The sequence below is a fragment of the Hordeum vulgare genome, chromosome 7H (genome assembly GCF_904849725.1).
Source record: "Hordeum vulgare subsp. vulgare chromosome 7H, MorexV3_pseudomolecules_assembly, whole genome shotgun sequence".
NCBI classification, from domain to species: Eukaryota; Viridiplantae; Streptophyta; class Magnoliopsida; order Poales; family Poaceae; genus Hordeum; species Hordeum vulgare.
In genome coordinates, this window is record NC_058524.1 from 375,133,893 (window position 1) to 375,205,981 (window position 72,089).

Genomic DNA, 72,089 nt, shown 5'->3' on the forward strand with positions numbered 1-72,089 from the left:
TATGCAGTCCAATGGGTGCTGGGGCACGCAGTGGATATCATTATGTTCTTACTTCAATGACGATTTGAGTAGATACTAGAGTATTTGCTTAATGAATCACAAGTCTGAAATATTGAAAAGTTCAATTCTGTTTCGGGGTGAAGTTCGTCGTAACAAGAGGATAAACTGTCTACGATATGATCATAGAAATGAATATCTGAGTTACGAGTTTTGGTACGCAGTTAAGACAATGTGGAAATTGTTTCGCGGTTCATGCCACCTAGAACATCATAGTGTGATGATGTGTCTGAACGTCATAGCCACACACTATTTGGTATGGTGCATGCTATGATGTCTCTTATCGAATTAACACTATCGTTTATGGGTTAAGCATTAGAGACAACCGCATTCACTTTAAATAGGGCACCACGTATTTCCATTGAGATGACACAGTATAGACTGAGGTTTAGAGAAATCTAAATTGTCGTTTCTTGAAAGTTTGGGGTTTCGACACTTATGTGAAAAAGTTTCGGTCTGATAAGCTCGAACCCAAAGCGGATAAATTCATCTTCATAGGATATCCAAAACAGTTGGGTACATCTCCTATCTCAGATCCGAAAGCAAAGTGTTTATTTCTAGAAACGGATCCTTTCTCGAGGAAAGGTTTCTCTCGAAAGAATTGAGTGGGAGGGTGGTAGAACTTGATGAGGTTATTGAACCATCACTTCGACCAGTGGGTAGCAGGGCACAAGAAGTTGTTCCTGTGGCGCCTACACCAATTGAAGTGAAAGCTGATGATGGTGATCATCGAACATCGGATCAAGTTACTACAAGCCTCGTAGGTTGACAAGGTCGCGTACTACTATAGAGTGGTACGGTAACCCTGTCTTGGAGGTCATGTTGTTGAGCAACAGTGAACCTACGAGTTATGGAGAAAGCAATGGTGGGCCCAGATTCCGACAAACGGCTGGAAGCCATGAAATCCGAGAGAGGATCCATGTATGAAAACAAAGTGTAGACTTTGGAAGAACTACTTGATGGTCATAGGACTATTGAGTAAACATGGATCTTTGAAAAGAAGACAGACGATGATAGTGATAAGTCACTATTAAGAAAAGCTCAACTTGTCGCAAAGATGTTTCCGACAAGATCAAACAGTTGACTATGATGAGACTTTCTCACTCGTAGCGATGCTAAAAGTCTGTTAGAATTATGTTAGTAGTTGCTGCATTATTTATGAAATATTGCATGTAGGATGTCAAAACATTGTTTCCTCGACGGTTTCCATGAGCAAACATTGTATGAGATACAACCATGAGGTTTTGTCAATCCTAAAGATACTAGCAAGTATGCAAGCTCCAGCGATCCTTAAATGGACTGGTGCAAGCATCTCGGAGTTGGAATATACACTTTGATGAGATGATCAAAGATTTTGGGTTTGTACAAAGTTTGTGAGAAACTTGTATTTCCAAAGAAGTGAGTGGGAGCACTATGGAATTTCTGATAAGTATATGTGGTTGACATATTGTGGATCAGAAAGTAATGTAGAATTTCTGTAAAGCATACAAGGTTGTTTGAAAGGAGTTTTCAAAGGAATTCCTGGATTGCACTAATTGAACGTTGAGCATCAAAGATCTATGGAGATAGATCAAAGGCACTTAATGGAAGTTTCAACAAGATGCATGCCTTGACAAGTTTTCGAAGGAGTTCAAAATGGATCAGCAAAGAAGGAGTTCTTGGTTGCGTTGTAAGGTGTGAATTTGAGTAAGACTCAAAACCCGACCACGACAGAATAAAGAGAATAGACGAAGGTCGTCTTCTATGCCTTAGCCGTAGACACTAAAGTATGACATGCTGAGTACCGCACCTGATTTGTGCCTTGCAGCAAGTCTGTTAAGAGGTACACAGAGTGATCCGGGATTGAATCACTGATCAGCGGTCAAAGTTATCCTTAGTAACTAAATAGACTAAGGAATTTTTCTCGATTATGGAGGTGGTTAAAGAGTTCGTCGTAAAGGGTTACGTCGATGCAAGCTTTGACACTAATCCGAATAACTATGAGTAGTGAAACGGATTCGTATAGTAGAGTAGATATTTGGAGCATCTCCGAATAGCACGTAGTAGCAGCATCTATAAGATGGCATAAAGATTTGTGAAGAACGCACATATCTGAAAGTTCCAGAACCATTGACTAAAACCTCTCTCACGAGCAAGACGCGATCAGACCCCAGAACTATATGGGTGTTGGATTCGTTGGAATCACATGGTGATGTGAACTAGATTATTGACTCTAGTGCAAGTGGGAGACGGTTGGAAATATGCCCTAGAGGCAATAATAAATTAGTTATTATTATATTTCTTTGTTCATGATAATCGTTTATTATCCATGCTATAATTGTATTGATTGGAAACACAATACTTGTGTGGATACATAGACAAAACACTGTCCCTAGTAAGCCTCTAGTTGACTAGCTCGTTGATCAAAGATGGCCAAGGTTTCCTGGCCATAGGCAAGTGTTGCTACTTGATAACGGGATCACAGCATTAGGAGAATCATGTGATGGACAAGACCCAAACTAATAGACGTAGCATGTTGATCGTGTCATTTTGTTGCTATTGTTTTCTGTGTGTCAAGTATTTGTTCCTATGACCATGAGATCATATAACTCACTGACACCGGAGGAATGCTTTGTGTGTATCAAATGTCGCAACGTAACTGGGTGACTATAAAGATGCTCTACAGGTATCTCCGAAGGTGTTAGTTGAGTTAGTATGGATCAAGACTGGGATTTGTCACTCCGTATGACGGAGAGGTATCTCGGGGCCCACTCGGTAATACAACATCACACACAAGCCTTGCAAGCAATGTGACTTAGTGTAAGTTGCGGGATCTTGTATTACAGAACGAGTAAAGAGACTTGCCGGTAAACGAGATTGAAATAGGTATGCGGATACTGACGATCGAATCTCGGGCAAGTAATATACCGAAGGACAAAGGGAATGACATACGGGATTATATGAATCATTGACACTGAGGTTCAAACGATAAGATCTTCGTAGAATATGTGGGATCCAATATGGGCACCCAGGTCCCGCTATTGGATATTGACCGAGGAGTAACTCGGGTCATGTCTACATAGTTCTCGAACCCGCACGGTCTGCACACTTAAGGTTTGACGTTGTTTTATGTGTATTTGAGTTATATGGTTGGTTACCGAATGTTGTTCGGAGTCCCGGATGGGATCACGGACATCACGAGGGTTTCCGGAATGGTCCGAAGACGAAGATTGATATATAGGATGACCTCATTTGGTTATCGGAATGTTTCGGGCTCATCGGTAGTGTACCGGGAGTGCCGGGAGGGGTGACGGGGACCATCGAGAGGGGTGTCACGCCCCAAGGGGTCTCATGGGCTATGGGAAGAGATAAACCAGCCCCTAGTGGGCTGGAATAAGTTCCCACTAAGGCCCATAAGGTTTGAGAAGGGAAAAACACAAGGTGGAAAGAGTTTCCAAGTGGGAAGGTGGAATCCTACTCCAAGTTGGATTGGAGTAGGACTCCTCCACCTCAAATTTCGGCCAAACCTTGAGGGTTTGAGGCTGCCTCCTCCCCTCCCTCCCTCCTATATATAGTGGGGTTTTAGGGCTGATTTGAGACAACTTTTGCCACGGCAGCCCGACCACATACCTCCACGGTTTTACCTCTAGATTGCGTTTCTGCGGAGCTTGGGCGAAGCCCTGCCGAGACAAGATCATCACCAACCTCCGGAGCGCCGTCACGCTGCCGGAGAACTCTTCTACCTCTCCGTCTCTCTTGCTGGATCAAGAAGTCCGAGATCATCGTCGAGCTGTATGTGTGCTGAACGCGGAGGTGCCGTCCGTTCGGCACTAGATCGTGGGACTGATCGCGGGACGGTTCGCGGGGCGGATCGAGGGACGTGAGGATGTTCCACTACATCAACCGCGTTCACTAACGCTTCTGCTGTACGGTCTACAAGGGTACGTAGATCTCACATCCCCCTCATAGATGGACATCACCATGATAGGTCTTCGTGCGCGTAGGAAAATTTTTGTTTCCCATGTGACGTTCCCCAACACTTCCCCCATGGCTTGACGCTTAGGCCCGGAAAATCGTCGCACAGTTTGCTTGACCGTCTTAGAGCCTGATATTATGTTCAAGATGTGTCCGGCAGCCCCCAGGGGATCCCCAACATGTATGAAGGGTGCCAGGCAAATATGTCCCAGTTCTCGCATAGGAAGGCGCGTAGTGCTTCGCCTATGGCGGGTTCCAGGTGGGCTCCAATGGATGTTGTTTTGTTGGTGTCCGTTGGGTGTACGTGGAATTTTATAGTTTCGTTCGCTCGCTTGAAAGACGTAGATTTTCGTCGCTTGTCAAGGATTACGTCGTCTTTCTCCACCGCGGCCCACAGGGCTGTTAGTTCTTCTGCGGTCAGGGTTTCGGCCAATACCTCCAAGGCTAGGGACGCCATCTTGTTTTCGGCCCGAAGCGCCTTGTGAGGATCACTTTCTATCGTGATTACACCATATGGCCTTGGCATTTTTAGCTTCATATACCCATAGTGTGGTATGTCCTGGAATCTTGTGAAGGCCTCTCGTCCCAGCAGGGCATGGTAGCCACTACGGAATGGCACAATGTGGAACAGGAGCTCCTCGGATCGGTAGTTATTGGGGGTACTGAATACGACATCGAGTGTAACGCATCCTATGTAGTGTGCTTCTTTGCGGGGGACTATGCCTCGGAAGGTGGTTGAGCTTTGGCTGATTCGAGATCGGTCGAACTGCATTTTGTCGAGCGTGTCCTCGTAAATGAGGTTAAGGCAACTGCCCCATCCATGAGTACTTTGCTCAATCCGAAGCCATCTACGATGGGGTTCGGGACTAGGGTGGCAGGTGCACGGCCGGTGTTTATTATCGGCTCGTCATCTTGGTCGAAGGTGATAGGTATGTTTGACTAGGGGTTTGTCTCCACTGCATGGTTGATTTGATTGAGTTCTCGAAAGGCTCTCTTTCGCCGGTTTGTCGAGGAGAATGTTACGTAGATCGTAAGGATCTCCGCACTGTTACTCGATAGTGCCCCAGTCTCTTTGTGACTTGATGTCTGGAGGATTACTTCCCCACTTTTAGCGACTTGCCGGACAACCCAACAAGCTCGAAGGTTGTGTGTGGAAAGGGTGTCCGACGGGACAAAGTGTATGGGGCATGGCTTTTCTAGTAGTGTGTCGAGGATCGACTTGCCCCTTCGTCTAGACTTATTTTTCTTTTCCGCATGCTCGGAGGTAGCTTGCCCCGCAAACGGCGGTGACTGCCTAGAATTCGCCAACCATGCTCGGTGTGATTGGGCTCGACGCGCATCTTTTGCATTTGCCAGGTGCTCTCCATGGCGTAGTATTTGAGTACGAGGTTCGGTAGGTCCACGAAGGTTTGAACCTGGCGACAGGCTAGGGCGTTAAGAATGCCCTCGTCCCGACAATGTGTCAGGAAGGCACTTATTATCTCATGTTCGTGGCTTCCCTCCTTTTGAAGGAGGAGAAATCCCACCCAATAGTGGTGCACTGACTCGCCCGGTCTTTGAGTGATCATGGACGGGTTAGAGCTAGGGCCTGCTTTAGGAGAATGTTGAGGCAGGGTGGAGGGTGCGCTTAAATTTTGGATTCCCGTTGACTGTGCCCTTGAGGATTTAGTCATCGTTTCCTTGACGGGGATGCGTTCCGAACCAGCCACCGGCCTTGAGTTGTTCCCGAAGCTGGATGGGGGTTCTGGGTTGTTGAGTTGGTGATCGGTGACTAGGATGAGTACTGTTCTCAGTTTCGATGATCGACATGAGGAGCCCTCGACTAGTCGTTCGACCGTACTGATCACATGTGTGATGGGCGGGATGTGGATTCCCCTGTCATCGGGTCTGATCCCGATCCGATCATAGATCGTGCCTTGGTCGTTAGTCATGCCCAAGGCTTGGATCTGGTCGAGGAATCTATGTAGTGTTGAGGTTTCAGCGGCGGTTGCGCCGCCTGCATGCTCGGGGCCTACTAGTGTCCCTAGTCCCTCGGCAGTACATGGGATCGCCTTCGGGGAGAGTTGGGCTGAAGCGAGTTCGGACGCCCCGACACTGTCGGGCTTTAAGGCCGGATGAGGGATGAGTTTTGTCTTGATGATTGGATTCACGACCTCGGAGGACAAAACGGTGAGGTACGCGCGCTCCTTCAATGGAGCGGAAAGCCTTGTTAACACAAGGTCTCCCCAGGGGTCGGCGGTGAACTCTAGGCTCCCGAACCTGACTTCCTGACCGGGGGGTCCGATCTGACCGAGTTGGCCGGCCGGATCGGCGTGCAGAACAATGCTTCCGAACGCGAAGATTTGTCTGGGACGAACAAGTCCCTGTTACGGACCTCTTCGCTGATCGCCAGACGTGCCATCGAACCTTTTGGCGATCCTGTAGTGGAACTCTCAATGAAAGCACCAATATCGGTGCCAAAACTGGCAGATCTCGGGTAGGGGGGCCCGAACTATGGACATTGGATTGATGGGTTGCAGGAAGAGAGGGGAGACAACGGTTTACCCAGGTTCGGGCCCTCCTATGGAGGTAATACCCTACGTCGTGCTTGATTGTATTGATGAAGATGATTACAGAATTGATCTACCTCGAGATCGTATATGCTAAACCCTAGATGATTCAGCCTCCCCCTTATACGAATAGGGGTCCCTGGTTTATATAGACATGAGGGTCCCTGGTTTATATAGACATCAGGGTCCCTAGGGTTTACAAGTTACCGACTATAATCGGGAATAGATGAGCCGACCTACCTTTCTAAGCTTGGAGTCCACACCAACCCTCGATGCCTTCCTTCCTTCATACGAAGTCATCAACTATCCGGACTCTGATGATCCGGTCCATGGGCCGGCGCTCCGAGGACCCCTTAGTCCAGGATTCCCTCAGTTGGGTCGTGCCATTTGTCTATATTTCATAGGCACATATCGCCTGTTATATCGGTGACGCATGTCACGAGGTAGAGTTGTCGTGTGGCTCCGTTGTCCGATGAGAATCCGACACGTGAAAAATTGTCATTGGTCAGGATTGTTAACGAGTATCGGGTCCGCAATCCTCACCCGACGACAGCCCATTATGGTGGATGTCGTGTGTTGGTTACCTTTGACGAAAACACTTTCATGACGCGCCACATATCATCATGGAAGTGGACACTTCCATGATGAAATGGAAGTGAACACTTTCATGATGAAAAGTGATTATTGTCATGGAACACATCCACCACATCACATGTATGATTATCCTATCTCTCCCTAATAATAAAGCAAATACGGTTTCTGGTCGTCCGTCGTGGCATTTTTGCAAACCCCCCTCTGTTTCTTGAAAATCAACCCACGGTCCTTTTGTAAGTTAAAAAATGTTTCGTTCAATCTATTTTCTAAAACTCCCCCTATAGTTTCCAATATTCAACCGTGGTCCACACGCACGAACTCTCCCTCGCCTTCCGATCTCAGCCGTGAGGAGGCGACCGACCCCGAGGACTCTCGATCCGGTGATGCGTCGCTGCGCCAGTCGAGGCACCACCGCCGCTGCCACGAGCGGCCGCGCGGCCGGTCTTCTTCCCCGACCGTCTGCCGCCCTGTCTCCTTCCCCTCCCCCTCCCCATCTACCCCAATCTTCTCTGGCGCAAACCCGAGCCTGCTCGGTCTCCAACCTCCTCCAAACTTCAAGCCTTCCGGCACCCAGTCTGAGCAACCAATGGTCTATTAGAGTGATCCCCGCTAGGAATCCATGTGACTTGATTCGAATTTGATGGGGGCGAGTAGGAAGGATGATGGTGGGGTTCATGGGGAAGAGAAAGATGCGCCTCCCCGCGCTCCCTGCCTCTCCTTATCCATTCCCACGCGACCCCATTTGGATGCACCGCCGGCAGCTCTCTCCGGATTCCGTCGGGCCTAGCCCTGAGCCTAGCAAGTCCTCTCGCCACTGCGTCATCTTCCTACCCCGCGCGGCCGCCGATTCAGCCTCGATGGCATCGCATCTCCTTGCCGCATGTCGGAGTGTACTGTCAGGTCAGAGCTCGACTCACCACCAACGCACGAGATCGGACGGACGGGAACGGCAACACACTACATTCCACAGGGCAGCGGCCGCGCAAGCTCGGGCCCCGCATGGCTCCCAGCCGCCAGGCTCCCGGTGGGTAGCGGCCGACACTTGATGACGAAGACCTCGGCGATGTATGCGTCTTCAACAGTGGCAATGTGGCTTCAGACCACTATGGTCGTCTGGAACTCTGGATCCAAAGACTACACCAGGTTCGATTTCGAGGGTGAGATTCCTCCAATTTTCAGTTGCTGTCGATGGTGTATTGACTTTCTTTGTCTACTGCTTTTGTGTGGGGAAAAGAAAAATTCAGAGAAAGAATACAAGAGAAATTGCGAGAGTCTGAGATGAATTTATCCGTGTGCTACTTCGGGCATGTGATGTTATGAACTACTATTGTTGCCATTTATGTTGTTGAAGAGAGAAAGTTGGGGACTGAGATAAAATAGTACGTGGAGAGAAACATATGTGAGAACTTGATCGATCTTGTCATGTTCTTCCCTGCACTATGGAGGTAACATACGAACGAGATACATGGGATGCAGTATTTCACATATTCATCCAGAGAAACGAATATGTAGCCAAGAGAAACATGTTTTTTCAGATCCTTTTCTATCGATGTGCTCTCTTTCACTTGGTTTAAATACAGGTCAACACATTAGTTTTTTGTCTAGGCTATTTCTTGTAGCCATCCCGGTGTTCAAGACCCAGCAAGGCCAGGCTAATTCTGGTGCTTTCTTCTTTCCTGCTCTGCACTGTGTAATGATGGTGGGAAATCTGTTGGTACGCGTAGAAACAACAAGCAGCTAGCACGCGACACCGAGCCACCACGCGCCTCCTCCCCTGCCGCTCCGTCGTCTGCCGGGACGACGTACTGGGCCCTTGCTGGACGGTGAGGACCAACGGATCAATGGCCGTCCACCCTAGGCCAAGGTGAGTGTGCCTGGAAATCTTTTCTCGCTGTATAATTTCTCTGTCTTGATTCTTTCATACGTGCCACATGAACGTCTATGGCCCAAGGTTCACCCTGTCGTTGCGCCCGTGGTGCAAGCTCGCGCATGCCAGCTCGGGTGGGTTCGAACACCGTGTCGAGCTCGAGCTCCGCGGCATCCCTGCCCATGCCTGGAATGTTGCCACAGCTGAGCACATCCTCGGCACGACGGTTTGGATCGAGCGGCTCCATCCTCGCACTCGGTCCCGCGCCGACCTTGACGTGTTTCGACTTGCTGGCCGCACACATGATCCTGATGCCATCCGGCGCACCGCTTCTCTCGAGGTCGTCGAGCTGCTCCCCGGCGCTGGCTCCTCCGCCCCGACCGTCCGCATCCTGTCGTACCCCATCTCCATCTCCCTCGCGTGCTCAGAGATTGACCGCGTCCATGCCCGTGCCGCGATCGCCGCCAGGCACGACAGGGACGGCAACGCAGGGGATGGCAACGGCACCGCCCCGGACGTCGGCCAAGACCCTGGCCGCTCCCGCCGCCGCGGCCGCAAGCGCCGACGCGCCACCCCCGGGCCATGCCGATGGCACTGCCATTGATTCCCTAGGTTGGCAGGCCAAGGATCGACCTCTGGCTCCCTGGGGCTCCTGCATGGAGGCGGCGCCGCCGGCCGGCCGTCGTCCCCTCGTGTGCATGCTGCCATGGCCTGGCCGGGATGGGGCCCGCTACTTCCGCTGGGATGCCAAAAGAGGAAAGGCAAAAAGGAAAGTAAAGCAAGCTCCTGTAGACGGTCCTCCCCCCACGACTGCTGCAATCGGGGACGTAGGGCCAGCAGGTACAGATTCGCCAGGATGCGGGCCAGCTGGCGGCACGGCATTGGCGACGAGCGGCACGGAAGCTACCCCGACTTTGAATTCAGTGTCGCCTTCTGCCCGAGATGACGGCGCTGGCGGGCCCAACTCTGACCCATGCAGCCCCAGGCCTCGTCGGGATCTGGCCCCTGTCGGCTCGGACAGCGAGGTGCCAGACTCACAGCTGGCGGGCCCATCCTCACCGGCCAACAGCACAGCCCGGTCGGGACAAAGTGGTGCTTTGGCCGCGTCACAGCCTGTCGCTGTTTTGGAGCCTTCTGAGGGTCGGTCCCCGGGGACCGTGACGACCAAGGAGGGGGAGGGCGCGCGAAGCGTTTCTCCCGTCGTTATTTTGCCGCCTCCCCCAGCCATGCAAGATCCCCCACCCCACGTGTCGGCCCTGCAGCCCACCACTTCACCGCCAAGGCCCATGCTAGCTGCTGGACTCGTGCAAGACCAAATTCCATCTCCACCATCGTCGCCCCTCCTCAGCTCACTCCTAGGGGGCCCACCGAAGACTGCGCTGCCATGCGCTCGGCTCCCAACCGCTTTGCCTCGCCGCCGGTTACCTTCCGTCGCCCTAGAGAACGTATTACTGTCGACATGCACTCGACCCTTGGGGACTTCCTTGCTGCCGCCACGAAACAAATTGCTGCCTCTCTCCCCACGCCGGGGAAGAGGCACACCCGACGTCCAGTAAGCTTCTCCGTCCCGCGCCGCGGCCGCTCTGCCTCCACTGCCAAATCCCCTGGAGCGGCGCCGCCCACTGCTGAAAGGAGGGCACAGGTGCAGGTCTTGCGCACACTTGGGATCATTGGCATCGACCAGCGGATCACTTCTGCGGAGATGCGCGCATATGATGGCATCTTCGCCGCGCCCATCCCGCTCGACGTACTCGCGGCTATGGCCGCGCTGATTGATCGAAAGCTACCGGAGGAACTTTGCCGTCTGTCGAGCACCCCTGCGACCACTGCCGGCGCCGGCGAGACTTAGCCCCCGCGCTGCAATCTCCGACCGTCGATCCCGTTGTTTATGGATCACGGCCCTAAGATTGTAGTTTGGAACGTCCACGGCTTAAACTCTCGTGTTCGACGTTACGCTGTTAGATCGCTGATCGAGACTACGGGCGCGACCATTGCCTGCTTCCAGGAAACAAAAATGGATTTTATTTTCTCGTCGGTGCTTCTCGATACGCTGGGTTCTAAGTTTGACGATTACGTATACCTGCCGGCATTAGGAACGCGCGAAGGCATCCTCCTCGCTTGGAAGAGCCGGTATGTGAGCATCACAGACCCAACGTCCTCTACGAACGCACTCACCGCTAAGGTTGCTCTCGGCACAGCCACGTCGTGGTGGTTGACGGTCGTATACGGCCCGCAGGATGAGGCGGCAAAGATCGCCTTTCTCCAGGAACTCTGTGATATCCGCGCCGGCTGCCCTGGGCCATGGATGCTTTGCGGTGACTTTAATCTGATCTACCGCGACGAAGACAAAAATAACGGCAATCTCCATCGGCGCATGATGGGCAGATTCCGACGGGTGATCAATGAGCTCGCGCTGAAGGAAGTATATCTCAACGGGCGCCGCTACGCTTGGTCGAATGAGTAGTCCCCCCCCACCCTCATGCACCTCGACAGAGTCTTATGCACCTCGGACTGGGAGGAAGCACATGCTGCGTGTCACCTTCGTTGCCTGGCCTTGGTCGTTTCCGATCACAGCCCGCTGTTGCTGGACTGTTCCCCCGTGCCTGCCGCTCAACATCGCTTCCGCTTCGAGGATCTCTGGCTGCGGCTCGACGGCTTCCATGACACGGTCGACGTAGCCTGGAATTCGGTCACCCATGCTGAGGCATTCCACCGCCTGATGCTGCGGCTCCAGGCAACGGCGCGGTCGCTGAAAAGTTGGACCTCTCGGTCTGTTGGGAACATCAGAAGCAAGCTCGCCATCTCTCGTGAGCTCATCTCACGGTTCGACAAGGTGCAAGAGGATAGGCTGCTATCACCCCATGAGGAATGGCTCCGTAAGCAGCTCAAAAACTCCTACCTCGGACTCGCCTCTATGGAGCGCACGTTAGCTCGCCAGCGTGCCCGTTTGGCATACCTGAAGGACGGCGATGCCAATACCGCCTTCTTCCATCGGCAGTGCTCCTATCGCCGGCAGAAGTCCAGGATTCTTGGGCTTGCCGTGGAGGGCCACCAGATCACCGAGCAGGAAGGTCTCGCCCAGGCAGCCTACGAGCACTACGACGCCCTCCTGGGCACCGCCCTCGCCCGCGAACACACCTTGGAACTGTCGGAGCTGATCGAGCCCACGGACCTGGAGGACCTAGACCTGCCCTTCAGCGCCGACGAGATCTGGGCAGCGATTATGCGCCTGCCTGCGCATAAGGCGCCAGGGCCGGATGGCTTCACTACAGAGTTCTTGCGGGCCTGTTGGAGCACGGTTAGACAAGACTTCCTCGACGTCTTCCAGCAGTTGTTTGAACTACGAGGCAGGGGCTTTGCTAGCCTCAACCAAGCGATGCTCTCCCTGCTGCCTAAGCGAGCTGGCGCCAATGCGCTCAATGATTTCCGGCCCATTAGTCTGATCCATCTTGTGGCCAAGATCTTCGCCAAGGTCCTCTCGCTGCGCCTCGCCCCAAAACTCGATGGACTGGTCAGCAAGAGTCAGAATGCTTTCATCACTGGTCGAAGCCTCCACGACAATTTCATCCTTGTCAAGCATTCTGCGAGGCTGCTACACCAGCTCGGAGCCCCGAGGATCCTGCTCAAGTTGGACCTGGCGCGCGCGTTCGACTCCCTGTCCTGGCCCTTCCTATTCGAGGTCCTGCGGGGATACGGCTTTGGCAGCAGATTCCTGGAGTGGATAGCCATCCTCCTCTCATCAGCTAGCACGCGAGTCCTGATGAACGGTGAGCCCGGCCCCCCCATATGGCACCGTCGAGAGCTACGTCAAGGAGACCCCCTCTCTCCGCAGCTGTTCGTGCTCGCTGTAGACACACTCGGACGACTAATCCGGAGGGCCATCGAAGTTGGTGTTCTGGCACGGCTGCACCCTGCGAGGGCAATCCCCGCGGTGTCGCTATATGCCGACGATGTTGTGCTCTTCTGCCACTGCTCCGCACACGACACAAGGGTTGTACGTGAGATCCTGAAGCTGTCCGGATCAGCTTCTGGCCTGATGGTGAACTACACCAAAAGCATGGCAACTCTGTTGCACTGCGACGACGACACAGCCACTACCGCCATCGCCAACCTGGGTTGCCCCATCACCCAGCTCCCGCTCACCTACCTCGGGATCCCCCTCACATTAAGGCGTCCCTCGGCCGCCCAGCTTCAGCCCCTGGTGGATAGAATCGCCGATCGCCTGCCAACTTGGAAGGCGGGGCTGATGAACAAGCCTGGACGCCTTGCCTTGGTCAAATCCATCCTGGGAGCCATCCCCGTGCACCAGCTCCTAGCGTACGCGCCGCCGCGTAAGACGCTTCGTCAGATCGAAAAAATCGAGCGAGGATTCTTGTGGGTTGGTCGACGTGCAGCCAATGGCGGACAATGCCACGTTAACTAGCGCTGCGTCTATCGGCCTTTGCAGCACGGTGGCCTTGGCGTGCAAGACCTGGAGCACGCCGGCCTTGCCCTTCGCCTCCGCTGGCTCTGGTTCTCCCGCACAGACCCGGAGCGTGCTTGGCATGGCCTGGACTTGCAGTCCTCCTCCGAGGAACGCGCGCTCTTCTTCGCCTCTACCTTCATGACTCTCGGCAATGGCAATGTTGCCCGCTTCTGGGAGGACCGATGGCTTAATGGAAGGTCCGTCTGCGAACTAATGCCCCAGCTGTACACATGCATACCGAAGAGACGGCGCAAGATCAGGACAGTGGCTGAGGGTCTCCTTGGCAACTCCTGGGCCCAAGACATTCTCGGAGTTCTAGGCGTCCACGAGTTAGGCCAATACTTGCAGCTCTGGCAACTTTCCCAACAAGTCACGCTCTCAACCGAACCAGACAGGCTAACTTGGAAGTGGACGTCCAACGACATCTACACCGCGCATTCTGCCTACCTAGCAACATTCCAGGGCTCCACAACGTGCTCCTCTTGGAAGCTTATATGGAAGAATGGGGCTCCCCCAAAGGTTAAATTCTTCCATTGGCTGGCCTGCCAGGACCGATGCTGGACAGCGGAGCGCCTCGCGCGCCACGGAATGCAGCACCACCCCCGATGCCTGCTCTGCTATCAAGCCCCAGAAACGATGCACCACCTGATGCTAGAATGCCCATTTGCTCGCCAAACTTGGCATGAGATCCTTGCCTGGCTCAGGATGACTGCCACCCCACCAGACCATGAGGCCTCGCTCATGGACTGGTGGCTGCAGGCCAGGCAGAATACACCGAAATCGCTGCTCAAGGGCCTCGCGTCCGCCACCTTCCTCGTGCCATGGATGATCTGGAAACACCGCAACGCTTGCGCCTTCGAAGGGGCCCAGCCTTCCTCGCTGCAACTGTTCAGCAACATCAAGGAGGAGGCTACCGCCTGGGCCAACGCGGGCGCCCGTGGACTTAGAGTAGTTCTCCCACAGACCTGGGATGTCCACTAAATTCTATCGATTTTGCTTTGTAACTGGTGCCTCCTAGGAGGGCATGTAACCCAAACTCTGCCTCTTCAATGATAAAAACGCAAATGTCATTTGCGCTTTCCCGAAAAAAAACAAAGCACCATGATAGGCAGCTCCATGGTGTTGATATGATACGTCAGAAAAAGTACAGTGTGCAGGCATCCCAATTCGCTCCAGATGACTCATTTATTCCACTGAAAAAACACTCGCTCTAAACGACATCACCATTAAATTATTTGATCTGCCCGTGTTGTGTCAGCTTTGATTCAGTTGCAATTGAGTTTGTGTTGTTATCAAGGAAGAATATTGTTCTCAGTTATGATGACTAAATAACTGCCTGCTTACTTTGGGGAGTCTGGATGACTGTCATTTTCTATGAGCTTACTCTGCTTATTATCTGCATGTATAATGTTCTTTGCACGAGCATGATTTTCTATATTATGAATTAAGGGAGTAAGGTGTAGCTGCCCTGCACGATGGTTGGTCTACATTAATGGAGATGATTGTTTAATTGGGGTGTTTTCACCCTTGACCTTCGGTACAACACAAACATGAGATGTAGTCTTAACCCTCAACCTAACAGGCTAACACAAATCTTTCATGTGTTCTCTAAATAATAATATCAAGCATTTAGTTTACTGGTTGTAATTGCTGTTTTAGGTTGATGTTTCACTGGATCCGGTGAAGCAGTTGGGAAGAGTAATATCTAAGCGAAATTTTTGACGGGACGTGTCTTGGTTGTGCTCACTGGTATTTTCCACACATAAAACTTGAAGTGTAGTTGTTCGCATATTCCCCATTTCCTTCTTGTCGCTTGAGAAAATCATGATGCCTACAAATATACAGAGTTTTGCATCTCGTATTTAGTCCATCTCATGCACCCATGTTTCTGTTACACGGAGAAAGCCTATTAACAGGTTATCCAGCGTTTTAATTAGCATATGTATCATTGTGGATACCGCAAGTAAATATTTTCTTCGGACATACATTAATATTTCATTTTAATTTTATAATAAGATAAATAAAATAACATTTATCTTATAGCTTCTTTTTAATCAGAAAATACTGCTTGAATTAATCCATTGAAACCGAATGAAAATTAGGCTACAACTCTTTGCTGTTGAATCAATAAACAAGATCGACTAGGTAGATTTGGGTAGCTAGGTTTCAGAGATTGAATCAATCACTGTTGCGTAGTGTTCTTTTAGTACCAAGGCCTTGAGATATTTTTTGCCCAGTGCAACGCACCAGCATTTGTACTAGTTCTTCATAAAACCATCACACACGTATATGGGTGACCTAGTATGACACATGTGTCATCATGGACGTGTCTTTTTTTAGTCAAACCACATCGCTGCTCCCTCCGCTCCTGTGGCGGACCCTGACCACCAACTCCATGGTGGCGGCGCCACATGGACTTCTAGGACGATGGAGGTTGTTCCCACGCAGCCGAAGGGCGCGGCTATCCTCCAACTCCGGGCCCGTACCCAAGGACACCTCCTCGTGCTCTGGCTCGACGGATTCGACATACCTGTCCGTGAGCCCCGACACCACCAGGCGATGCGAGGACACTGACGAAGATTGCGGAGTTGTCGCCATACGCAGACACATTGGAGAGGGAAGGTGGGTGGCCTCCGCGACCCGAGCGAAAGGCGACGGGGATCACATGGATGCTACCATTGGAGTGACACCCAACGGAGACGGGTAGTGGGCCTATTGTTCAGATATATGATCGGCGATGTGTGATTTTCTTTCCCCGGTCATGATTCTAATAGGAACATGCTGCAATTTTGCTAGCCTGACACTCTACCTATTAATTATAGAACATTTTTTTTCTAATTAAACTCCTGCTGCTGAAATATTATTTGAGGGGATGGAGATCGGTATGACATCAGGATGCGTAGTGTGCCACTCAGCTGGCAGAAACACATGTACTCCCTCCGTAAAAATATATGAGAGCGTTTAGATCTAAATACAATTTCTGTATTTCGATCTAAACATTCTTATATTTATTTTTTTACAGAGGGAGTAATGTGGAAGGGGTGTGATGTATATGCAGAGGAGTTATCTAGTTATGCCCAATATCAACATGGTATGTTTTCATAACTTCTTGTACACATGCAGTATGCGTCGAATAATACCAGTTTAGTGTTTGATAGAATTAAGATACTTGTATAAGTTACTTTACCTCTTCTTTGTGTACCACAATAATTATGCAATCGTCCTATAAAGTGATATAGCCTTTATCCAATGGTGTCTCCTGATTATCCAACTTATGTTGGTTACCTTGTACTTGTAGTAAGCAGATCAATGCAGCTTTGTTTCAAACCAAGTAAAACATTCAAGCTCTCAAACAGCTTTGGTGCAATCTCTTTTTTATTTTGAGAAATTTAAGTAAGCAAGTGACACGTAGTGCAGTTACATGACGGTACCATTGTGTATTTCATGCAACATATTTTTACCGCTATTTAGAATTGCTGATAAAAGATGAACCAGGAAGTTTGATTTTGTAAATAAACGTGCCCCACCAATCCACCATCCCAACAGTGCAACCATAATTCAAACCATTCAAATTCTACTTTGCATCTCAGTTATTCAAATATTTCAATCATTATTTTCGAGAAACTTATTTCATATCGTTATTTTTACAAGACCGACAGGCACAGTAATACCCACTTTCATGTTCTAGTGAGAGCCAATATAGTCATTATAACTGGATCAAAGGAAACGTCAACAAAAAGGCTTTGCAATGTCTGAACTTTTCCCAGCAGGGCTGACAAGAATAATAGAAAACCAGATAATCATGTGTCCTCGAAAACCATCAGAGCAGCACTGCATGCAGCTTCAAGTGTGTTACAAAGAGCTCCATCATGGGCCCATTTACACACAGTACTACTCCCTCCTTATAATGTAAGACGTTTTTGCAAGCTATATTAGGACGGAGAGAGTACATTTGGATATCTTTAAGAAACATGTAATACCCGCTAGTGTCAAAAACGCTCTTATATTATGGAACGGAGGAAGTACTTAGCAAAAGAAAGTAGGACAAAAGCAATTATGCACTTGTGTGGCTAATTCAAACTACAAATACAAACTTGGTGCAGCATCACAACTTTATGCTGAAATAATTTGCACCCCAATGGAGAAAGATATCTTTGTGCGGAATCTCTCAACCTAACATGTTAGCGTCAAAAGGAAAAGAAAATGCCTGTTAGGTCTATTATCAGCACAAACTGCACCACCCACTTAAACTATCTAAGTTGGTAATCCTTGCATGATTTCAGAAGCTCTGCAGGATGAGGTTCAGAATGAAGCAACGGTATTTGTGAACATGCAATTTTAGACCAAGTCTATAGAAAAACATATATAGATAGTTGACCAAGTCAAACTTGTTTAAGTTTGCCAAGTCTATAGGAATATATTAACATCTCTTAACACCAAACTAGGTCAGCAGATTCATCATGAAATATATTTCTGTACTGTATATATTTGATGTTTCATATAGTAATATATTTTTCTATAGAATTGGTCAAACTTGAACAAGTTTTGACTTGGGACAAAACTAGAACTTCAATTAATTTGGAATAGAGGGAACGGGAAGTAGCATAGAACAAAATAACAAGGTGAAACCTATCTTCCAGTAGAATGTATAGCAACACTTGCAAGATATTAAAGAGCATATGGAATTTTCCGTCAAAAGAAGAGCAGAGAATCTGGTAATTATCTAGGACAAACACATAATATAACCTGCGGCAATAGTTTCAGATTGGATTATGATATCTGCATTGTCAGCATCACACAACAGGTATGAGATGAGGCATGAATAGTGGTTAGGAAGAACAATCAGGAGAGCGGGGATACCAGAAAATTAATGATACCTTCCTTGTTTTTGCTTTTAGAAGACCTCCATTGGCTTAAAATCCATTGAATTCCTGAACGGTAAGAGATTAACTGAAGTCAAGCGAAAATGCAAAAGCTATTTGACAGTAGTACATGATGAATAATAATACCTGGTTCTCACCAAGTGTGACTAAGAATCTGAGCCACCTGGCAACATAAGTTGGTGATCAAAGAATCTTTCCAATCTCCAATGGCAACTCAAAGGCAGCATTCCAAGCAACAGCTGAGAACACTTGAAGATCACCTCAAGAGGTACTGCTGATACCACTTCAATTAAAATAGTCACAAAAAGCAGGTAAATGTGGTGTCTACATTATCTCAATAATATACCTGTTGTTTGATATTTGCACTTCCATCTACCTCAATACTTTTTCATTACTTTGCATATAAATGGAACAATACTATAAGTACCACTCCATAGTAGATTAGAATACGATTCCTCTCAACTTAGAGAAGGAATTATTGCAAAAAGGAACAATGTTTTCGATTAAAAGGCAGAAAAATACCCCCAAAACAAGTTTTTGTACAGACACTACAGTTACAACATGCAAAAAAAAAACTGAAAACACAGTTTACTCTTCTTGCAATGCTGCTCTTGATCTTCAGTAAGTGCATTAGCACAAATACATGACCTTCGCTCTGTTGATTATCATTTCAGCCAGAAAAGAAACAGTTATGATGCACAGCTGTCTCATATCCTGACATAAATAAATTGCTGTACTTACACAATCAAATGGGAAAAAGTGTTGCCTATATCATCAAAACAGCAGTGGAGAATCACTCCCAAGACTACAGAGACTTTGTTTTACATGATGATGAGACCTTCTATCATCACTTTTGAGACCAGTCTTAAGATCCAGTTACACTCTGCCTTGCTTTGCCGTCTTAAAGTCCAGTTACACTCTGCCTTGCTTTGCCCACTCTGCACTTCAAAATCTGCTATTGCCTGAATGCACTCAAGCATGTTCTTTCATCAACCCTGCACCCTATTACTACTTATGGAGGCACCAAAGCAAATGCATATGAGATCTTCACAGATTCATATGTGGCCATGAAATTCGACGGTGCAAGAAAATGACGATCCTTCCATATCTAATTGATCAATCAGAATAGTCTTCTTCACTATACTGCCCCATATCTTCTACATGAAAATGCCTCGGATGCTCATCAAGATCATCATCAACAGAAGATCTTTGTCGCTTTAAATTCCCCTACAGAGAAGGCCTTTAGTTAAAGGTAATGCTAATGCATAAAGATCAAGTTATGCTCCAACACTGGAAGAGTTGGGGATAACAAAAAGGTGAACAATCCTAAGAGCGAGAATAGGTGAACTGATAGCAAGAAACCCAGTAGCTTTATATATGGCTTGGTGAGAAGATGACCTACAAATATACTCCCTCCGGTAAAAAATATAAGGTGTATTGATTTTTTGAGAAGTCAAACATATCTACATTTGACCAAGTTTATTGAGAAAATTTATCCATCATGAAATATATTTTCATATTCTATTTATTTGGTACTGTGTTATCCATGTGCCAGAACCATGAGTTGGTTGCGAGATCTTATGGGTTTCGGCTCTAGCCTACCCCGGCTTGTTGTTGTTGCATTTATTTGGTACTCCCTCCGTAAACTAATATAAGAGTGTTTAGATCACTAGTGATCTAAACGCTCTTATATTAGTTTACAGAGGGAGTACCATAGATGTTGATACATTTTTCTGTAATATTGGTCAAACGTATAAATGTTACTTCTGGAAAAAATAATACACCTTATATTTTGGACCGGAGGGAGCATTAAATAGAGACAAAAAACTGAAGAATGTAAATGTGGTATAGTACTAATAGTTCACTGCAAAGTAAACTTTCATGCCAACAGTTATAAAGGAAAAATGGGTCGTACAGGCATGCTGGATGATTCTCCGTGCTCCATCTCATCACCATGTGCTGTCCTGCTCACAGTAATTCTAGAAGGCACTGGAAAATGCTCGATTTCATCCCCAGATCTCCCCTCTTTAGCTTTCTTCTTCTGCAATACTAATTTGGTAGGAAGAGGCTGCCAAATGGACAATAAAGTGTCACCCAAATGTGCAATGATAGCACATATCAGAATAAATAAAGTATAAACAAAGCAAGTTACCAAATATTTTGCATCATCATCATCAAATGAGACAAGGTAGGTCGTTGGATCTTGTTTGTCATCCCCCCTTACCTGAATCACAAAATAAGGTATGTAGGCAGTTTTACACCAGCAGAATGAAAAGTTACACACAATCGCAGACACGTTAGCAAAATGCCACATACTTCCCAGTGATATTCCCGAATCCAGGAGTACTGGAAGTCTTCATTTTCATCATCCAAGTCCTTGACAAGCTAGACGAAACCATAGTCCCGATCAGATTATGATAATAACACCCCCCAAAAAATAACTGTGACTGGTGACATTTAAAAAAAAGATGTACTAGAGTCGAGAACAGGATGGATACCTCGTGGGGTGCTGGAGCCATATATGCCAGAAATTTCTCTTGTTTTGCAGGGTCTGAACCACTGACTTGAAAACTTTTCATTAGAGCCTATCATGAGAACACGAAAACCTCAGATGTACTTAATAATCGTGTAGGTGCAATGCACGTTAATATTCAGGAGGATATTAATTGCATATTGATGTTAGTAAGATATCAATTGCATGTTGGCAGGATATCAATTGCGCGGCTGATTTTATAAGATGACTTCGAGTTTAAATGTATCTACAACCAGTGGCAGTGGTGAGTAATTAGAGTTAAACGTGTTTGGTTCTCAACATTGGAGCGGTTTGAACCGCTATATCTCATGATTTGATGGCTGAGATGGCTTGGATCTGCCCCTTTGGGTCTTTTTGAATTGGTATAGATGCGAGGGTATATCTCCGCAGAGCATCAGTGACGTATTAACATAACATCTGGAAATATATGCATTTGACATTAACATGCAAGCAATATAAAATATCTGTTTCTACAATACATCCTTATGGGCATGTTAACGTAAATAACTAAATCAGAAAGCTCAAGGCAGAAAAAAAAATGTGACTCACCTGGGATTCGCATTCATCACGTACAGATCTCTCTAGCTTGTTGTACTGCTCTGAATCAGCTGTAGGATCTCCATCAAAATTCACCATAACAAATGGATCATTATAACTACACAGGTCAACAGAAAAGCAAATTTCAGGCCTCCTTAGGTTTGTACGAATCTTGTAGGAATTTCATAGGATATGATTTTCAAAGGAAAAATTCATATGGAGCCCTTTGGTTTGTAGGAATGGATTCCAATTCCTATGTAGGATAGGAACTAATCCTTCGCATTTCAAAGGAAAAAAAATGTTAGCCTAGATTCAATGGAAAAATTCCTATCCAATGCATCAAATGACATGTCTTTCTCTATAGTACTATCCTATGCATCAAATGACATGTCTTTCTCTATAGGAGTTGAGATGCATGTCATGTCATCTCACTTCCTATGGTTTCCCTATTCCTATTGTATTCTTATCCTACGAACCAAAGGAGGCCTGAGATTACATAAATTCATCCACCAGCTTATAGGACTCCAAAGGCAACACAAAAATCAAGGTGGTACCTTGAAGAGCAAAACAGAGGAAATTGTGGCATATACTGTTAGGGCTCCTTTGATTCAAAGGAATTTCATAGGATTTTTGGAGGATTGAAATCCTTAGGAATTTTTCTTACATTGGTCCTTTCATTCATTGGATTGGATCCCATAGGAATTTTTCCTATGGGATCTTTTGTACTACATTTCGGCCTCCTTTGGTTCATAGGATTTTTGTAGGAATTGTAAAGGATAGGAACTTTCTAGGAAAAAATCCTTTGAAGCCCTTTGGTTTGTAGGAATAGATTCTTATTCCTGTGTAGGATAGGATTCAATCCTTCACATTTCAAAGGAAAAAAACATTAGCTAGACTCAATGGAAAAATTCCTATCCTATGCATCAAATGGCCTGCCTTTCTCAATTGGAATTGAGATGCATGTCATCTCATTTCCTACGATTTTCCTATTCCTATACTATTTCTATCCTATGAACCAAAGGAGGCTGATTCATATGAAATCTAACATCCACTCCAACCTCTTCTTACAATTCCTTTGTTTTTCATGTGATATCAAACACTCCTTGCTAATCCTATAGGGTTCAAATGGACATGCCACTCCAACCCTATACTTTTCCTATTGCTGCGTTTTTAAAATCCCGTGAATCAAAGAGGGCGAAGATCACTTTTCCAACAACAATAAATTTTGGAACACACTAACCTGAAATTTTATAGCTGACGGGAAGTAAACAATTTTTTCATAACATAGATAGGAAAGTGAAGTGGCAACAAAACGTGCTTCAATGAACTGGCCGTGCTCAACACACATCAGATGTCAAAAATGAAGAACTAGGTCTTCTAAAATATAATGACAGACACAGAATAAAGTGTCATCTGAAAAGCCATACCTATCAAAATCGGGTACCAAAGGGAGAACAAACTCTGGTTCCATCCCTCGTTTAGTCTGGTGGACAGGGCGTGATTTAGCGGCTTTGAAGGATTCGGCAATGGCTTTGATCCGCTTCTGTCTGATATATACACACACAGTAAAATAATGTCATTGGCCGCACCAGGATTGCAAAACAGGCGAACCTTCAGAAACCAAAGAACAAACTAAGTAAAAGGAAACTCATACCTATCATTAAGATTTTCAAGGACATTATCACGACCCTCCCTTGATTCTCGCCTTTCTTTTGCTTGCTTTTCAGTGATCGACTGGAATGACCAAATTACTATTTTTAGTATATATGAAAGTAATCCAGCAGAATGCATGTAACTGTATTTATGGAAGAATCATCTGGCATTACCATTTTGGCTGCATCAGTACTAAGTGGAGAAATGTACTGTGTTTTGACCAGCCAAGACATGCCTTTGTCGGTTGGCCTCTCCTTTTTCCTTATACCTTCTGGTTTAACAGGGGTGAGAACCTCATCATCACGCAGCAACTCTTCATCTTCTGGAGCCAGGGGCAGCTGAACATTGGGAGGGCTAAATGCATGTTTGACACTCAAGTTAGGGATGCTAGAAAGAGTCATCAGAAAGGTAGAAATATATGACTGGCTTAATTCTTACTTGTATACAGCCATATCAAGTAGGTCAAGAGGTATCCCGAGATCCTCGGGGACAATCATTTTAGGTAGATAGTTTTTCTCCAATGATGAGATCCTGTATTTGGTATATCTGTGAAAGGGCAATATACAGAAAAACATAAGTATAGCTGCCCCAAGAAACTGCAACATGCAGAATGAATTACAACCGAGAGAAACAGCAAGAACTAACTATTAGTGTAATAAGAAAGCATAGTATTTTTACTTATTTTGGAACGGAGGCATAAGCTTTGCCTTGTCTATTAATTAAAAGGAGAATAGAGTTTGTTTTTGTTACAACGGACCCTCATACATGACATGGTGATTACTCTCGCACTATGATTGCCCCAAGCTGTTTGGCCTCAACCATACTCCAAAGTTTTGCTTCCTCTAAAATGGTATTAAGCAAGATCGTCGGCGGGGCACTCTTGTGGCGGGAGAAGCGTGAGTTCCTCTCGTTCCAAATTGTCCATGTCACAAGCATTGTGAGAGAGGCCAGGGCCTTCCGGTTGGGCATGTTCGCGCTGGTCCTTTTATCCCACCAATCCTTAAGGGAGCCCTCCAAGTGCCAAGAAGAGGCGTCCATGTGATCAAGCCCTAACTTCATGATAACCAAGATATGATATCCTATAATGAACTTGGATAATTTTCTGTGAAATACTCCTCTATTAATCATGCATAAGTACAACAAATAATTGGATTAGGCTAACAAAGCAACATGGTAAAAAAAATGCATTTTTGCCATGGAGGTTACATGGTGTGTTGTGGCTAGTTCATCATGGACCAGGGCAGGGCAATGACACCATAGAGGCAGGCACCCCACAGGGGCAAAGGGGAGATAGGCCAAGGAGCTTGGTATATTTTAGTACAAATAAATCTCCTTCCTACAAATTCAACTGACATAGAGAAGGAGATCATAGTAGGATATCATATCAAGGGAGATAGGCCAAGGAGCTTGGTATATTTTATCTCTTCATTCCCATGAAGCATGCAACAGCACATGTATACAAACAGATCTCCTTCCTACAAATTCAACTGACATAGAGAAGGAGATCATACTAGGATATCATATCTTGACTAAGGATGACAATCAAGGATATCTCTAGAACAAACTTAAACCTGAGCAGCCGGTTGCTCTCCTTGCGTGAGACAGTGCCACACGGTACTGTTCATGTGAAGAATACCCCTTCTATTGCTGCACTCTTGAACTTATGCTTGAAATATGAACGAATGGCTGAAAATTTGGGACTGTTTCTAAAAGCAAATGCATGTTATGGGACTGACAGCAAATATAAATACAAGCTTAGACCTGCTATATGCCATATGGTCAAACAGGTTGTCTCAGTAAAGAGAACGACCATTATACAATAATTAGCTAGAAATTCATTTAATGCCTAAATAATAGCAGGTGGACGAAAAAAATCACAAATTTGAAATGAACGATGTAATGTATTAGTAAAACTAGATAAGCAACATTGAAATTGCTTTCACTGCACCAAACATAAGTAACAACAGAACAGAGCAATCTGATCAAAATAAGAGTAGAAAACTACCGGTCCTTGTCCTTATTCAGAGGCAGCCATTTCAATTGAGCACTTGGATCTGGCAGTTCATTCCTGAACCTGCATTAACAAGAAAAGAAGAGAAAAACAGGGTCATACAGTAGTTTAGTTCTGAACGACACAGACAAAAAAAGCATGCAAATCAGTTGCTCTTGCAAAACTTCTCCCAACATAAACCAATCTAGAAACATATTTTAGGCACACTTTTCAAAAGGAAGCTGCCAATTAATGGAGTGATGCTTTGAGAACCATTTTGCCTACCAGCGTGATCAAGTGCATGATAAGCATAATAATTTTCTCAAGCACACATTTTACACTGAAGGGGCTCCAATTTCCTCCAACTAGCACTTGCATAGACCAAAAGTCCAAAATTTGCTAAACTCACTTGTGCTTGCAGAGGAACGTTGTCGGCTTCTTGAGCCGATTCTCGAACCTCTCAGTGTTTGGTGCGGAGACTGGGCGAGACACAGTTGTCGCCACCCGAGTCCCACCTGATGGCTGGAGGTGGCGGCTCTGCGGCTGTGGCTGCTGCTGCTGTTGCGCGGCGCGCACCTGCTGTGTCTTCTGCAGAATGGTGGCCTGCGACTGGCGCATCATCTGCTGCTGCTTCCGGTCCTCCACCTTCTGCTTCTCATACTCGCGCTTCTTCCTTGCTCGCCGCTCCTCCTCCGTCTCCACTCTTGGAAGTGCCGCCTTGGCCTGCTGCTCCTTTGGTGGCGGCGGAGCTACCCGTGGGGGTGGCTGGGCAGGAGGTGGTGGCGGTGCCGAAGGTGGAGCAGATATTGGTGGTGGTGGAGGGGGAGCTTGATTGTTGTTCCCGCCGTACGGCGGCGGTGGGGGCTGGTAATACAATTGGGGCGGCGGCGGCGGCTGCTGCTGCTGCTGCGGGCGCGCGTGGCCGAAGTTGTACTGAGGCTGGTGCGGCGGGGGCGGTCCGGGCGGCGGCGGCGGCGGCGCGTGAAACGGTGGCGGTGGCATCTGGCCGTACCCCGCCTGCTGCTGCGGCGGCTGCCCGTACGGGTTGATAGGAGGGGCCTGCGGCGGGAAGGGCCCTTGAGGCGGCGGGTACGGCCGGTACGCCATCGCGCCTCACCCAGCAACTCACCAACCCCACTGTCGTCGCTCCCTCTCCCGCCGCCGCCGTCACCGCCACCGCCGCCGCCTCCTCCTCCTCCGCGAAGCTTCTAGAACCGCAACAGCAGCTCCGGGGACCCACTAGATCTACCCGAAGATCACAGCGCTGTGTTTAGAATTAGGAGCGGAGGAGACAGGGGAGAGCGTGGTGAAAAATCGGAGTCTTGCGCAGATGCGCGAGACGAATCCAAAAGTGATACTACCAGACAACGGTTTTGATTCCAAGATCGCGGATTTTGAAATGAATTCCCTCGTGTTTTGCTTGAATTTGGGACGATTTGATTTAAATTCGCTACTGTTTTTCCTTGAGAACTTAATATCTGGCTGACGTTCCCCACATAGGAAGGGCAACGAGAATGAACACTCCAGCGAATTTTTTGGTTCTCTACATAAAACACCTCCCATCGAACGTTTTGTTCTACATTCCTTTTTCCAGGCCCTATACCCAGTCATCATTCCACTTGAATAGAAAAAATATCCCATGGCAAAACAAAAAACACATCTAAAAATCATGAAAAATGTTCTTAAAAAATAAAAAATATCAGAAAAGCATGGCCATACAAAATAAATAAATTTTTCAGGCAATATAGCATGAATTTGCTAAATGTCTATTAAAGCACGCATACAGAAAAAAAATGTAATTGACATGATAATATGAAAAACAATTATTCATAAAAAAAATGTGTCACAACACAAAAAATGTACCTACTTTTCCATAAAAGGCAAAAACCAAAAATACCATGATACACATGTTATTTTTTATCTTCTATCTAATGTAATAATAAAGCACGCACTACTTCCGTTCGTTCATCGTCGCGCACTTTTTGAAAAAAAGGAAAAACTTGTGTTTTTCAGTATTTAATCCGCAATCATATTTTAAATGGCTATATGAGGAAACATTTCGTTTTTACAAAAAGGTGCCTGCATTTTTGGGTATTCAACATGTGATTCTTTTTTACGTGGGCTAGCTACTCGTGGATGATGCTCAAGAGCGGCTTCTAGATTTGGTAAACGGGGCGCCCGGGTGGCTCGAGCGAAGGCGGCGGCTGAAAATTGCAAGGGTCGAATGCGTGTCCGACAAGGATTGAAGGCGGGCAGCGAGGCAGATTAGGAGGCGAGCAATGAGGTGGGGGTCGTGAGTGACGATGAGGAAGGTCGAAGCGCGACTTCACGTGCAAAGGAGACATGGAGGTGAGGGAGAGTAGATGGGAAAAGGGAGGAGCTGTGCGACGACATAGGCAGGAGCTCGTCGGAGCCGTGCGACAACGGACGAGCACAGGAGATGAAGGGATCCGGCGGCACATCTACTGCGTCCATGGTATTCCTCCTCTCACCTCTTTCGCATTGGCGACATCTGTTGCGCCACCCAGGCCTCGACCCCACATCACCACCATCTCCGCATCACTACTCTTGCCACTGCACCTAGCGGGTCGTCCCCATGACCGGATTGAGCAAGCTTCCTCCAATACCCACCCTTTTCCCTCATGCCACACATGCTATTTCTATCCCTATTAATAAAGCACCTATTGCTTCTGTGGTACGTCATTAAAATTGCCTCTAAAATTCTCTAATATTACCCACCAATGCCACATATAAGTTATAAAAAACGTTTTGTAGGTAATTCTCGCATGGGCCGGCCCAAGCATAGGGACCAGCTATACTACGCTTTGCTCGTTGGAAAATAAGCACCACGCCCATTTGGCCCAGCCCATGGGCAGGTGCCTGTTTTTTTAGTTTTTTAATTAATATTTATCTGTTAATTTTTATTTTTTTCTATTTCAAATAAATCAAAAAATACTTTCGAAATTAAAAAATAAATATTTACATAAATGTTTGATAAAATATAAAATGTTTGCGAATTCAAAAATTGTTCAGGATTTTTATAAAAATGTTTGCATATTAAAAAATTCGTAATTTTGCAGAAAACATTCGTGAATAAAAAAAGTCCATCATTTTTAGCAATTTCTTTAATGCAATTAAAAAAATATTGGATAATTCAAAAAATGAATTATTCGCCAATTCCCAAGAAAATACTTGAAAACAGTTTGTAATATAAAATATTATTTGGAATTTTAAAAAAATGTTTATAAATAGTAAAAAATGTTCTTGATTTTAAAAATGTTCCCAAATTTGTAAAAATGTTCACGAATGATCGAATGTATGGCGTTCAATAGTAATGCTTCTGAGTCTTTCAGATTATATACCTGAGTGAATTTTGAAGAATTAATCGTGATGATGGATCGGAATATTATACTATATTTTTAAAAAAATTTCTTGAAATTCAGAATAATTCTTTGAGTTACCAAGTTTTTGATAACCATGATATTTTTTAAAAAATATGAACATTGTTTCAACTTGTGAATTGTGAATGAAATAAAATAAAAGAAATATTTTCTTGCATTTGTGAACAAGTTTTTGAAATCATGCGATGAGATATGAATATAATATGGTCACTGCCATTAAAGATGGTGGGTTTTTTTTCTCCCGTTGCAATGCACGGGCCTTTTTGCTAGTTACTCTAAAAGGCCATTGCTCATGTTTTGGATTTTGGCATCTGTCGTGTTGTCCTGCTTCAGTTCTATGTTGGAGGAACCTTAATTGTTTGTTTGCTTTGGTTGTTCTTCGGTCTTAACTCTCGGATCTGAATATATGCATTTGTCACACCATGTATTTCGTGTCACATCACTATATGAATAAAGACTAAAATTTTGGATCAACAAAAACTTTTTGTGTGCATGTCATGCTTGAATGACGTGCCATTTTCTTGTTTGCTTGTTTGTCCTTTAATTCACAAAAATCCTCCCACTCTCAAAACTCATCTCCTTGATCTAAATATTTGCCCAATGATCATGCCATGTGTATAGGACATAAAACTATTTTTATGAAATATTATTTTGGTAAAAAGCATTTATTTGATTTCGGTTTTCAAACCCTCCTCTACTGAGGTTTGTATTACAAGTACTCTTATTAGGGTAAATATTTTACCCCAAAGATTTTATTTGAAACCTATTATCTATAAGACTTCCAAAAAACATAAAAAATTATTTAAAAGTTATTTTTGTATTCGAATGCCCTTTTTGAGGCCAGAAGTGGTCTTTTATAAGGGAAAATTATTTTAATGTTTCAAAAATGTTTGATAAAATTTAGGGAAACCGAGTGGACATATATTTTCCATATATGTGAGTTTCAACACATGGTCATGTTTAAAATATTGGACAAACCCTCCAAAACTCTTTTTGGATATTTCAAGTATTTGAAATATTTCTATAAGAAATGTTGTCAAATAAATCTAGTAAAATTCTAACAAGTCACATGTGCTTCATGTGATGATCTTGTCAAGTTTCATCTCAATCGAGATAGTTTTGGTTCACAAAAGTGTCCCAAAACCCTCTCTATCTAGATTCAAATTTGAACAACTTTGCATTGCCAACTGTCGGAATCGGTGCTCCGCGGACCCAAAAGGTTCGAACTCTCGGGTGCGCTCGCTTTCCTACCATGTGCTACCTCTCAAACTCACGACGACTCTCCGGTGGCACGAGCTAAGGGGAGTGAGCTAGAACACGCGACACTTTACCCAGGTTCGGGCCACCTTGCGGTATAAAACCCTACTCCTCCTTGTTTTGGGATTGCTTGAGGTGGAAGACGAGTACAAAGGTGAGGTCTTGCCCTAGTGGAAATGATGGGGATCGGATGGATCTCTCTCTATAGAGGTCGGGCCTCTCTTTTATACACGCCCTGGTCCTCTTCCCCCCCGAAAACATTGGCGGGAAGGGTTGCCACAACGGCCATTTTGAAAGGGACGGGACTGCAGTCCGCCCTGACAAAGGTGGTCTTGGAGTGCAAAAGCCTTTCTTTGTGACGCGCTGGAGGGCTAGGTGGTGACCTCCGTCGTGCCGAGCCCCCAGCTTTAGTCTTCTTACACCGATCGGGAAACCTTTGGGAGTCGCTTTGGGAGCCCACCATGTCACGCCCAAGATGCGACCCTATCCTTAATTTGGCACGAGGGCCTCGTCAGGGATAGAAGCGCATCTCGTCATGTCGCAAGAATGGATATCGTCACAAGTACATGTACTGAAAAGATGAGATACATAGAGAGTTGGCTTACACTCGCCCCAAGCTACATCAGAGTCACATCAGTACATTACATCATCATCAAGAGTAAGAGCAGGGTCCGACTACGGACGAAAACAAACGACAAAAGAAGAACGGCATCCATCCTTGCTATCCCAGGCTGCCGGCCTGGAACCCATCCTAGATCGATGAAGAAGAAGAAGAAGCAACTCCAAATGAAGAAACAACGCGCTCGCGTCACGTAACCTTTACCTGTACCTGCAACTGGTGTTGTAGTAATCTGTGAGCCACAGGGGACTTAGCAATCTCATTTCCAAAGGTATCAAGCCTAGCAAAGCTTAACGGGTGAGGCATGGTTAAGTGGTGAGGTTGCAGCAGCGGCTAAGCATATATTTGGTGGCTAAACTTACGAGTACAAGAAATAAGAGGGGGAAGATCTACGCATAGCGGACGTGAACTATAGATGATCAAATGAATGATCCTGAACACCTACCTACGTCAGACATAACCCCACCGTGTCCTCGATCGGAGAAAGAACTCACGAAAGAGACAGTCACGGTTACGCACACAGTTGGCATGTTTTAATTAAGTTAAATTCAAGTTATCTAGAACCAGTGTTAAACAAAGTTTCCACGTTGCCACATAACCGCGGGCACGACTTTCCGAAAGATTTAACCCTGCAGGGGTGCTCCAACTAGTCCATCACAAATTACCACAAGCCTTATAGAAATCCTCAATCACGAAGCTCGCGATCTCATCGGATTCCCTAGTGGGAAACCTCAACTCTGAGATTACCCAAAGCATCACCGGAATCCCGACGCACAAGATATCTCGTCAAAGGTAAAACTAATCCAGCAAGGCCGCCCGACGTGTTGACGAACCCGATAGGAGCCGCGTATCTCGTTCTCAGGACACGATGGATGGAACTAGCTACGGGTGCCAAACCTCGAGTTTCCTCGCGGTGGCCCCGCGGGCAGACCGTTTGGGACCAACACCATCAACACTGGCCCCCCATGTTTATGTAAAATTACTCCTCGGGTAGCGCTAACTCCCTATGCATTTCAATTTATCAAAGTTATTATGTTGGGCAAATGTAGAACCAAAGTTGGGCCTTGCCAGACCAGCTTTAATCTAAAACGAATTATCAAGGGGGGTCCCCATAACAACCCCGATCGTGTTAGGAGCACTCGATTATGGAACATAACACCGGTAGTCGAAACTAAGGGGGCAAAGGTGGAACAAAACACCAGGCTAGAAAGACCGAGCCTTCCACCTTTTACCAAGTATATAGGTGCATTAAATTAAATAGCACTTAATATGGTGATATAACAAAGGAATCCATGTTTTCACATGGAAGCATCTGCACCTGCAACTAGCAACGCTATCAACAGGGTTAAGCAAGCAGTAACATAGCCAATCAGTGGTTTGCTAGGTTGAACAGGTTGAAGGTTTTCATGGCATTGTTGAGAGGCTGGCATTTAACAGGTGGTAGGCAACGAGACATAAACGATAGAAGCGATAAACTAGCATGGCAATGATAGTAATGGTATCTGGGGAAATGATCATCTTGCCTGAGATCCCGCTTGGAAGAAGAATGCCTCCGTGAAGCAGACGAACCGATGTAGTCGAACGGGTCCTCACAATCCGGCACGCTGCGGAACTCTATCGAGACGAAGCAAACCGGAAACACAAATCAACACACGAAATTCACCACACGATGCACATCACATATGATGCATGAGCTACTGAATACATGCAAGTCACGGCATGACAAATCACACAATCAAACACTACACATTAAGTGAAGTTCAATATGCACGAGTTGCATATTGACGAAACTCCACGTTAATTATTTAGTTCACTCCCGGTTATCTACATGGCAATATTAATGTTGTCAAACATGCAAGAGGTGAAGCGGAAGTTAAACTACCTATCTAGGCATTTTAAGTGAGGTCGGAAAATGACATATAGCACCTCCGAAACGACCTCACATGTTAATTTTCAATTCTGTCCAGATCTGATTTAACACCTTTAATTAGTTTTTAAACAGCAAAACAAATAGGTTCTCGTGATTCTACGCGTCAAGGCAAGCAATCTACACATAAAGAACTTCTCCAACGGAGCTACGGAACAAACGTTACAGGCACCGCAAGATATGATGGCATGAATGCATTATGTGTGCAACGATGGCTACGAGCACTTCAAAACATACAACCAGCAAGAGAAAAAGAAACTACACAAGATTCTAAGCAAGTTTCATGTAGGACACGATCAAAACGGAGCTACGGTTCAAAAACTACGAGCAAAACAAGAAATCACTACAATCTGCCAAAATCAGCCACATAGCACTTTCTACGCCCCACAACTTCGGCTACCCAACTCCGATATGCTCAAGCAAGGCATGGCACGGAAGAGGGCAAGAAGCACTACTACAAACAACTAACAACAACTAGCATGGCAGCAAGGAGCACTAGGACAAGAAGACACAAAACGGCATCTCACACACTATTTCAGACTTAGTGAAAATAACACCTCACGAAAGTGCAGTTTTCAGCCTGAAGCAATATTGAGCAACAAAACCTATAGCTACAGGACTCCAAATGGCATGAAACTTTACAGCATGCTAGAGAAACACAAAGGGGTACAACTAACTCCATTGGACCAACCTCAAAAGAGCTACAGATCGAAAGATAGAAGCAAGACAAGACAACAACAAAAATATAACAGATTCCAGACTTAGAAATATTTCAGCTCCTCTAAAACAACACTATTTCTAGCAACTTGATGGCAAGCAAACAACACCTAAATACGCATTTCTATTACAACCAAAAATACCAGGGGCTAAACAAAACATCCAAGATCAACTCCCTAGTTGACAACTAATTCAAACAAGGCACGGAATAAATCCTACGAATTAGACAAAAGGGCATCACGGCAAAATATCTCGCGAACTAACTTACTCAAAAGCTAAAACTAATTGCACAGAAAAATCCATGGGATTTTTCTACCCCGGAAACATATAAAATATGTGGGGTTTGCAACACCAAATAAAGCCACACATTAATGCGAGTTAAACACCTAAATACGGGAAAATAAACTACCGGCAAATCCCTACACGTAAAAATACAAATGACCGCTCTAAAATGAAAGAAAAAATGATTCCTAAAACATGGACATTTATGCCACGACATCCGGGCTATCCGAACACACGCGAAAAATATATACCGGTCGTTCCCCTATTGGGACAGCACGCTAAACAAAGCATTTGGCGCATTAAACTAGCTCAAATAATTATGCGAGTTTTATAAACGGGTTATACTCGAGAAACTACACGAAAAGCATATAAAAATCTTCGCGATCCGACCTACGGATTAAAAGTTACGGGCGAAACAATATTCGTCTATTTTTCTGGAATTTATTAATTCCGGAAAAAAAATAACTAATATGTAATGGGCCGGATCTACTACTAAAACAACAACAAAATAAAAAAAAACGCACAGGCACGGGGGTGCTCACCCTGGGGCTTCATGGGCCGGCCTAGCCGGGAGGAGAGGCCTGGGCCGCGGGACGCTGGGCAGCAGCGGGAGCTGGGCCGGCTCGGCCAGTGCGGGAGGGCGGCCCACGCGGGCGCTGACCGTCCCGTGCTCGATCCCGAGCGGCGGCGCTCGGCACCTGCCGTCGGGCGGCCGGCGAGGGAGGGGGCCACCACGGGGCGCAGGGCCACGACGGGGAGGGGATCCGGCGGATCCCGTTGGCCAGCGCCGGATCTGGCCGTTGGAGGCGACGGCGACCGGAGGGGCGGCCGGGCAAGGCAGGCGGTGAGCTCGCGGCGGGGAATGGCGCGGGCAGCGGGGCAGGCCAGCGGGAGGCGCGAGGCGCGGCCTGATGCGGGGCGGCGCGGCTGGCGACGGTTGGAGGCGCAAGGCGGCGGTGCTGGCAAGGCGAGGCAAGGGCCGGCGGCGGCGCGATGCCCGGGAGGAGGAGGTTGCAGGGAGCCCGGAGGCGCACGCGAGCGGCGGCGGTGGATCTGGGCTCGGGCGGCGGCGTGATGCGGGCTCGGGCGGGCCCCGGATGGGCTTCGCGGTCCCGGCGGCTGGAGGAGGAGAGAGGCTGCGGGAGAGAGAGGTGGGATTAGGGTTAGGGCGCGGAAAACTAGGAGGGATTTGAGGGAGGCTGTCCGAAAATTAGAAGGGGTCTATATATAGACAAACGGGGGGCTAGGTTTAACCAGAATCGCGTTCCGGATCCAACCGCGGGATCGGATTCGGATGATTCCGAACGCGGGAACGGTCACGCGGCCGTGTAGAGGGGTTATCCGGAGACGAGAGGGAGAACGGGCGGCGCGGCAACGATTTATAACACACCGAAAGACGTCCGACGGTAGATCGGATACGGTGCCGCTACGGGCGACCGTTCGGGTACCAGACGGCCTCCGATCGCGACGAAATTCGACACACGGTCTAGCGATAACTAATTACGACCGCACGTCAAATCTCAACCCGATCAGAGAAAGTTTTAAACGCACTTTAAAAACAGGGTTTCGACGATGCCGCGGGCGCGTGCGAGTGCGGTCGGGCTCAGAACGGACAACGACGCGAACCGGCAGCTACTAACGAATGCAAGTTTTGAAAGCTGGCGGTAACGGAGATGCCGCTGCAATGCTGATGATGCGCATGATGCGATGATGATGCGACCAATAAAACTAAACACACGACGAAAGCGGAAAAGAAGGGAGAATCTTCTGGGCGTCGGTCTCGGGCTGTCACAACTCTCCTACACTACAAGAGGATCTCGCCTTGAGATCCAAGAATGAAAGGGGGAGAGGATGAGAAAGAACAAGAGGTAAAAATTTAGTCGCTTCTTGACAAACGAGTGAACCCAACGATCCTTGAAGGTTGCAAAGAGATGAGGACTGATATGAGAAGGAAGCAAGAATTCACGGAAAATTTCGGCAGCACTTCGGTAGGAAAATGGGACAAAAAATTCGATAAGATGGAAGAAATAGACAATAATCATAACAAACGACTAAATAGAGCAAGGGAACACCATGATCTTGATAGAACAACAAGATTGACCCAAATGAGCATCATCACAACGCCTCCGGAACAATAGAATAGGAACTAGCTCATAGGGAAGAAGAGAATGAAGAGAGAATGACAACTACTAACTCCAATGAACTTGGCAAGCATCCTTGCAACAAGAATTGGACGGAGTTGTTGGAAAAACAACAACGAAAATAATAAGATGGTAGTGGGCTTATGGAAACCTTTTCAAACTAATGAAGTGACAACCAGCCACTACAGAAACAAGGATTGATTGGGAGAAACAAGATATGAACAATTACTTGCACCAAGAGGATACATTGAGAACTTGGATTAATGACAAGCACCATGATAGCATCATCCATAGGAAAAGCTTTAGGTGAAATCCAAACCAAGATAGCTCAATGAAGAAATCATGGGTTGAAATATCTCATGATCAAAGAATCGGTGGGTTTAATTATCTCATTCTTGAAAGGAAAACTCTTCGAGGCTCCTACACTAACAAGAATGCTATAATACCACCTCAAAGGATAAAGGAAGACAAATGCACTGGAGATGCAAGAGAAAGAATACTTGAGGTACTCCAGCAAGAATCTTGAAGAACACTTGAGAATGGATTGAAACCTTGATGAACCACCATGAAGGACCTCCGTAAGAATGATGCAACGATATGAAGGTAGAAAAGAATAAGATTATGGCCTTGCCAAGATTTAGATGAAGCCTCACGGAGAGAAACTTGATAGAACTTGGACCTCCGGAAAAGAAAGATAAGCACCTGAGAAAAGAATCGATATCATGAGCCACTCCGGAAGAAGAATTGAAATCTCTTGGAAGAAGGAAGAACAAGAATAAGAATTATGTTATGCTCATCCTTCATCAAGTTAAACTGATGACAAGCAACGGATTTAGCATATCACTTATTCTACTAGAAATGAATCTTGGAGAAACAGAGAGAAAAGCACCACTTGAGGCAAAAATTGAAGGAAGCACCGGTAAGAATTCGCAATTGAATGGGAAAACCAAGGATTAATTGAGATACATGAGAATGAAGAGAACATAAGCCACCTGAGAGAAAAAAAAACTAGAACAAGGCACCGGAATAACCGAGAGACGAACGAAGAGACAACAATGGAGAAGAATTTAGGATGAAAGCTGAAAGCTGAGAACGAAGAATCTTATGAAATGATGGCCTTCGGAGGAACGAGAAATAAAAACAACTCAGAGAAGCACCGGATACCACGAAAGGGATACTCATGATAGAAACAATTGAAGATGATAGCCCCAAGCTGAAATGACAATCTTCACAAGAATGGAACAAGATTAAGAGAAACACTCCTTCGGATAGCAAGCTGAGAATGAGGACGAGAACAACACCACCAAGAATTAATGAGACACTCGGAATAGAGAAGAATGAAAGGTTGAGCCAATATGAGAATTAATTCAAATAGGCCTTGGATAAGGAATATGACTGATGAAATTCATACTTACATCATAGTTGAAAAGAATTAAGGATCTCCGGAAAAGATTGAAGAGCCAGGTAAGATCCTGGGAAAACCTGTGGGTTATGGGCCCACTCAAAGAAAATCACTGTTGAAACAATTGCTAAAACGAGAGATATTGCACCGGAATAAGAAAACTAGATGAGGTTAGCACCCCGAAATAATTAAAAGAATTGAAAACAAGAAACTACTAAAATATCTTTAACGCTCCGGATAGAAAGAGATAGGAATTAATAAACAAGATAGGCTGAAAGAATTTCCAACGTCGGAAAGAATTAACAAGGATGAAAAGGATAAGATGAACACGGACAACTGAATTAAATTAACCGGTAACGAAGACAAGAATGAACAAAGATGAACATGAAGCTCCTGAGAATCTTCACAACGAATCACTGGATAAGAGAGAAAGAACAAACAGCAGAAGCACCATGAAAGAAAACTCTTGGATGAAAATCCAATCACCGAAGAAAAAGGGCGGGAGGGCGGGAAAAATAAAATAAAGACAACTTAAGACAGATGAGATGAACTCCGAAAGGATTTAGAGAATGATCTTGCAAAATAGGAGAGGATGGAATTCACTGAAGAGAAGCACACCGGTTGAATGGAATTGATACGGTGACTCCGGTTGCCAAGAATTGACATGACAATTTGAATGAACAAAAGAATTTGCATTCTCACATGAAAACTATGAGAACACCTCTTAGGAAAGATCTGAAATCACCACGTGACATCGAAGCAACTGAATTACCATATTCCAACAAAACAAAGGGTGCGGCTTGCAATTAGCCAGAACAAACTCATGAGAAAGATTTCCGTTCAATATTTTCGTGGACAGGATCGCACGGGCTCGATTTACAGAAGCCATCAAGTGCAAGGCAGTGCACCTGACATACGAAGCGTCCCCGAGTCATAGCAAGCTACAAGGACTCTTTAAGACACAACGTGTACCGCTGTAAGTCGACCGTGAACAAACGAATCCACTAGATGTCGAACCCCAACCTAACATCATGCATTTGTTGGAAGATTGTCCTATAAGCAACTACTAGAATTCCCACCTATGAATTCCTGAAATATCTGGTCATGCAATCTGGTACACGGATACAAGGAGTAATATCACACAACTCCTATACTAACCCGTCACCTGTATCACATCCGTCAACACACGACCAGAATCTCGGACCTTCATCTACAACAGACCCTCGTGATCACAACGATACAAAGTATGGCAGTACTCCCGAACAATCAGCACCAGTACTGGGGACATCGGGGTTATCTCGCCACTACTAGTATTGAAGCAATTACGAACATCCTTCGTTCTGAGATACTAAGAAATCTGAATGATAACGATGTGCTCAAGAATCCCCTGGAGCTCAACTCCCCGGAAGAAAATCAAGTCAGACAGGAGGCACCAAGACAGAACTCCGTCACATCGGCATCATATAGATCCCAAGAATATCCGCGTGATCCTAAATTTTTTTTGAGTGGGAAGAGGAGTAGAATAAATTATTACGTCGAGATTCCTCACCAGAGCATAGAAGAGGAGAAAAAAGAATCCTACTCTCCGATATATAACTAGACTCAAAGTAGTTTTTCACTAGACTCGACTCGGCCAAGTTCGATCAATCAAGGGGGCTCCTAGGTCGGTACGGCTCTGATACCAACTTGTCATGCCCAAGATACGACCCTATCCTTAATTTGGCACGAGGGCCTCGTCAGGGATAGAAGCGCATCTCATCATGTCGCAAGAATGGATATCGTCACAAGTACATGTACTAAAAAGATGAGATACATAGAGAGTTGGCTTACACTCGCCCCAAGCTACATCAGAGTCACATCAGTACATTACATCATCATCAAGAGTAAGAGCAGGGTCCGACTACGGACGAAAACAAACGACAAAAGAAGAACGACATCCATCCTTGCTATCCCAGGCTGCCGGCCTGGAACCCATCCTAGATCGATGAAGAAGAAGAAGAAGCAACTCCAAATGAAGAAACAACGCGCTCGCGTCACGTAACCTTTACCTGTACCTGCAACTGGTGTTGTAGTAATCTGTGAGCCACAGGGGACTCAGCAATCTCATTTCCAAAGGTATCAAGCCTAGCAAAGCTTAACGGGTGAGGCATGGTTAAGTGGTGAGGTTGCAGCAGCGGCTAAGCATATATTTGGTGGCTAAACTTACGAGTACAAGAAATAAGAGGGGGAAGATCTACGCATAGCGGACGTGAACTACAGATGATCAAATGAATGATCCTGAACACCTACCTACGTCAGACATAACCCCACCGTGTCCTCGATCGGAGAAAGAACTCACGAAAGAGACAGTCACGGTTACGCACACAGTTGGCATGTTTTAATTAAGTTAAATTCAAGTTATCTAGAACCAGTGTTAAACAAAGTTTCCATGTTGCCACATAACCGCGGGCACGGCTTTCCGAAAGATTTAACCCTGCAGGGGTGCTCCAACTAGTCCATCACAAATTACCACAAGCCGCATAGAAATCCTCAATCACGAAGCTCGCGATCTCATAGGATTCCCTAGTGGAAAACCTCAACTCTGAGATTACCCAAAGCATCACCGGAATCCCGACGCACAAGATATCTCGTCAAAGGTAAAACTAATCCAGCAAGGCCGCCCTACGTGTTGACGAACCCGATAGGAGCCGCGTATCTCGTTCTCAGGACACGATGGATGGAACTAGCTACGGGTGCCAAACCTCGAGTTTCCTCGCGGTGGCCCCGCGGGCAGACCGTTTGGGACCAACACCATCAGCATTGGCCCCCCATGTTTATGTAAAATTACTCCTCGGGTAGCGCTAACTCCCTATGCATTTCAATTTATCAAAGTTATTATGTTGGGCAAATGTAGAACCAAAGTTGGGCCTTGCCAGACCAGCTTTAATCTAAAACGAATTATCAAGGGGGGTCCCCATAACAACCCCGATCGTGTTAGGAGCGCTCGATTATGGAACATAACACCGGTAGTCGAAACTAAGGGGGCAAAGGTGGAACAAAACACCAGGCTAGAAAGACCGAGCCTTCCACCTTTTACCAAGTATATAGGTGCATTAAATTAAATAGCACTTAATATGGTGATATAACAAAGGAATCCATGTTTTCACATGGAAGCATCTGCACCTGCAACTAGCAACGCTATCAACAGGGTTAAGCAAGCAGTAACATAGCCAATCAGTGGTTTGCTAGGTTGAACAGGTTGAAGGTTTTCATGGCATTGTTGAGAGGCTGGCATTTAACAGGTGGTAGGCAACGAGACATAAACGATAGAAGCGATAAACTAGCATGGCAATGATAGTAATGGTATCTGGGGAAATGGTCATCTTGCCTGAGATCCCGCTTGGAAGAAGAATGCCTCCGTGAAGCAGACGAACCGATGTAGTCGAACGGGTCCTCACAATCCGGCACGCTGCGGAACTCTATCGAGACGAAGCAAACCGGAAACACAAATTAACACACGAAATTCACCACACGATGCACATCACATATGATGCATGAGCTACTGAATACATGCAAGTCACGGCATGACAAATCACACAATCAAACACTACACATTAAGTGAAGTTCAATATGCACGAGTTGCATATTGACGAAACTCCACGTTAATTATTTAGTTCACTCCCGGTTATCTACACGGCAATATTAATGTTGTCAAACATGCAAGAGGTGAAGCGGAAGTTAAACTACCTATCTAGGCATTTTAAGTGAGGTCGGAAATGACATATAGCACCTCCGAAACGACCTCACATGTTAATTTTCAATTCTGTCCAGATCTGATTTAACACCTTTAATTAGTTCTTAAACAGCAAAACAAATAGGTTCTCGTGATTCTACGCATCAAGGCAAGCAATCTACACATAGAGAACTTCTCCAACGGAGCTACGGAACAAACGTTACAGGCACCGCAAGATATGATGGCATGAATGCATTATGTGTGCAACGATGGCTACGAGCACTTCAAAACATACAACCAGCAAGAGAAAAAGAAACTACACAAGATTCTAAGCAAGTTTCATGTAGGACACGATCAAAACGGAGCTACGGTTCAAAAACTACGAGCAAAACAAGAAATCACTACAATCTGCCAAAATCAGCCACATAGCACTTTCTACGCCCCACAACTTCGGCTACCCAACTCCGATATGCTCAAGCAAGGCATGGCACGGAAGAGGGCAAGAAGCACTACTACAAACAACTAACAACAACTAGCATGGCAGCAAGGAGCACTAGGACAAGAAGACACAAAACGGCATCTCACACACTATTTCAGACTTAGTGAAAATAACACCTCACGAAAGTGCAGTTTTCAGCTTGAAGCAATATTGAGCAGCAAAACCTATAGCTACAGGACTCCAAATGGCATGAAACTTTACAGCATGCTAGAGAAACACAAGGGGTACAACTAACTCCATTGGACCAACCTCAAAAGAGCTACAGATCGAAAGATAGAAGCAAGACAAGACAACAACAAAAATATAACAGATTCCAGACTTAGAAATATTTCAGCTCCTCTAAAACAACACTATTTCTAGCAACTTGAGGGCAAGCAAACAACACCTAAATACGCATTTCTATTACAACCAAAAATACCAGGGGCTAAACAAAACATCCAAGATCAACTCCCTAGTTGACAACTAATTCAAACAAGGCACGGAATAAATCCTACGAATTAGACAAAAGGGCATCACGGCAAAATATCTCGCGAACTAACTTACTCAAAAGCTAAAACTAATTGCACAGAAAAATCCATGGGATTTTTCTACCCCGGAAACATATAAAATATGTGGGGTTTGCAACACCAAATAAAGCCACACATTAATGCGAGTTAAACACCTAAATACGGGAAAATAAACTACTGGCAAATCCCTACACGTAAAAATACAAATGACCGCTCTAAAATGAAAGAAAAAATGATTCCTAAAACATGGACATTTATGCCACGACATCCGGGCTACCCGAACACACGCGAAAAATATATACCGGTCGTTCCCCTATTGGGACAGCACGCTAAACAAAGCATTTGGCGTGTTAAACTAGCTCAAATAATTATGCGAGTTTTATAAATGGGTTCTACTCGAGAAACTACACGAAAAGCATATAAAAATCTTCGCGATCCGACCTACGGATTAAAAGTTACGGGCGAAACAATATTCGTCTATTTTTCTGGAATTTATTAATTCCGGAAAAAAAATAACTAATATGTAATGGGCCGGATCTACTACTAGGCCCAACACAACTAAAACAACAACAAAATAAAAAAAACGCACAGGCGCGGGGGTGCTCACCCTGGGGCTTCATGGGCCGGCCTAGCCGGGAGGAGAGGCCTGGGCTGCGGGACGCTGGGCAGCAGCGGGAGCTGGGCCGGCTCGGCCAGTGCGGGAGGGCGGCCCACGCGGGCGCTGGCCGTCCCGTGCTCGATCCCGAGCGGCGGCGCTCGGCACCTGCCGTCGGGCGGCCGGCGAGGGAGGGGGCCACCACGGGGCGCAGGGCCACGACGGGGAGGGGATCCGGTGGATCCCGTTGGCCAGCGCCGGATCTGGCCGTTGGAGGCGACGGCGACCGGAGGGCGGCCGGGCAAGGCAGGCGGCGAGCTCGCGGCGGGGAATGGCGCGGGTAGCGGGGCAGGCCGGCGGGAGGCGCGAGGCGCGGCCTGATGCGGGGCGGCGCGGCTGGCGGCGGTTGGAGGCGCAAGGCGGCGGTGCTGGCAAGGCGAGGTAAGGGCGGGCGGCGGCGCGATGCCCGGGAGGAGGAGGTTGCAGGGAGCCCGGAGGCGCACGCGAGCGGCGGCGGCGGATCTGGGCTCGGGCGGCGGCGCGATGCGGGCTCGGGCGGGCCCCGGATGGGCTTCACGGGCCCGACGGCTGGAGGAGGAGAGAGGCTGCGGGAGAGAGAGGTGGGATTAGGGTTAGGGCGCAGAAAACTAGGAGGGATTTGAGGGAGGCTGTCCGAAAATTAGAAGGGGTCTATATATAGACAAACGGGGGGCTAGGTTTAACCGGAATCGCGTTCCGGATCCAACCGTGGGGTCGGATTCGGACGATTCCGAACGCGGGAACGGTCACGCGGCCGTGTAGAGGGGATATCCGGAGACGAGAGGGAGAACGGGCGGCGCGGCAACGATTTATAACACACCGAAAGACGTCCGACGGTAGACCGGATACGGTGCCGCTACGGGCGACCGTTCGGGTACCAGACGGCCTCCGATCGCGACGAAATTCGACACACGGTCTAGCGATAACTAATTACGACCGCACGTCAAATCTCAACCCGATCAGAGAAAGTTTTAAACGCACTTTAAAAACAGGGTTTCGACGATGCCGCGGGCGCGTGCGAGTGCGGTCGGGCTCAGAACGGACAACGACGCGAACCAGCAACTACTAACGAATGCAAGTTTTGAAAGCTGGCGGCAACGGAGATGCCGCTGCAATGCTGATGATGCGGATGATGCGATGATGATGCGACCAATAAAACTAAACACACGACGAAAGCGGAAAAGAAGGGAGAATCTTCTGAGCGTCGGTCTCGGGCTGTCACACACCAGCTGGCTCCGCTTCCTTAGCACGGAAGTGGATGTCCTCCTTATACGTGCTCACTAGCACCGCTTCTGCGTCGCTTGTGTAGCCTGCATCACCCATGCGGAGGCGTAGGGTCGTGGGGCCCTGCCAGGACGCTCCTGGTGGACCCGCCTCGTGAGGGCCTCAGGGGTGGCCTCGGGGAGCGCCCTTGCAGCGGGTGACCCCTCGTGACCCTCGGTGATGACCCCTTGACACTTGCCTCACGAGGCAGGGGCCCTCGTGAGGGTCTTCCTTGTCGAGCTTGCCGATGGGCTGAGCCAAGCTTGCCGAGCCGCGTCGCGCGCGGGGCCGCACGCCGATGGGCCTAGGTACCCTCGGTCCCAGGGGCCCGATAGTAGCCCCCGAGCCCGCGTTGTGCATGACTCCATCTGGTGGGAGGGGCGAAGCGACGCGGGCCCCAACCGCATGTGGGCCAGGCTCGACGCGTGGCATATCACGTGATGTGCGACTCTTCCCGCGATGCTTTGGGAACTGTCTCGAGTGGGTTGACGTAAAGCCTGTGCGCAACGCTTGCCATCATTGCTCTTGACCGGTGGTACCCACTTGTGCCATCTTTCCTACGTGAAGTTGCCATGTGCCCAAGGCACGCGCGGAGCGACTGGTTGAGGGGACGAGGCGACGCAAGCCGAAAACGCTCGCGGGCCAGTTATGGCACGCGGCGCGTGATGGGTGCACGTTGCCTTCACTTCCCACGACGCCTAGGGTGCCACGATTACAGCTATACCCCCCAGGGGGGAGGAGAAGCTGCCACTGCACTTCTTCTCCCTTCCGCCTTCCTCTTGCGCTGCTCCTCCATCATCGCGCGAACGTCGCCTCCTTCCTTGTTCCTCCCTTTCCATGGTGGCTAGAAGGGATGCTTCAGGCGATAGAGCGCATGCGGGGCCTTTGGAGCCACGGTTGCCCCTGCTTCGACGACGCTGGGCCGCTAGTGACAAATAAGTACACCATTATTGTTGCTTCTGCTCGTGTGCCTTGCTCGGCTCGACGGATCTTGATCGCTGATTTTTCAGGGTGCCGACACCCCAGAGGCGTTGTATGGGCCCGCCGGGGGCGTCCTCCCGTGTGTCGCCTTCTAGGGAGGCCTCCTCCTCCGCGCGTGGCACTTGGTGATCCCGTGACGCTTGAAGACTAAATTCCTGCATCACAAAACAGTTTTCCCAAGAGTGAGCAGATGGGGCATCAGGAGTACTATACTTAGGGCAAGGTCCCTCGAGCAGCTCTTCATAATTGCGTGGCTTCCTTCCGCTAAAACCCCAGTCCTGACAGCCGCCCTGGCTCATGTTCCGATGCTGGTTCCGGGGTTCGACATTGGTATTAGCAACAAAATCAGATGCACCATCTTATTGCCTTCTTTTTCCTTGACCTCCCTGATTGTTATTGCGCCCAAGAGTCTGGAAGTGACCCTTAGCTCTGTCTCCCCTATTAACCTCACTGACCTTCTCGTCATCAGAGCCGGCATCCTTCGTACCATCTGACTCAGCATACCTGGTGAGGGTGTCCATCAACTCGCCCATATCTTGCACCTTCCGCTTGAGGCGGCCAAGCTTCAAAACGAGGGTTTGAAAATGACAGTTCTTCTCCAAGATCAGCATAGCCTGAGCCGCCGTAATGTCGTCCTAAGAGTGGATGATCTCTGCGACCCTCCTTGTCAAGTGATGAGCTGATTCATCCGCCCGCTGAACACAATGTTGTAGATCTACAATGGTCATCGGACGCTTGGAGGTTCCTTGAAAGTTTTTGATGAAGCGCTCCTTGAGTTCCGCCCAAGTGTTAATGGAGTTGGGGGTAAATTCTTCAACCATGTGCGAGCCGTCCCTTCCAACATCATGATGGAATACTTGGCGCAGACTACGTCGCTAGCCTCAAGAATGTCCATAGCCAACTCATAGCTCTCAACCCACGCCCCTGGCTCAAGATCAGGTGTATAGTTGGGTACCTTATAAGGGGCCTTAAAGTCTCTGGGCATGCGCTCATTGCGCAGAGAAAAAGATAGGGAGGGGACACCTACATTCCTTCCTCCTTTCCCACTGTATCCAGGAGCCAGCTAGTCATATGGTGGAACTCCCTGACCCGCCAATATCGCCGCTGCCTCTGCCTTGGCCTGCCTGGTGGCTCGTGCAACATTGACAAGCGCGTGAGCATTTGATGTTGGTGGCTCTGGTGGATTGATCTGAGGCTGGTGTCGACGAGCATCGCTGGAAACCGCCGGAGGGTCATCTGGGCGACTCTTCGTGTGGCTTGCCTGCGGCGTAGAGTGCAGACGATCACGACTGTATGAGAACTGCGCGTGTTGGACTACCACTGTTTTTAACATCTCAATGGTGTTCCTTGCCTCCACTTCTAATGTGGTATTCCCACGGATAGGAAGAGACTCCAAATGGCGGGTCGCAGTGAGCACATTATCCATCGGATTGGAGAAGTGACCTTGAGGCGTTTAGAGTGCTGAGTTGCTTGTGGGTTCAACGGGGGTTGCATCGGCTGTTGGACAATCTCAACATGTGGATCATTCTGGCGAGGTGGGTTATGGTCTATGTCGGGCATATGTGGGCTGCTAAACATGCGAGTAGGTTTAAGGTTGGGTGGGACGCAGCTCTACGCCCTCTCTGATAAACATCGTCCGAGGCGGCTCGCTTGCATTCAAGTCGCATGCCTCCACCTTCAAACGCTCCACCTCTTCGTCGATCTGAGCCTACTAATCCGACATCCGGGTCTTCTCCGCGTCGATCTGGCATTGTATCTGAGCCATCTCTTCACGAAGCTTGGCCAATTCAGCATTAAATTCCTCTTGGTTATCAGCCGTCACAGCTACTCCCATGTGTTTTGACATCTCAACCATCAAATCTGACATGCCTGGGCCGGTGTCTTCCCAGATCCGCTGGCCCCATTGGCGTTTGCTCCATTTGGCTGGTTTTGAACCGCCGCGGCCCCCGCCATATAGATGGCGACTTGGTGGCGCGGCTCATGTGGCCCTTCGGAGATCGCTGACTCTGGGAAACTTCCCAGCCTTCCCTCGTAGAGAGGGCGGATCGAGTCAGTATCTCCGATTGACGACTCGCCATCAGAATCGACAGGGGTTTCTCCACCGCCTTCTGGTTCATCCGGGAGGCTAGCTCCCTGTGTGAAGCCAATGAAGACGCGACGTTGTCCGATCCGAGACGCGGTGGGTTGGGCGACCCGAGCCGGCTCGATGATGTCGGTGCAGGTGTCCGGCTCGGGAACTGGCGCTCCGATCTGGCCGATGAAGACATGGATCTTGCCAAAGGGGACTCGGTATCCTGATTCGATTGAACCGGCCTCGGGACCCTAGCTTGAATTGTCGATGTAGCACTTTCCGTGGCGACTCTTGGTCATGAGGCCGACCGCGTAGGTCCCGAACGCTGGAAGGGATCCCTTCGTGAACTCAACTCCACCATGCGCTAGCCCCACGATGGGCACCAGCTATAGTGGTTTTCTCACGGCAGATGTCCTCGTGAAAGGACTTAGTGATGAAGCCATCGCAACTACGTGGAGACTCAAAGGGGTTGATCGGGAATGGGAGACGAGTTTGCCCAGGTTTGGCCCCTCAAATTGAGGTAAAAGCCTACGTCCTACTATGTGTGTATTGCTGTGGAAATTGATTAAAAGGGTGTGGATTTGCCGGACCTAGCTCTCGATTGATGTTAACCTCATCCTACCATCCCTAGAGACTCGCCTTTATATATACAGGTTGAGGCTCTAGGTTTTACAAGAGTCCAGTTCGCGCTACGATTCGTGGCCTGGTACATCTCTAACTCGCCTTGCCCCTTAAGCAAGGAAACTCCTGGCAACCCTCCTCCTGCATGGGCCGTGCGTCGCCCTCTTCTTGTCTTGGGCTGTAACCGGCTCTCGTGTATACACCTTCTGTCTTCTGCTTCATAAGTCATGGCCCATCTTGAATATGGATACTGAGCCACCATTATCTCGACCCGACTCCCTAGGGCGGGTCTCATGGCGGGATAATATCCCCAACACCTCGGGATGTCTAGTGATTTTATGTAACCTCAAACTTCGGGTGGGCTCTGGGCCCTCTCTTTTGCGTAACTTTAGGTGAACTTGATCCTGTTTATACACAATTTATTTTGGATAGTATTCGCTTGGTCGTCTTTGTTTGGGGTTGTTTATACTCGGCCGAAAGCTGGTTCGTGTCCGAGTCCCCGAGTGTGGAAGTTGTCCTCACTCTGGATTGTTTGCGACTTAGGCAAAAGCTGGTTTGCGGCTAAGCCCCCGAGGGTGGAGGTTGTCCTCACTCCATATCATTTGTGACTTAGGCGAAAGCTAGTTCGCGGCTAAGCCTCTGAGTGTGGAGGCTATACTCATTCCGTATCGTTTGTGACTTAGGCAAAAGCTGGTTCACGGCTGAGCCCCTGAATGTGGAGGTTGTCCTCACTCGGAATCGTTTCTCCCTAGGAGAAAGCGGAATCGCAGTTTGGGATGATTGTCCTATTCATCTTGGCGTCCGAATGAAGATCTTGCTTTCATTCGGAACCACTTTAACTTAGGCCAAGGCTGGTTCGCGGCTAATCCCCTGAGTGTGGAGACCATCCTCACTTGAGGAATGGTTTACCTTAGGCGAAGTAGGTTCGCTACCAAGAAATGTTTGTTTTGTTCATCTTGGCGTCCGAATGAAGATCTTGCCTTCATTCAAAACCACTTTAACTTAGGGGAAGGCTGGTTCGCAGCTAAGCCCCCGAGTGTGGAGGTTTCCACGATCACTCGGGGAAGGGTCTACCTTGGTGAAACAGGTTTGCTACCAAGAAATGTTTGTTTTGTTCATCTTGGCGCCTGAATGGAGATCTTGCCTTCATTCGGAACGGCTTTAACTTAGGCAAAAGCTGGTTCGCAACTAAGCCCCCCGAGTGTGGAGATTTCTAGGATCACTCGGGGAAGGGTCTACCTTAGGTGAAATAGGTTCGGTACCAAGGGTGTTTTGTTCTTGCGAACATGTCTTAGGCGAAAACTTGTTCGACGCTAAGCCCCCGAGTGAGGAGATTGTCCACACTCGAGGCAGGTTTTACCTTAAGCGAAAACAGGTTCGCAGTTAAGGATTTTCCACCCACTGGAGGTGTGTTTCACTCGGGTGAAGTGTCTGAAGATAGTTGAAGAAAGTAAGCACTTTATTCTTCTATTCATTTAAATTCATTACATGAATGAAAAAGGAAAGTTCTATGTGTAGAACTTGTGGAGTAGGTCCGCGTTCCAGGTTATGGGTTCCTCTGCGTTGTTATCCATGTTGTACAGTCGATAAGCTCCATTGTGCAGGACTCTAAAGATGGTGAATGACCCTTACCACGGGGGTGCCAGCTTGTGAGGTTTTTGTTGGTCCAGTCGGAGGACTAGACCCCCTCTTGAAACGCTCGGCACATGACTTGTTTGTCATGGTACCATTGAAGGTCTTGCTGGTACGCCGTGGATAGAATGATGGCTAGCTCCCTCTCTTCCTCCAAAAGATCCAAATTGTCTTGGCGTGCTGCTTCAGCTTCGACTTCGTTGTACTGCTCCATTCGTGGAGAGTTGTGACATTAGTCACTCGGTAGGACGGCTTCCAACCCATACACCATGAAGAATGGAGTACGCGTGGTTGAACGATTCAGAGTCATTCGCATACCCCACAGTACAGATGGCAATTCTTCGACCCAAGCGCCAGTGGCATATTTGAGGTCTCTCATCAGCTGGGACTTTAGTCCTTGAAGTATCATGCCATTCGCCCGTTACGCCTACCCATTCGACTGCGGGTGCACCAAGGAGGCGTAGTTAACCCGAGTGCCCTAGGAGTGGCAGATCTCCCGAAACTCATCTGAGTCGAAGTTGGTTCCATTGCCGACGATGATGTCATGTGGGACTTCGAATCTGAAGATAATCTACCGAATGAAGGTGACGGCAGTCGCCGCATCCAAGTTTTTGATCGATTTAGCTTTGACACACTTGGTGAACTTATCTACCGCGACTAGAAGGTGGGTGAATCCTCTCAGTCCAGTAGGCAAAGGTCCGACCATGTCGAGGCCCCATACGACAAATGGCCAAGTGAGCAGAATCGTCTTCAGTGCAGATGCAGGCTTGTGCGACTGATTCTTGTAGAAGTGGCACCCGACACACACGTCCACCAAGTCCCTTGCTGCCTCATTGGCTTAGGGCCAATAAAAACCTGCTCGGAAGGCCTTGGCCACCAAAGTCCAAGAGGACGCATGGTGTCCACAGGTTCCCGAGTGGATCTCGTGCAAGATTTGTAGTCCTTCCTCCTGAGAGATGCACTTCTGGCTGACTCCTGTAACACTCTTCTTGTACAGTTTGTCTCCGACTATTGTGAAAGCTTTAGACCGCCAAACAATCTGACGGGCTTCCTCTTCGTTCTTGGGAATCTCGTGCAGGAGCAAGTAAGCTAGATAAGGTTGAGTCCACTCGGGAGTGATGACCAACATCTCGTGGATGAGGTCAACCATGGCCAAGACATCGATCTCAGTCGGATTAGACTGACCGATTGCTTGTGGGGATCTTCAGTGAAGGGATCCTCCTTGACTGAGGGGGCGCGCAGGTGCTCGAGGAACTCGTCCTTTGGAATGATCTTCTGAGTGGACCCGATCTTTGCCAAGTCGTCGGCCGCTTGGTTCTTGGCTCGGGGCATTGGTGTAGTTCCAACCCTTCATAGTTTTCTCCAGCTTCTGACCGCATTGCTGTAGACTGTCATTACTGGGCTATAAATGTCCCATTCCTTCATGACTTGGTTGACAACGAGATCCGAGTCACCATAAACCATCAATCGGCGGATGTCGAGTGAGATGGCCATGTGGAGACCATACATGAGGGCCTCATACTCGGCCTCATTGTTGGACAAATCAAAGTGAACTTGGATCACGTATCTCAATCAATCTCCCATGGGGGAAATGAGAACCACTCCAGTCCCTGAGCCATGGAGCATCTTGGATCCATCGAAGAACATGGTCCAATGCTCGGGGACGACAGGAGCCGGCTGTTCTTGATCTACCCACTCGGCAAGAAAATCTACCAAGGCATGAGACTTGATTCCTTTATTGGCTTCAAACTTGATCTCCAATGGTAGGAGCTCAGTCGCCCATTTGGTAACTCGACCGGTTGCATCCCGATTGTGCAGAATTTATGCTAGGGGAGCGTTGCTAATGACAGTGGCCGAGTGATCTTGAAAATAGTGGACCACCTTCTTCACAGTCAGGTAGATCCCATAGACCAACTTATGGTAGTGTGGATACCTTTGTTTTGAAGGAGTGAGCACTTCGGAAATGTAGTAGATGTGGCTTTGTACCTTGTACGCTTTGCCCGCTTGTTCTCGCTCTACGGTGAGTACAGTGCTAACCACTTGGCTAGTGGCAGCGATGTACAAGAGCAAGGGCTCCTGGCTGCTTGGAGCAGCCAATACCGGCTGGGTGGAAAGCAGAGCTTTAAGTTGGTCGAATGCGACCTACCCTTCATCGATCCATTCAAACCTGTCAGATTTCTTCATCAATCAATAAAGAGGCAGGGCCTTCTTGACGAGTCTTGAGATGAAGCGACTCAGGGCTGCGAGGCAACCTGTAAGCCTCTGTACATCATGGATGCGCTCCGGCCGTCTCATGTGGACGATGGCTCTGATCTTGTCAGGATTGGTATGGATACCTCATTCGGAAACAAGGAAACCGAGTAGCTTACCAGCCGGTGCACCGAAGGTGCATTTGGCTTGATTGAGCTTAATCTCGAAACATTGAAGGTTTGCGAAGGTTTCAGCGAGGTTGGCCAGGAGGTCGGAACCTTTCATGGATTTGACCACAATGTTGTCCATGTATGCTTCGACAGTCCAACTAATCTGTTTCTATAGACATCTTTGAATCATGCACTGAAAGGTAGCTCCAGTGTTTTTGAGACCGAATGGCATCATGATGTAAGAAAAACACCGGAATGGGGTGATGAAGGTTGTCTTTATTTCGTTAGGTCCATACATTCAGATCTGGTGGCACCCAGAGTATGCATCCAGGAACGACAAACATTCACATCCGGAAGTGGAATCTACGATTTGATTTATGCGGGGCATAAGGAAGTGGTCCTTCGGCCAGGCCCGATTGAGGTGCTTGAAGTCAATACACATTCGGAGTGAATTGTTCTTCTTTGGCACCAGGACCACGTTCGCCAACCACTCGGAGTGGTAGACCTCACGAATGAACTCAGCGGCTAGGAGCCGAACGATATCCTTGCCGATTGCCTTACACTTCTCCATGAAGGAGCAGCGCATGTATTCCTTGACGGGCTTGACCTTCGGGTCCACTCGGAGGCGATGCTCAGCCAACTCCTTGGGAACCCCCGGCATGTCAGACGACTTCCATGTGAAGATATCCCAGTTCTCACAGAAGAACTGGATGAGCTTGGCTTCCTATTTCTCTCTAAGTGAGGTGGATATGTTAGTCGCAGAAGCACTCGGATCGGTGGGGTGGACATAACCTGCTTCGTCTCACCAGCCGACTGAAAAGAGGACTCAGTAGCCGGCCGCTTTGACTTGAGAAGATCTGCATTGTCCATTGCCTTCTTGTACCCATCAAGCTCGGCTGCGAGGACCTGCTCGTTGGCGGTCCTAGAGCCTTGCTGGAGGCACTCTTCGGCAACCTTCCGATTGCCAATCATCGTGATCACGCCTTTTGGCCCTGACATCTTAAGCTTAAGATACACGTAACATTGTCGAGCCATGAAACGTACATAGGTGGGCCTACCCAGGATGGCGTGATAGGCGCTGCGAAAATTGACCACTTCAAAGGTCAGCCTCTCCTTCCGATAATTCTTCCCGGTGCCGAAAATGACATTCAAAGTGATCTGGCTGAGTGATTCGGCCTTCTTGCCGATGATGACCCCATGAAACTGCATGTTACTCTTGCTCAACCAGGACAATGGGATGTCCATGGCTTTGAGAGTGTCCATGTAGATGATGTTGAGGCTGCTGCCTCCGTCCATGAGGACTTTCCTCAGTCGGAACCCATGGATTGAGGGATAGACCACCAGTGCCTGCCTCCCGGTGGTGGCTATGCACTACAAGAAATATGCTCATACATGACATTTTTTAAGACGTCGTTGATGAATTTGTCATAAATCTATGACGATTTCATCCGAGATTCTCGTAAACCGTTTGAGGGGATCATATCTACATATAAATTACGACGATGTGAGTCAAAAACGTCGTAACCGCATAAGATGAGATCGTCATAACTTTTACGACGATTATAACAATGTCGTAACATGTTCTAACTATGTTGACATGTCACTCGTGGGTCCATTCTATGTCACGCGTCAAACCCGCCTAGTTTGTGAAGCAACCTACTATTATGTCGTTCCAAAAATTCTCGAAAAATTCTCCTAAAATATATGAAAACCCTTCTCTCCATAGTTCAAAAATAATTCTCGGAAATTTTTCTTTTTTACGAGAGGTGGCTCAAATATTTTTACCCCCAACCATTTTGTCATTTGTAAATTTAATATGGACTAGTATTCTATAAAAACTATTTGATCCAATTTTGCAACAAGTATATGGTAGGTCCTTCACAAAAAAACTTATTTTGAGCGCTCGAAAAATGAAAAATGTATTTTTTGTGCAAAGAAAATGAAACCACCCGAATCAACATTTTTGTCATCCCAAGATACACACATGTGCATAATATTGGTAAACTTTAACAAACTGTAAGAGGGTAATATATTATATGTTTACCCTGAATAAGAGGGTGAAAAGTATAAAAGAAAAAAAAGAAAAAAGAAAATTGCCCAAGCTTAAGTCTGATTGATGGAATAAGTTGTGACATGGATCGCTTACATGGTAAACATCCGGCCATCCATCCATCCATCCCACCACAGCAAACCCATCTCCCTCTACCTCTATCTTGCGTGAACCCTAGCCGCAACCTCCCGATCCAGAGAATGCCCGTCGTCGCCTCTCCCTCCCTCGCCCCCATCTCCTCACCACCACCACCTCCTTCCTGTCCCCTGCCTCCTTCCCTGATGCATCCCAGAGACACCACCACCGCGTCGCTTGCCGGCCACCCTCGCTGGGGGTCGCGTCGCAGCAGATCTCGGCATTGCTGGCTCGCCCTCTCCACCCGCCGAATCGAACCAGAAGACACCGCCGATGGTGGAGGCGGGCGGAGCAGCTGCAGCGCGAGCTCGCCGGCTGCGGCCTCGCCGTCGCCTTCGTTCCAGGGAAGGGCCGCGGCCTCGTCGCCGCCCGCAGCTTCTTCCCCGGTAACCCCGCCCTCCCGTCACCCACTCCCTTCCACCATAGCCGATTAGCCGTCGGTGAGAGGCCCCCGGTTCCTCTCCTTTGGAGTTTGTCCGCGAATGGATCTCGGCGAAGGCGGTTCCCCTGCCGCTCCATCGATTTCTGCAGTAGCCCCAGGTGATTTTTGACCCTTTTCCTCGTCTAATCGGTCGAACCAGTGCTACCCGTCGACGCTAAAACCCTAGCCCGCCGCTGTCTCTAACCATTGCAGGCGCGGGCGCGGAGACTAAGGAGGATGCCGAAAAGCAGGTGCTGCTGATCCTCGTCAGCGCCTCGGGCAGCGGCAAGTCCACGTTCGCCGAGGCCGTCATGGCCGGCGACACCGCCGGTCACCCATGGGCCCGCGTATGCCAGGTGCGCCCCACACGCTCCACTCTCCCTACGTGCTAATGTGCCGAGTGGTGGTATTTTTCGTCTCCGTTGTGAATTTGAGGTCGCAAGGCAAGCATTCCGTAATGCTTAATGCGGGCTCATCTGATTCGGCTCTGAAATTGCTTATATTTTGCACAACTAGTTACTGTATCGCAAGTTCGAAACTATAGTTTTGGTCTCGTGGTATTAATAATAATAGTACTTACCTTGCAAAAAATGGCTATGCATGCGAAAGCAGATAGCATCTCAAAGTCAAAACACCAAAATCCTACCATGAGTAAGTTGGGGTGATTCGGGTAGTGCAATTTTTACTTGGCTTGAATGTTAATAACCATATCGTCAATGAAAACTCCAGCAACTGTGACGAGATTTTGTGTGTGTCCTTATTGTGTTCTAGGATACAATTGGAAAGGGCAAAGCTAGAACCAAAATACAGTGCTTGAAGGTCGCAGCAGACGCTTTGAAGGAGGGAAAGAGCATTCTCATTGACCGATGAAACTTGGAAAGAGAGCAGCGCTCTGATTTTGTGAAGCTTGGCTGCACCGTACAAGCAGATGTGCATGCTGTTTTCTTGGATCTTCCTGCGAAGGTTTGCATCTCACGCTCGGTTAGCCGGACTAGCCATGAAGGAAATGTGCAGGGCGGAATGGCTGCCATGGTTGTGAACCACATGTTGAAGAACAAACAGACACCCTTGCTGACTGAAGGTTTCAGTCGGATCACGTTCTGTACAGATGATGATGATATTAAGAAGGTAGTTGATATGTATAGTGCTTTAGGACCTTCACATAGTCTTGCTTTAGGAGTATTTGGTCAGAAGAGCAAAGGGCATGTACAAACTGGAGGCAGATTTGACCCGAGCAGATTTTTCACATTTGTTGGAGACATCACTCAGTTGCACTCAAAAGGAGGTCTTCAATGCAACGGGATTGCTAATGCTGCCAACTGGTAATTATTTTTGGCACTTAAATACTTATGATCCAAATGCAGATACAATTTCAGATTATGTTATGTATGTTGAGTACTTGAATCCTGCTTTATCCTTGCTCAGAGTTAAACTGGACCTTTTGTTTTTGTCTATCTGAAGCAAAAATTGTTAAGACCCTCCTCTATCATGGCCCTCGAGATAATATATGTTAGTGTTTCATGCAGGAGATTAAAACCTGGAGGTGGAGGGGTTAATGCAGCAATATTTAATGCTGCTGGAGGTGGAGGTGAATGGGTCTGCTCCTCTGCTTCCATGGCGACCAAGAGGTCCTGGCCGAGCCGCCGCCGCCATGGCCGCGCTGCCGGTGATGAAGCTGGGGACACTGCTGCTGCGGACGTTGTCCAAGCCTATCGCCAACCGCCTCAAGAGCCAGGCAGCCGTCCACCCCAAGTTTGGTGACTTCGTCATCAGCATCGCCCAGGTTCAATTCTCTTCGCTCTCTCCTATCTCCTTTCCAGGGCAAGGAAGCCGCAGAACGAAGCTGTTGGGAGGCAAATGATCTACTCCTAGTTGGCCCATGGGAGGAGATCTGATTAAGTCTTTTCAGATTTAATTGAAGTTTGGAAACTGATAACTTAGCATTCTGTAGTGTTGCTGCGGCCTGACGACACTTTTGTTCAGTGATTAACTCTGGATGGCAATGTGCCTTATGTGACTTGGGAAGGCACAGTTATGTAAGATGGTTTAGGAAATAAATTTCGAGATGTACATCTGTTAATCAGGCTTACTTGATTAGTTTATTAGAATTTAAGTAGGAATTAATTAGTGGCAAAGATGCATAGTTATTTCTCGAGGTGGCAAAGAAACTCCTACCCTTTTAGCCTCTATTTTGAGAATATTTGACCGATTCTTCTCTGTTTTCACCCCCAATATTATGCATCCCCTACTTGTTTTACAGTTAATTAACAAGTCACAATTTTAACATTATGTCACCTCAAGTTCACAATTTTTACTTATCTCCATCTCATCTCCTGTGACAGAGATATTTGCATTTGAAAGTAGGACAAACTGGACTGTTCATAATAAAATATGTCAACTGATGCAAAGTTCATAGCTATAGCAGCACTCGGTTTCTTTCTTAGCCTGGATCATGTGATCTCTGTGCGCCTTTATAGGTTTGAATTACATAATCATGGGTTTGCTTTTGTCCCTTTGGCTTGCAAATATGGGCTGCAATGCAGATAGGTCTGAATTACATTTCCTATTACTTCGAAGTCTTGTCTTATTTTTTTGTATTTGAGATGAACCAGTGCTTAGGGGGCGGAGCTGAATGGAACATGCATCAGGGTCGATTCCTTCGTTCAGTAGCGCTTAGTTTGTACAACATGCATGTGCACCAGGTTCACTGATTGATGTGCATCAGGGTCCAAACAAAATGAAGCAGCGAGCAAACAACAATTTTCTCTAGGGGTCTAGGACAAACTGTAGCGTGTAGGTTTCTAGGGTAGAGCGTCATTGGGCCCTGTTGGCAGGACGCCATAGAAGCTAAGATAGAACATTACAAAGTAACATATGTAATTCTCAATTCTATTATTAGTGCCAAAACTGTTATTCGAAGTTCCCTGATTTTGTTAAAAAATCAGTTCGGATTTGAAAATGTGAGGCATATTTACCGTGTAATTTTTTTTGATCGCTACAGAAAGCATTTTAATTGTGAATGTGTTATTCATATCCTGGGTACACATCAACCAAGGATGAAGAGTAACATCCGAAAATTAATAGAGCCATTTTTTCAAATTTCGTATTTTTTCATAGCAAACATTCCTTAGTTTCTTTAATTACTTGCACAGTTTCGTGATGGGGTGCCGTTCTTGAAGGCATGGGCAAATGAATTCTTAGTGCTCCAAAATGCTTTCAAAGATAGTTGTTTTTTAAATTACTTCTTGTTTCCACTATAACACCAAGAAACTTGGCAACCTGGTGAAACACTCAGTAATGTTTGTCATAAAAGAAATTCAGAAAGTTTTGAACTTCTTATTTTGTTCTGATCTTACATTGATAAAGTGCACACGTACCTCGCAGCCAAAACTCAGTGCCCACTTTTAATTGCTGCCTTTTCTTATTTTTTTCATATTATCTTTTACTACTATGTTTAATAGTTTATGGCAGAGGTTATGAAGCACACTTATATTTACTGCTGAATTTTTTTAAATGGTGCATCAGAGTGACTTTGTCTCTAGCTCCGCACCTGCCAGTGCTCTCATTTACGGATGAGCACGGACGCGCACCTGTACGATGACCCGGAGGTCGCCGCCATCCTGGCGCTGCTTGACTCCCGCTTCGACGCGCACCTGTAAGTTGGCATATGGCTGCTAGTCATATCTGGGTCGTGGTGCTCTATCTGTTGTGTACCTTTTCTACAATGTTTGTGTTATATATAAAATCATGGATGGACATTATGGAATCAGTTTCTTAGAATTTTTCTTTGTATATAAGAGTAATGATGGGCTGTATTGTCAGGATTCTAAGGGATGCAGTTAAAGTGGTAGTTTGTAGATGACACGACCATTCACAATTGATATCTTGTTGTCTGACTATTACAGGACTAGCTCCTACCATTATAGGACTAGTTTTGGGGATTGGGGCATGGGCGTGATGTGCATATGTTTTGCTTATTAGATGTTGTTGTTACATAGTACATCATGCACTAAATCTGTTTCAGTGTGAGCTATGCCGTTGGCTGGTATTGCTTATGGAAAATAAATAGATAGCTGTTGCTGTATTACACCTCCTCTGCTCTTACTGCATCTGTAAATGGATAGTATAACATGTGACTAGATGGCTGTGTAATTAGAGTTGAATTTTCTAACCGAAGCATTGTGCTGTTATCACCTCCAGAACAGTTACAATTACTGCAAGCATCCTTGATAGGAACTCACTGCAATTTCATATGCTCCACAAAGGCAAATTTAGTGTGAGCTAATTTTCTGCTAATTTGGTAGCTCCATATTTTTTTATAACTATCAACTTTTATACAACTCTGACATCTAGTATAATGGATATATTTTGTGATTTGAAGTTACTGATCTATGCTCTTGTGTAATGTTACGGTCTAATGTTTTTTGTTTTGTCTCTTTTTCTCTTGCTAGGAAAGTGGTGAGAAGATGTCGATGATGCATACTTGGGACATTCAAATCAACACACATAAAAATTTCTGAACCTATGTCTCATAGGAGAGTGGAATGAACTCTATTGTTAGCAGATGTGTCATTGTTTTATTGGTCAATTCTGCTCGTTCTTGCTATATTCCTGTGTAAGGAAATGTATTCATGAGATGAGTTATTGTGTTATGTAAACCTGAGAGATGTATTATGTGATGTTATATGATGGATGATTTTAATTCGACTTGGAGTTTTCTTGATTTGGATATGAAATAGTGTTGGATTTAATATTGGACAAATAATTGGGTTGAAAAAGGCCCAACAAATAGAAATGAAACCAAGTTTTCGGACAAAAAGTTGCTGAATTCAAAAATGATAAAGGGCCAAAACTGAAACTGGACCAAATGTATTTGGGCACTAAAAGGCCAGGGCCCAAATTATAATGATAAAAAAATTGGAACAAATACTAGAAATGTATGTAAACAGGCCAAGGCCCAATAAGAAAAAACCCAAAGAAAATAAAACCAGCCCATGTGATCAATTGAAATGGGTTGGGCTGATTTCAACTATGATGTTTTGATTTCGTCGTAATTTTGCCATGTAGGACTGCCACGTAGGACTGAGTTAGATTGCCAACGACGATTTAGGATCATCATAAAGGTTACGACAATCCAGGAATCGTCGTAAAAGTTACGACGATTTTGATCAAAACATCGCTGCTGTTCATTTGTGACGCTCCGTTTTCGACGCTTGGTTTTTCGTCGTGAGATCGTCGTAAATTAAAAACCTTGATGATGTAGCGACGAAAAATAGCGTCGTGTATTAGCATATTCCTTGTAGTGATGTTGGCGGGGTGGTCCGACTGGTCGAATGTGACGGGCGTCTTCGCCCAGTGGAGGTACTTTGTGACAGCCGGGGCTACCATGTTCACCTCTGCGGAGATAATGATGGTCGCCTGAATGTTCGGGTACCCGGAGGCGTACGCTGGGTCGTCCTCATCCTCCTTGTCCCCGAAGGGCTCTCCGCCCATCTCCTTCTGGAGCAGACGATAGTCGCGAGCTGTGTGCTTGGCGGGGATGGTCTCCGCCTCCTCGCCCTTGCGAGAATGAATCGGACACGGCTAGTCCAAAAGGCTGCTCTTGGACTCGGCCTTCTTTTTGCCAGCCCAGTCCTTTTTCTCCTTCTTGGATTTATTTTGGCTCTGCTTTAGGACAACAACTAATTCAGCTTTGCCCGATTGGTCACCTTTTTGCTTATGCTTCTTCCTAGCGTTGCCCGACTGAGGGGTTTTGCTGGCTCGGCCTTTGCATCTGTGGTGGCAGTATTCTTCTTTGCCATTCGCGTACCGATTGGCGATCTCCATGGCCTGACTAAGGAACAGGTCCCAGATTGGCCAAACTTGAGAATGAGCTCCCGATACTGAGTGCCTACTTTGAAGGCGCACACGGCCTGGTGCTGAGTGACATTCTCAACGGTGTTGTGCAATGTGGTCCACCGCTAGATGTACTCCCTAAGAGTCTCGTTGCTCTTTCGTGCACAATGCTACAGCTCTATCAGGCTGCCTGGGCGCTTGTATGTTCCCTCGAAGGTCTTGACAAACAGTCGGGCAACATTACCCCAACTGGGGATGCTACTGCAGGGCAACTGATTAAGCCAAGACCTCGCAAAACCCCTCCAACATAAGGGGAAAATGCTTCATAGCGACGTAATCGTCGCCGCCGCCGATCTGGATGGACACTCGGTAGTCTTCCAGCTAGGTCTCTGGCTTCGACTCGCCATTGAACTTTCCGATCCCTGTGGCCAACCGGTAGTTGGAGGGGATTTCTGCTTCGCGGATGTGTCGGCCGAAGCACTCGAGGCAGGACACTCCCCGACCATCTCGGGATTGACAAACCACGTGTTACGTGATTATAGACCATGCGTTGAACTCGAGGGCCCGATAGTCGTCGCCCTCATTACCCCGACGCCGATTGGGGCTTGGCCTGCGGTTGTGAGGACGACGACCGAGTGAGCCACTCCCTGGGGGGGGTGACCTGCTTCGGTCTCGATGACCTTGCCTCCAGTCTCCATGCAGGCCTCTTGGAAGAGGAGGAGACCTTTGGCGCCGTCTGTGCACGTGTGGGCTATGAGCCGATTGCACGGTGTCCACCTAGACGGACTTGCTGTGAATGCGATGTCGCGATTGCGACAATGCAGAACTCTGCTGCATGGCAGTCTTCAACAGAGCCTGAATCTATCGAATGCCTTCTCCGGCCACGCTGTCACTCGGTTGAATTGAATCAGCGATTCGAGTGGCTACGGACATGTAACGCCCAAGATGCGGTCCTATCCTTATTTTTGGCGCGAGGGCCTCGACAGGGATAGAAACGCATCTCGTCGTTTCACAAGAATGGACATCGTTACAAGTACATGTACTGAACAAATGGGTATAAGGAGTTGGCTTACACTCGACACAAGCTACATCAGAGTCACAACAGTACAATACATACAATCATCATGAAGAACAGGAGGGTCCCACTTTAGACGAAAACAAACGATAAAAGAACGACGTCCATCCTTGCTATCCCAGGCTACCGGCCTGGAACCCATCCTAGATCGACGATGAAGAAGAAGAAACTCCAAATGAATAATCATCGCGCTCACGTCAAGTAACTCTTTACCTATGCCTGCAACTGGTGTTGTCGTAATCTGTGAGCCACAGGGACTCAACAATCTCATTTCCAAAGGTATCAAGACTAGCAAAGCTTAATGGGTGAGGTATGGTTAAGTGGTGAGGCAGCAACGAGCGTCTAAGCATTATTTGGTGGCTAACTTACGAGTACAAGAATAAAAGAGGGGGAAGATGTATGCATAACGGACGTGAACTACTGATGATCAAATGAATGATCCTGAACACCTACTTACGTCAGACATAACCCCACCGTGTCCTCGATCGGAGAAGGATCACACGAAAGAGACAGTCATGTTTACACACTCAGTTGTCACATTTTAATTAAGCTTACTTCAAGTTATCTAGAACTCGATGTTAAACAAAGTTTTCCATGTTGCCACATAACCGCGAGCATGACTTTTCGAAAGATTTAACCCTACCGGAGTGCTCCAACTAGTCCATCACAGATAACCACAAGCCGCATAGAAAGTTTGGATCACGAAACTCGTAATCTCCTCGGATTCCTTAGTGGAAAACCTCAACTCTAAGAAGACCCGAAGTCTCACCGGAATCCCAATGCACAAGATATTTCGTAAAAGGTAAAACTAATCCAGCAAGGCCACCCGATGTGTCCACGAACCAGATAGGATCCGCGTATGTCCTTCTGAGGATACTACCGTCTATGCATAGTGCAGGATAGCCAAACGACTAGAGTTGCCTCGAGGTGGCACCGTCGACTGCTAGGTCGGTGGACCAAGACTCATGAGGAGCACTGGCCCGGGGGTTGATTAATTATCCGCGGGTGTCGGCGGGTCCCTATGATATTTATTATTTATTAGGCAAATTTAGTACCAAAGTTGGGCCTTGACATACAAGATTTTACTAAGACGAATTATCAAGGGGGTCCCCATAACAACTCTGATCGTGTTAGGAGCGCTCAATTATGGAATATAACACCGGTAGCCGAAACTAAGGTAGCAAAGGTGGAACAAAACACCAGGATAGAAAGGCCGAGCCTTCCACCTTTCACCAAGTATATAGGTGCATTAAACTAATTAGCAATTATATGGTGATATAACAAAGAACCCATCTTATCACATGGAAGCAACTGCACCTGCAACTAGCAACACTAACACATGGTTAAGCAAGCAGTAACATAGCCAATCAGTGGTTTGCTAGGTTGTAGAAGGGTTGAAGGTTTCATGGCAATGTTGAGAGGATGACATTTAACAGGTGGTAGGCAATGAGACATAACGAAACAAATGAGACAACTAGCATGGCATTGATAGAAATGGTATCTAGGGAAATGATCATCTTGCCTGAGATCCCGCTTGGAAGAAGAACGAATCCGTGAAGCAGACGAACCAACGTAGTTGAACGGATCCTCACATTCTGACATGCTAGCAGAGATCTATCGAGACGAAGCAAACCGGAAACAAGAATCAACACACGATAACACCACACATATGCATGACATGATACACTCCCTGATATGATGCATGTCCATTTCAAATATGCAAGGCATGGCATGGCAATTCACCACAATCAAACCTACACATTAAGTGAAGCTCAGTATGCAACGAGTTGCATATTGACAAAACTCTACATACGAATTATTTAGTTCACTCCCGTTTAGGTACACAACAATATTAAAATATTGTTTAAACATGCCAAGAGGTGAAGCACTAATAAACTACCTATCTAGGCGTTTTAAATGGGGTCGGAAACATCATATAGCATCTCCGAACTGACGCCATGTGTTACTTTTGAAACATTTCCAGATTTTTCTAAACACATTTTAAGTTTTCTAAACGACAAATTAAAGTGGAGCACGTGAAACTACACACCATTCTAGTCGGTTTTCCTAAATAGCTCATCTCCAAAGGAGCTACGACTAACTAACTACGAAAAACACAAGATATTATGACATGGATGCAACATGCATGCAAAAATAATATTGAGGTGGCTAGGACTCGAACCCAAAACCTCCTAGGCGAGTGCCACTCTGGCAACCTGCTGAGCTACGACGTGATTAAGACAAGCTATGGGTTTTGCTCAATATGAAGCTACATAAGGAACCGACCTGAAGAAAAACAAAACAAAATGGAAATAGGGGTGCCTGGGATTCGAACCCCCGACCCAAATATGGATCCGTGGGACTCGATCCCTCAATCTTTTGGATAGATCGAGTTGGCACTAACCACTCGGGCTACTACACATGGTCGCGCATAAGCATGATGGATATTCTAAGACCTTCACATACAACACAGATTAAAGATAAAAACAGAGCTTTAGATCGGGAGGAACTTGCTTACAGGAGGGAGACAACAAGGCCAGCGTCCATGTCTCTGTTCCTTCTAGATTGATGAGGAGGTGGCAGCAGCATTGGGAGGAGTCCTGGACACACGCGTACGACGCCTAGAACGACGACCAGAGAAACTTCAACAACCAGAACGAGAGCTCCTGTAGGCAGCACCATGGAAGCTCTTGTCCCTGCACACACAGAGAGAGAGAGAGCGCTAAGAGAGAGATGCAAAAGAGAGGAAAGAACAGGAGGGAGGAGCAGGACACGACGGTGGGGTTGTCCTCGTCGGCTGGCGGGGCGGCGCGGTGGCTCCGACAGCTGGACTCCAGCGCGGCTAGAGGACATGCTAGTCTCGAGTGCTGGGCAGAGACGGCGGGGTCGAGCACGGGGCGAGCTTAGCTAGGGACCGTGAGTAGCGGCGCGGACGGAGGGAACTACAGGATCGAGCTCCTCTCGATCTATGCGGGCGGCATGACGAGGCGACGACAGCAGCGAGGTGAGCGCGGGGCCCTCTCAAGCGAGGAAGGCCGAGCCCAGGCCGGCTCTCACATGGCCGAGACAATGTGACGTAGAGATAGAAACGAAACAACTAGCATGGCAATGATAGTAATGATATCTGGGGAAATGGTCATCTTGCCTGAGATCCCGCTTGGAAGAAGAATGAATCCGTGAAGCAGACGAACCGACGTAGTCGAACGGATCCTCACATTCCAACACGCTTGCGAAACTCTATCAAGATGAAGCAAACCGGAAACAAGAATCAACACATGATATTCACCACGGCACATGCATGATATGATGCATGTCGGATTTAAATTATGTAAGGCACGACATGGCAATTCACACGGTCAAACGCTACACATTAAGTGAAGCTCAATATGCAACGGGTTGCATATTGACGGAACTCCACATTTAATTATTTAGTTCACTTCCATTTATTTACACGGCAATATTAAATGTTGTTAAACATGGCAAGGGGTGAAGCACAATTAAACTACCTATCTAGGCATTTTAAATGAGGTCGGAAACAACCTATAGCAGCTCCGAAATGACCCCATGTGTTAAATTAGTCTGTACTGATTTGTCCTAATCACATTTTATTTTTATCGAACGGCAAAACAAAGTAGTTCACGTGATTCTACTCGTCATTCTAGTCCATTTACATACATGGCTCATCTCCAACGGAGCTACGGATAATTAACTATGACCTAAACCATTTTTAACACGTCGACACACGAACCAAAGCAAACAACACGGTAAACAGTTTTAAATAGGCATGAGAGTTAAAAAATATTAATCTATGCGAAAATCTGGTCAAGCTACATATATAACTTGTTCCGATCCGACACACGGTTTAAAAACTACGGGTGTTTTAATATACAGACCTAATTTGCAATTAGCTAAATCACAAAAAATAAAAAGGCTACAAGCCGAATCTGGCTGAACTGGGCGAACAGGCATGGAGGACGTTAACAAAACTGTGCCTGAGGCGACATATAACACGGGTGGGAACACTGGGCTACTCACCTTAGCGGGTCGTAGGCCATGGCATGGGGAGGAGGATGGAGCTGGCCTGGGCTGGCGCTGGGGAGGAGGCCGACTTGGGGCGACTGGAGCTGGGCCGAATGTTGATTTGCCCATGCGAGGCAACGGGGATGGCTCTCCACAAGGCCGAGAGGAGGTGAGGGTGCGGCCCACCCGCAAAGAGGAGGCAGGATCGAACGGGACTATCCTCCTCCTGATGCCGGCTGTGCACGACGACGACCATGGCGGTCAACGCCGACGGGGAGGTGAACGGGACGAGGGGCGACCGGATCCACGGGCTGGCGGGCCGGATCTGGCGCTGATCTGCGTCCGGAGCTTGGCGGCAAGGGCTCGGGGAGCGAGGGTCCATGGCGGCGAGCGGAGGAGCAGCTCCCTGATACATCTCAAACGTATCTATAATTTTTGATGGTTAAATGTTCTTATCTTGTCAACTTTGGATGGTTTGTATACCTTTTATATCTTTTTTGGGCTAACTTATTAATTCAGTGCCAAGTGCCAGTGCCAGTTTTTTTTGTGTGTTTTTGACTCTTTTCAGATCTGATTTTGGAACGGAGTCCAAACGGAATAAAATCCCCGAAATAAATTTTTCCAGAACAGAAGAAGATCGGGGGACTTGAGGGCCAAGGCAGGGGGCCCACAAGCCCTGTTCCCGTGGCCAGGGGGCCCCGCGGCAACCAGGCTTGTGGCCTCCCTGGCGCTCCCCTACCCTAGCTCTTTGGCCTACAAATTCCATAAAATCGCAGAAAAAATTAGGGCATCCACGAAAACACTTTTCCGCCGCCGCAAGCTTCCGTTTCCACGAGATCTCATCTGGAGACCCTTCCCGGTGCCCTGCCGGAGGGGACTTTGGAGTTGGAGGGCTTCTACATCAACATCATCGCCTCTCCAATGACTCGTGAGTAGTCCACTTCAGACCTACGGGTCCGTAGTTAGTAGCTAGATGGCTTCTTCTCTCTCTTGGATCTTCAATACAAAGTTCTCCATGATCTTCATGGAGATCTATCCGATGTAATCCTCTTTGGCGGTGTGTTTGTCGAGATCCAATGAATTGTGGATTTGTGATCAGATTATCTATGAATTATATTCGAGTCTTTGCTGATTTCTTATATGCATGATTTGATATCCTTATAAGTCTCTCCGAGTCTTGGGTTTTGTTTGGCCAAGTAGATCGATGATTCTTGCAATGGGAGAAGTGCTTGGTTTTGGGTTCATACCGTGCGGTGACTTTCCCAGTGATAGAAGGGGCAGCAAGGCACGCATCATGTTGTTGCCATCAAGGGTAACAAGATGGGCTTTCATCATAGATTTGAGATTGTCCATCTACATCATGTCATCTTGCTTAAGGCGTTACTCTGTTCTTTTGAACTTAATACACTAGATGCATGCTGGATGGTGGTCGACGTGTGGAGTAATAGTAGTAGATGCAGAAAGTATCGGTCTACTTGTTTTGGACGTGATGCCTATAGATATAATCATTGCCATAGATAACGTCGCGACTTTGCACGATTCTATCAATTGCTCGACAGTAATTCGTTCACCCACCGTCTACTTGCTTTATGAGAGAAGCCACTAGTGAACACTACGCCCCCGGGTCTATTCAGAACTATCGTCTCCACTTTCACTTTTACTTTGCTTTGTTTACTCTTTGCTTTCAGTTCTCACTTTGCAAACAATCTATAAGGGATTGACAACCCCTTAATAGCGTTGGGTGCAAGCTCTTTGTGTTTGTGCAGGTACTTGTGACTTGACACGATCCTCCCACTGGATCGATACCTTGGTTCTCAAACTGAGGGAAATACTTACCACCGCTGTGCTACATCACCCTTTCCTCTTCAAGGGAACACCAACGCAAGGCTCCAAGGCAACGGGGAAATCCTTTGCATATTTGCAAGGAAGTCCCTATAGGCGTAGCCCGTAGCAGCAGGATTCCTGGCGCCGTTGCCAGGGAAGGTCTGTTGTCACAGTAGCACTCCCGGGCACAACTGTTGCAGCTCCGGCGAGGAGCTGGGGACGTGGCTACCGCAGCTCCGGTGGACGGCCAGCGCGACGACGCAGGGAGCTGCCCATGGCTCTGCTTGGCACGGAGAAGAGCAGCAGGGCTGCTGCTCCTGCTCGAGAGGAGGAGGGGCTGCTGGAGCTATGATGAGCAATAAATTTGAAGCGATCTTGGAGAAGGAATAAGACTGACGAGATTCATACTTACGTCCTAATTAAAAAGAACTAGGGATCTCTGGAAAATATTAGGAGAGCCACATAATATCTTGGGAGAAACCTGTGGGTTATCGGCCCACTCAAAGAAACCATCATTGGAACAATTGCTTAGGAAGAGAGATATTGCACCGGTATAACTTAAAAATTGATGAGGTTGGGAACCTAGGAATAATTGAAAGGATTGAGAACAAGAAACTTTGAGATATCTTGAACACTCTCGATAGAATAGAGAGAGATGACACCAGAGAGACTTGATAAGAATTTCCAACATGGGAAATAATTTAAAGGATGAAAAAGATATGACGAACACGGAGAGCTTGAATTGGATTCACCGAAGAAGAAAACAAGAATGATTAATGATGAACTCGAAACTCCCGAGAATCTTCACAAAGAATCACCGGATACGAAACGGAAGAGAAGATAGCGGAAGCAACACTGAAAAGGAAGGCACTAGGATCATAATTGAATCACTGAAGAAAAAGGGTCGGGAGGGCGGAAAAAACAAGACAACTTGGGACAGATGAGACAAATACCTGAAAGAAAAGAGAGATTGATCTTGCAAATCTTGAAAAGGATAGAAATGACTTGAAGAGAAGCACACTAGATGAAAAGAATTGACATGACGACTCCGTTTGAAAAGAGTTGAAAAGACAACTCGATTGAGCAAAAGAATCACCATTCCCATAAAAATATGAGAACACCTCTTGGAAAAGATATGAAATCACCATTTGACATCGAAGCAACTCGAATTACCATACTCCAAGAAAACAAAGGATGAGGCTTATGAAACAAGCCAGGACAAATTCATGACAGAGATTTCGCTCGATATTTTCGTGGATAGGATCGCACGGGCTCTATCCTACAGTAGCCATCATGTACAAGGCAGTGCACACGACATATGAAGCATCCCTGAGTCGTAGCAAGCTACAAGGACTCTTTAGATGTCGAACCCCAACCTCACATCATGCATTTGTTGGAAGATTGTCCTATAAGTAACTAGTTGAATTCCCACCTACAAACTTCTGAAATTTTCTGGTCATGCAATCGGGTCCACGGATACAAGGAGTAAAATCCATCACTCAACTCCTAGCAATAACAATACCCGTCCAGTGTGTCACATCCGTCAACACATAACCAGAGATATCGGAAACTCATCTATCTCAGACCCTTGTAATCACAATGATACTAAGTATGGCAGTACCCCCGAACTCTCTGCACCAGTACTGGGGATGCCGGGGTTATCTCGCCACTACTAGTATTGAAGGAATTTTGAATATCCTCCATCCTGAGATACTAAGAAATCTGAATGATAACAATGTGCTCGAGAATCCCCTGGAGCTCAACTCCCCGGAATAAAATCAACACAACAGGAGGCACCAAGTCAGAACTATGTCACATCGACATCATATAGATTCCAAAGATATCCGCGTGATCCTAAAAAAATTGAGTGAGAAGAGGAGTAGAATTAAAATTTCCTATGTTGTGAACCTCACCAGAGCATACACGAGGAGAAAAAATAAATCTACTCTCCGATATAACTAAGACTCAAAATAGTTTTTCACTAGACTCGACTCAGCCAAGTTCGATCAATCAAGGGGGGTCCTAGGTCAGTACTTCTCCAATACCAACTTGTAACGCCCAAGATGTGGTCCTATCCTTATTTTTGGCGCGAGAGCCTCGATAGGGATAGAAACGCATCTCGTCATCTCGCAATAATGGATATCATTACAAGTACATGTAGTAACAGATGAGTATAAGGAGTTGGCTTACACTCACCACAAGCTACATCAGAGTCACAACAGTACAATACATACAATCATCATGAAGAAGAGTAGGGTCCGATTACGGACGAAAACAAACGATAAAAGAACAACGTCCATCCTTGCTATCCCAAGCTGTCGGCTTGGAACCCATCCTAGATCGATGAAGAAGAAGACACTCCAAATGAACAATCATCGCGCTCACCGTCAGATTTCAGGCTCCGCAAAACCCTAAAGATTCGAACTCAGGGGCGTGTACAAAGATCTCTCGCGGGCTCGCCTCTCCTAACTCGCTACTCGCTGGGGATGGCAGAGAACTCAATCGATGGTGAGGAAGGCATAGAACACGAAAGTTTACCCAGGTTCGGGCCGCTGAGAAGTGTAATACCCTACTCCTGCTTTGGTGGATTGCCTCTCGTGGAGGTTGGTGGATGAACTAGTATAGTGTTTGAGGGCCTCCGGAGGCTGGGTGGCATTTGTGTGGTGCCAGTGGGTGAATGAATGAATCCCCCCCTATGAAGTAACCTACTATTTGTATATATAGTGGCGGCCCTGGCCCTCTTCTCGTATCGTTTCGGTGGGAAGGGATCCCACAATGGCCAATTTTGAAGGGGGACAGGGGAACATGCTCCTCTGCCCAAAGGTAGTCTTCGCCTGTAAAGTGGCTGCTAGCGGTGCAGGGACGGGTCCAGGGATGATGTCTGTCCTGCTGGCGAGCGGCGATGGCCTTGTTGCACTAGAAAGGAAACCTTTGGAAGATGCCTTGGGAACCCCGGTTCATCCTTGCCCCCTTTGCACTAAAGGGGAAACTGCTACGTCCTGCTGTCTGCTGCTCGCCCGTCTTTCCTCCGCGTCATCCTTGACTCCTGAGGCCGGGTCTTGCCTCGGAATATCCGCCGCTACGGAGGGGTCCTGATGAGGCACCCTGCGGGTCTTGATGTTGTTCCTCCTCGCGAGGCTTGGCCCCTCCCAAGGACCTTGCCTTGAGTGGTGCCGCGCCCGATTGTGCTTGCTTGATGAAGTGGGCTAGCCCTGGGCAACAGGCAGGCAAGTTTGGGTACTCCCATTCCCAGAACGCCGACAGTATCCCCCAGGCCCAAGGCGTGCTCACGCCGGCCTCTAGGCGAAGCCTTGGGGGGTGGCCTGAGGCGCCGCGGGCCTTAAATGCATGTGGGCTAGGCCGGTGCGTGTCACGCGGCTGATGTCGGGTCTCCCTTGCCTTCTGTCTCCACCCGAGCTATTAGGAACCTGACTCGTTGCGTCGGTCCGTTATTGCTTTCCTTTCTGCCGCACTCGCTCTTCCTCCTCGGTCTCCTAGAGTGCGCCCTCTCCAAGGATGTGGATCTTACCCCCATGCTCCCATGGACAGCGACCAAGTCCAGCGAGCACGGGCTGACCCTGATCTGGCGTGGCGCCACAGCAAGGCGGGCCGCGTCGAAGGAGGTATACCCCTTCTTCCTCCATAGCGTCTTCACCGGTCTGGTGCCGTCTTTCTTCTTGTTCTTCACCGCCATCCTGAACCACTATGGGATCTAGGCCCTTCATCTCCAACCCAACTCCATCTTGTTCCTGTCCTTCTTTGCTTTCTACTGCGAGGCCTTCATAGGCGTGCGGCCTTCAGTAGCCCTCTTCCACCATTTCTTCCGCCTGCGCCTGCACGACGTCGCCCATTTGTCGGCATGCGTCTCCTTTGTAGCGGCCCAAGGCAGCAATTTGCTCCTGAAGGCCGGGATGAAGGTGGAAAACTTCAGGCACCGTTGGGTTCTCATGAGCCTCAAGGATGCCAACCCTTGGCTGGATGTGCCGAAGGGGCTACCAGAGAAGACTTCTGTGTGGAGCTCAGAGAAGCTCTCTGACCCTCGGGCCGTGCCCATCTTAGAGCGCTTCTCCCGCGACATCAACGCCAATAGGTTGACCGGTGGGATGATAGTGAAGGAATTCTCGGCGCAGCGCCTGGCGCCCCTTCAGGCCCATTCCAACCGCCTGTGGGACTACCAGTTCGGTGACGACAAGCTTAGGCTTCGGTGCCAGGACCTGCCTACTGAGGTGCTGAACAGGGTTGCCGGATTTTGGGCTCCGCAAAACCCTAAGGATTCGAACACTGGGGCGTGTACCTAGGTCTCTCCCTACTTTGCCTCGCCTATCCCACTACTCGATGGAAGCAACGAAGGGCTCACTCGATGGCAAGAGGAACACAGAACCCAACAGTTTACCCAGGTTCGGGTTGCTTCGAAGCGTAAAACCCTACTCCTGCTCTTGGTGGATTGCCTCTCACGGAGGTGGTGGATAAATTAGTACAGTGTTCTTGGGCCTCCAGAGATCGAGCGGCCAGGTGTATTGTTCTACCGTCTGAATGAACCCCCCCTCTCAAGTATACTAACCTCTCTATTTATAGCGGAGGCCCGAGTCCTCTTCCCTCATAGCTTCGGCGAAAAGGGATCCCACAACGGCAAATTTTGAAGGGGAACAAGGGAACATGCTCCCCTGCCCAAAGGTGGTCTTCGCCTGGAAAGTAAGTGTCCGCGCCGCAGAGACGGTCCCATGGATGACGTTTGACCTACTGGTGGGAGGCTGCGGCTTTGTTGCACCAGAAGGGAAACCTTTGGAAGATGCCTTCGGAAACCCTCTACGCTCCCGCCTCCTTTGCAACAAATGGGAAACTATCCCGCCCTGCCATCTGCTGCTCACATGTCCTTTCCTGGCGTCACCGTTGAATCCTCAGGCCCGACCTTGCCTCGGAATATCTGCCGCTCCGGAGGGGTCCTAAGGAGGCCCCTGCAGGTCTTTACGCTCCTCCTCCTCGTGAGGCTTGGCTCCTCACGAGGGCCTTTCCTTGAACTATGCCAGGCTCGTTGGTTTGCTCCGATGAGGAGGGCCCGCCCTGGGCCACACGCAGGCGGGTCTGGGTACCCTCGATCCCAGAATGCCGACAGTAGCCCCCGGGCCTGCGACATGCTCGGGTTGGCTTCAGGGCGGAGCCTCGGGGGGTAGCATGAGGCGCCGTGGGCCCTCAAATGCCTCTGGGCCAGGCCGGTGCGCGTCACGTGGCTGGTGTGTGGTCCTCCTTGTCCTCTATCTCTGCCCCCCTTTATTAGGTGCCCTGCTTGTAGCTTCGGTGCCTTATTGCTTTCCTTCTTCCGTACTCGCCTTTCTTCTTAGGTCTTCGACTCCAACCAACGCCTCCCAGATCTAGCACCACATAGTTCTTTGCCAGTCCAGCAATGGCGCCCGCCGGCATGCAGAAGCCAGAGGGGCATGGTTCGGCCCCGGCTTCTCCGCTCCTGGACTGCGCCCTCTCCAAGGACGCGGATCTCGTCCCAGTGCTTCCATGGACCGCGACCGAGTCCAGCGAGCACGGGCGAACCCTGATTTTTCCTAGCGCCATAGAGGAGCGGCCCGTGCCTGGGGCGGTATACCCTTCTTCCTTCACAATATTTATGTT

The 72,089-nt window shown here is 47.6% G+C and overlaps 1 protein-coding gene across 1 annotated transcript; it reads right to left on the reverse strand.

The window, feature by feature from the left end:
* Nucleotides 1-18,852: 18,852 nt before the first annotated feature.
* LOC123413084 (protein PAF1 homolog) lies at nt 18,853-26,711 on the reverse strand. Its single transcript, XM_045106030.1, has 12 exons — nt 25,492-26,711; nt 25,098-25,166; nt 23,531-23,638; nt 23,266-23,446; nt 23,094-23,173; nt 22,867-22,986; nt 21,452-21,557; nt 20,868-20,954; nt 20,686-20,754; nt 20,522-20,593; nt 20,285-20,437; nt 18,853-19,596 (listed from the first exon to the last, which is right to left on the reverse strand). The coding sequence occupies exons 1-12, from the start codon at nt 26,187-26,189 to the stop codon at nt 19,486-19,488; spliced, it is 1,854 nt and encodes a 617-aa protein (XP_044961965.1). The 5' UTR covers nt 26,190-26,711; the 3' UTR covers nt 18,853-19,485.
* Nucleotides 26,712-72,089: the final 45,378 nt, after the last annotated feature.

What these genes read in the sequence shown, in the direction of transcription:
- LOC123413084 (XM_045106030.1), bottom strand. Translation starts at nt 26,189, where the DNA reads ATGGCGTACCGGCCGTACCCGCCGCCTCAAGGGCCCTTCCCGCCGCAG. An exon ending in GTGATGAATGCGAATCCCAG is followed by an intron (nt 20,955 to 21,451) that starts GTGAGTCACATT and finishes TTCTCATGATAG; the next exon opens with GCTCTAATGAAAAGTTTTCA. An exon ending in GAGAATCATCCAGCATGCCT is followed by an intron (nt 19,597 to 20,284) that starts GTACGACCCATT and finishes CCTTCTCTGTAG; the next exon opens with GGGAATTTAAAGCGACAAAG.